Source organism: Haliotis cracherodii, unplaced genomic scaffold (assembly GCF_022045235.1).
Source record: "Haliotis cracherodii isolate W230 unplaced genomic scaffold, xgHalCrac1.p SCAF_3, whole genome shotgun sequence".
NCBI lineage: Eukaryota > Metazoa > Mollusca > Gastropoda > Lepetellida > Haliotidae > Haliotis > Haliotis cracherodii.
Genome location: NW_027266286.1, coordinates 22,487,345 through 22,559,433, shown reverse-complemented (window position 1 = coordinate 22,559,433; position 72,089 = coordinate 22,487,345). Strand labels below are relative to the sequence as shown.

Below are 72,089 nucleotides of genomic sequence, written 5' to 3'. Positions count from 1 at the left end.
TGTATACATACACATTAGGATTATCCCTTAGCTATACATGTATAAATACACATTAGGAATGTCCCTTTAGCTATACATGTATACATACACATTAGGATTATCCCTTAGCTATACATGTATACATACACATTAGGAATGTCCCTTAGCTATACATGTGTACATACACATTAGGAATGTCCCTTCAGATAGATATATATATATATAGAGAGAGAGAGAGATTAATTCGGAATGTCCCTTTAGCTATACATGTAAACAGACTATTTAGGAATGTCCCTTCAGATATAGATATATAGATTAATTTGGAATGTCCCTTTAGCTATACATGTATACATACACATTAGGATTATCCCTTAGCTATACATGTATACATACACATTAGGATTATCCCTTAGCTATACATGTATACATACACATTAGGAATGTCCCTTTAGCTATACATGTATACATACACATTAGGATTATCCCTTAGCTATACATGTATACATACACATTAGGAATGTCCCTTAGCTATACATATATACATACACATTAGGAATGTCCCTTAGCTATACATGTATACATACACATTAGGAATGTCCCTTCAGATAGATATATATATATAGAGAGAGAGAGAGAGATTAATTCGGAATGTCCCTTTAGCTATACATGTAAACAGACTATTTAGGAATGTCCCTTCAGATATAGATATATAGATTAATTTGGAATGTCCCTTTAGCTATACATGTATACATACACATTAGGATTATCCCTTAGCTATACATGTATACATACACATTAGGATTATCCCTTAGCTATACATGTATACATACACATTAGGAATGTCCCTTAGCTATACATGTATACATACACATTAGCAATGTCCTTTAGCTATACATGTATACATACACATTAGGAATGTCCCTTCAGATATATATATATATATATATATATATATATATATATATATATATATATATATATATATATAGATTAATTTGGAATGTCCCTTTAGCTATACATGTAAACAGACTATTTAGGAATGTCCCTTCAGATATAGATATATAGATTAATTTGGAATGTCCCTTTAGCTATACATGTATATGAGTGAGTTAAAGTTTAAGTTTAACGTATAAGAACTAAGAAGGGATGTCCCTTTAGCTATACATGTTTATGGACCAAGTAGGAATGTCCCTCTAGCTATACATGTATATGAACTAAGTAGGACTGTCCCGTCAGCTATATATGTATATGGACACACAAGGAAAGCCACTTTAGCTACACATGTATATGAAGTAAGTAGAAATGTCCCTTTAGCTATATATGCATTTGGACTAATTAGGAATGTCCCTTTAGCTATACATGTATACATACACATTAGGAATATCCCTTAGCTATATATGTATACATACACATTAGGAATGTCCCTTAGCTATACATGTATACATACACTTTAGGAATGTCCCTTAGCTATACATGTATACATACACATTAGGAATGTCCCTTAGCTATACATGTATACATACACATTAGGAATGTCCCTTAGCTATACATGTATACATACACATTAGGAATGTCCCTTCAGATATATATATATATATATAGATTAATTTGGAATGTCCCTTTAGCTATACATGTAAACAGACTATTTAGGAATGTCCCTTCAGATATAGATATATAGATTAATTTGGAATGTCCCTTTAGCTAGTATACATGTACATGAGTGAGTTAAAGTTTAAGTTTAACGTATAAGAACTAAGAAGGGATGTCCCTTTAGCTATACATGTTTATGGACCAAGTAGGAATGTCCCTCTAGCTATACATGTATATGAACTAAGTAGGACTGTCCCGTCAGCTATACATGTTTATGGATACACAAGGAAAGCCACTTTAGCTTCACATGTATATGAAGTAAGTAGAAATGTCCTTTAAGCTACATATGCATTTGGACTAATTAGGAATGTCCCTTTAGCTATACATGTATACATACACATTAGGAATGTCCCTCAGCTATACATATATACATACACATTAGGAATGTCCCTCAGCTATACATGTACACATACACATTAGGAATGTCCCTCAGCTATACATGTATGTAGGCTAATTATGAATGTCCCTTTCGCTATACGTGTACTGCAATGATCAGTAAGACAGGTTTCTGGATTCACGGGGTCGGACTATCTAGTTATCGTACTTACTGTATGCTTATTATTCCTATCAGGTATGACAAATAGCAAACTATGCGTACACTGAAACCTTGTTAGTCAAGACCCTGTGAATCCGGTCATCTCGGACGATGCTGGTAACTGTTCTAACTACGTTCAAATGACTTTGCCGTAACAATGATTCGTTAATCCGGACATTAATATTCCCGACAATGTCATTCGGACCGACACAGTCCGGATTAACGGGGTTTTACAGTACAGAACGTGTTTCTAGAGTGAGTTAAAATTTAACGTCGCATCGGCATTATCTCAGCCATATAGCGACGTGTTTCTAGATTGGGAGCAAGTGACGAGTGCATATATCCTTCTCTATAACAAAAGTGAACTATATTCAGTACATACTTTTCAGTCTAATCTCCGCAAGTCACAGTTCAGCGAGCGTGTCTCGCTCACTCTTCACAGAAAGTACTTGCTCTCGCCGCAGTCGATCTATTGTGCAGAGGAATGTAGGCATGCGATACACTACGCGTATTTAAAAAGCGTGGCCTGTGTTTATATATGCCCAGCACCTATATAATATGAAATGACGCTATATTGTGTGGCTACCTGATCTGACCTACTTATACCTCGAGTCACGGAACTGCAAAGGTGAGTTACCTGTGTTCAAGAGTTCATCATTGTGCCATTAAATTGGCACCATGCTTGGAAAATATACCGTTGAATATTGTATGGGTTCTTGCAGCGATAACAGCTTGTAAATCAGTTTATTGACGTTTGTGTAAAGTGTCACAAACGATTCAGGGTGGGGTGTCTTTTTCTACAGACGTTACTGGCGTGTTTGATAATCAATACCAACGTAATAAACTTGAGCCTTCTAACGTGGCTCGTTTGCTTCATGAATGTTTCAAATTCATTTTTGGTCCGATCTCGTTTCGGTTCATCCATAGACTGTGTGTCTCTTGTTCAATGAAACAACATATCTATTAAGCTGTCTATCAATAGCTTTTGACTAGGCTCGAACAAAAATATTTCCATGCAATATGAAATACTAAATTTAAGACTTGGCATGTGACGTATGTAATTATATGAATATGGCTTGCAGTGTATTTTGAGGGCTTTTGGGATTGTGAGGGCTGTTATGGAATTCGCACGAATCGACATTCACAAAGATTATTGTGTACGCTGTTGTCATGTATAAATATACATGAAAGAAAACGTAAATAGGTGAGTGTTTACTTTGTAATGTGAGACATCTTTTTGACGTCACGCCTTCGTGTATACACTTGTGTTTTTTACTACAACATCGGTTGCAGTTCATGTCGCATGAAAGTCTTTGTATATGACTGTCACTTTTTACACTCCACTTAAGTCAACAGGGTCCGTATCGTTTTCCTTAGAATACATAATTATAACAAGCACGACGTTCTAGCAGTTGACCAAATCAACACGCTCACGTTCTCATATTATTTAATAGGATTTCGTATATTATTTGGAAATTTGGCATCTAGGACAAAAATGAAAAAACGTTGCATTTTCATATTGCAGTGTTGAATGTTAATATGAAGTAAAACTCAAATTCAATATACATTTTTTCGATCCGATACATGAAATACAATATTGCAGAACAGAACACGGGATCAGTTTGAATGTACACTAACCGTTTGATCCTTTGTATGATTGATATCATTTGCAATTCACTCTGTATTTTGAAGCTTTCGCCTTTTAAATCGCATATTACAATATGATGATGATGATTATTGTTGTTGTTGGTGGTATCGTAGTCATGATCATCATCACTACTACTTCTACTACTACTACTACTACTACTACTTCTACTACTACTACTACTACTACTACTACTTCTACTACTACTACTACTACTACTACTACTACTTCTACTACTACTACTACTACTACTTCTACTACTACTACTACTACTACTTCTACTACTACTACTACTTCTACTACTTCTACTACTACTACTACTACTGCTACTACTACTACTACTACTTATGACATTATCATCATCATTAATAATTACCACATTCCCAATTGCGTAGATCGGTGCTCATCTGGTCAATCACTGAATGGTCTGGTCCATTCTCGATTGTTTGCAGACCGCCGCCATTGCTGAGTGCGGCGTTATATAACAAAACAATTATCACGTTACCTTCAATTATAGCATTATCGTTACTGTCATCACCATCGTCATAAACATTATTATTATTACACAAGTATTATTAGTTTTGTTAGTCCCTTGACAGGACACCTGCGTTAAAGTTAGTGTTCACACGCCCTGATCTGAATGTGGAGGTCACTTTGACACGACACACATGCAGCGCATGCGTATTGATGTGGCGGTGGTATGCAGCTCACAGATAAGCAACCTGATTGGATTAATCAGGCACCAAGCCATGCCTTTATCTGAGAACATCAAGGTCAACTGAGTTTACGAATCCCGTGCAATACCTTCATTCTCGAAAACGCTCACCACCGTGCCTGATTGCCCTGTAATACCGCGTGTACGTGAAGGCTGTGATGGTGGATACTTGCCGCGGCCATTTGTTTCTTGTTGGCGATTTACAGTTTGTATTAAGCCTTTTTTCTCATAATTGTTATTTATTTTACACAATCGTGAATATAGTGTAGTTATATCTTGTATTTATAACACTCAGCGTGTTGCAGCTCATTGTGGGCCCGGAGTGCTCAGCGGTCTAAGAATTCGTGGGTTCGAATACCACATTCGTCCCAATTGTGGTACATTAAACTACGGTTATAACGAACTCAAAGGGACCACTAATTATAGTTCGTTATAACCGTAGTTCGTTATAAGCATATATACTGCATAACGACAGTTAATAGTCGGGACAAAAAAGCAGGTTCGTTATATCCGTCAGTTCGTTATAAGCGTGTTCGTTATAAACGTAGTTTACTGTACTTGGTTGCCACAGTATGCTCGTGTTCATGGGTTTCACAATATTTTGAACATTTACGGTCCGAGTCACGTCTTTCCTCGCCGTGGTGACCGCCTCTAAGGTTTAGTGGTAGAGTATCTGCCCTGAGAGCGAAAGGTTCGGGGTTCGATTCCCGGCCGCTTCATACCAAAAGACGTTAAAATATGGTACTTATTATTGTTACCCTGCCTGCATGGCGCTGGGGATTAATGGCTAAATCAAGGACTGGTCTGCACGGGGTCAGTGTGTGAGGGATATTTTTGTAAAACTGGGGCATGGTATCTCAGTGGGCTAACACTATAAAACCGGCTGTAGTTCTGGATAGTACACGTGCACGCACGCACGCACGCACGCACGCGCATGCACGTCGCTATATAAGTGCAATGGTCTTGAACGCGACATTAAATCCTTTAAGACCGCCTCCGTGGTCTAGTGGTAGAGCGTCCGTCCGGTTCGATCCCCGGCCGCGTCATACCAAAAGACGTTAAAAAATGGTACTTGTTGTTACCCTGTCTGGCGATCGGCATTAAGGGGCTAAAACAAGGTCAGTATACTGTGTCTGAGTGGGGTATTCATGTTTAACTGCGGCATGGTATCACAGTGGGCTAGCACTATAAATCGGCATCAGTCCGGACTAGTACAAGCAGCCACACAAACACACACACGTACATGCACCACGTCGCTGTATAAGTGCAATAATCGTGGTTGACGTTAAACCCCATTTCACCTCACCACCTTAAACCCTTTAATCCAAGTCACTCACTCATGTGACATCTTATTGACATACGAGAACTGTCCATTTTGACTTATGCAAGTCACGTGAGTGAATGAGTTGGGCTTTAGGCCACTTTGTCCAGTATTCCAGATATATCACGACGTGTAAGCTTGATATGTCATAAAAACCCGAAGTAATGCAGGGGTTAGACCTTTACCTCTGCTGAATTCCACGAGCGTGCGTACAGTGTTGACAAACCTAGAAACACAATCGGGTCAAATCTGGGATACCAACACACTATCAAGAGGTTCGTGTAGACAAAGGGACGCAACTTTGCCAGGCGAAAGGCGGCGCTTTTGACGACCGAGTCATCCCTCCAGTAGTGTGAGTGAATGTTGTTTAAACGCCGCAACGAGCAACGATCATGGCAGTGACAAAACAACGAATCACGCCACACGCTGGGACCATCCTCTAGAATGCAGGGATTACGGCACCGACCTATTCACATTCATAAATAGACTTAGGCCGTCGTAAGAGACAAGATATTTTTCAATCTGCTTTAAAACATATATATATTTCTTCTGTATCGGTGAAAGAAATCATTTTATTTGTTTTTACAACACATCGACCTCAGTTCATCCAGGAGGTCCATCGAACGACTTTTATATGTAACTATGTGCAGTAAATTACGGTTATAACGAACACGCTTATAACGAACACGCTTATAACGAACGCGCTTATAACGAACTGACGGATATAACGAACTTACTTTTTTGGTCCCGACGACTTGCTGTAGTTATGCTCTATAGGTGCTTATAACGAACTACGGTTATAACGAACTAAAATTAGTTGTCCCTTTCAGTTCGTTATAACCGTAGTTTACTGTATCTGTAACACCAGTTTTCAGTGTATAGTGGGGCTCTCTACAGCCAGATATCCAAGGAAGATACCAGGTTTTGTTTCACGTTGTTTGTGTCCATACTGATGATTAGAGAAGCCTGTGGGGGATTAACTTAGTTGTTTTCAGCATCATTTTGCTGTTGATACAGGGGCACGGGCGATCCAGTCGTCCGAGGCGTCGCAATTCGCTACGTAGAGTTGCGTCCCTTGGGCATGCAAGAGACCTATGATTGTGGGTTCGAATCCAGGTTCGCCACGATCATGCTTGTCAGCAACATACCTGTGCTCGTGGGTTTCATCAAAGTGGTAGCCGTCTGAGACTGCATCACTTCGGGTTTTCCTCCCATGCCGTGATATAATTGGAATAGTGTTAAAATCGGCCTTAAACCAAACTCGTCAACTCGTCCCACCTTAAACCCTTGTCAGGATTCCAGAGCAAGAGAGATTGTTAGTGTCAAAGTCTTGTCTTCTGATCCAGTTGATGATGATATGGTTGTTACAGTTTGTGTTCCAAATGTGTACCATCTCACCTCTACGCCGTGGATCGGTGTTCATACTATCAACCCCTAGTCTGATAATCCAATATTCTATTGTTTAGTGATGTCGCGGGGCACACGGGGGGCCCAGTCGTCTAAGGCGCCACGAATCGCTGTGCAGAGTTGAGTCCCTTGGGCACGCCAGGAACCTATGATTATTGGTTCGAATCCCGGTTCGCCCCGATTATGTTTCTAGGATTGTCAGCACCATGCCCGTGCTCGTGGGTTTCACCGAAGTGGTAAACGTCTGAGACCTGCGTCACTTAGGGCTTTCCTCCCACACGCTGACACACCTTGATATAACTGGAATACTGTTAAAAGCGGCGTTAAACAAAACTCACTCACACACTCACTAGTGATGTCGCTGAAATAGTGCTGTCAGGTACGTTAACATTCACTCACACACAGGTCTCAAACAATGTTTCTTAATTCCAGATGTCCGTCAAGGTCAACGTCTGGCTCCCGACCACGTTCCAAGATGGCGTCAAGACCAAGGCTCACGCCAGCCTTGAACTTTCCGACGGCACCTACATCAGCTGGGCCTTCAGGAACAACGACGACTCCAGACACGACGACATCATGAGACAGACATTTCGCGAGGATCTGAAACGGGAACAGAGACGACCAGAGAAAACCTACTTCATCAAACCCGGCAAACTTGAAGAGGACGCCATGAAAGCATGGTGGACAAAATGGTGGCGAGACGACGTGTGGCGCCGACAGATGCCCGTGTGGCCGCTGTACACGGTGTTCGAAACCTTGTCAGTGGGTCAGAAGGGTTACGATATCCCCGAAGCGCAAGGGATATACATGAACCATAAACAGTTGATCAGATACATGAAAAGTAACAAGCTTATTATAACCAACGGGAGTTGTGTGGTGACATGAGACGGAAATGAACGTTGTCGAAAGTGCTGTGAATATTCTCTTTTGTGCTACAGTTTGGATTCGAAGATTGCCATTTGGTGCTTGTATGGAGTCGCTGCAGCGTCGTTGTTATTCTGTTCGTATTCACTGGTTAGCGAGTGCCAACAAAATGACGTCATCGTCATTTTCTTCGTATATCTTTACACAGACGCCATGCCCATGCGCATCTTATCAAATTTTGTCTTGAACATGTTTAAAACGACAATTTTACTTCTTACGAGAATATTAATGATCTGAATGTTCCATGACTTCTTTGGTGTGCTGATAATGACAAAGATGACGTTTGTATGAATCTTTAATCGTCATAACAGATGAAACTGTTCAAAGTGAGAAAACATATAAATGTGATGAAGATTATCTGTGAACAGCGTACATGCCTCATTAAAAAAGAAAAATGTTTAAAAAAAGAGACTGGTTAATATATGTATGGCATAATGGGTTTTAAAAAAAATAAAACATAATTCGTTTAGAAATGCTTCATTTTTTTTTCGATGAGGGGCGGTCGGGTAACCTAGTGGTTAAAGCGTTCGCTCGTCACGCCAAAGATCCGGGTTCGATTCCCGACATGGGTACAATGTGTGAAGCCCATTTCTGGTGTCCCCCGTCATGATATTGCTGGAATATTGCTAAAAGCGGCGTAAAACCATACTCAATCACTCACTTTTCGATTATTATCAGTTCGAGGTTAACAAGGATGTTAGTGTTCGGCCGAGTCAGAAACATGGCGTTTACGTTGCTTTTCAAGCTGTTTTCGTCATATCGCGGCGTATCAGCTGTGACATATCACGCAGGGGAGGTCCCCACTTGAAACTTGAAGGATCATAATCAAGGCACATTTGGGACTCAAACACGCAAACAGCATATCCGAGTTTGTCGTCCATTTCGCATGCATCCTTCATCCAAAACCCATACGCATTGAGAATTGACGCGAATAAGTTACTTTGCAAGACCTCTGCAAAAAAAATGTCTGTTGAATAAATCTATCAGTTTTTAATGGCATGTTTCATATAACCTACACTTCTATTCAGGTAGGCGCGGTGGGGTAGCATAGTGGTTAGAGCGTTCGCTCGTCACACCGAAGACCCTGGGTCGATTCCCCACATAGGTATATACAATGTGTGAAGCCCATTTCTGGTGTGCCCCGCCGTGATGTTGCTGGAATATTGCTAAAAGCGGCGTAAAACCATACTCACTCATTCGCTCTGTTCTGGTAAGATATACACACAATGTTCCAGGTTTCATTGGTTGGTTTTCTTCAATCGAACGGTGAAATCCATTCTTGGCATAAGAGGGCACGGGTGGCCCAGTCGTCTAAGGCGCCGCGATTCGCTGTGCAGAGTTGAGTCCCTTGGGCACGCCAGAAACCTGTGATTGTGGGTTCGAATCCCGGTTCGCCCCGATTATGTTTCTAGGTTTGCCAGCACCATACCCGTGCTCGTGGGTTTCACCAAAGTGGTAAACGTCTGAGACCTGCATCACTTGGGGCTTTCCTCCCACATTAAGCTGACACGCCGTGATATAACTGGAATACTGTTAAAAGCGGCGTTAAACCCAACTCACTCACTCACTCTTGGCATAAGGCTTCTGTGCATGTGCGATGTCTACGTAATCCAAGTGGAGCATGCCACATGACGTCGGCCAAGGGCTCGTATGTTCATGCATTAGACCACAATGTGTTAGTGAGTGTCTCCTGGACTAAAAAAAATAATAGACCCAGGAAGACACTGACCGCTTGTCTGGCCCAGACTCGAAAGATTTGTTTGTTTGTTTATTTCTTGTTTAACGCCGCACTCAGCAATATTCCAGCTATATGAACCGCTCCGTGGTCTGGTGGTAGAGCGTCCGCCCGGAGAGCGGAAGGTCCGGGGTTCGATCCCCGGCCGCGTCATACCAAAAGACGTTAAAAGATGGTACTTGTTGTTACCCTGTCTGGCGCTCGGCATTAAGGGGCTAAAACAAGGACTGGTCGGCTCGGAGTTAGTATACTGTGTCTGAGAGGGGTATTCATGTTAAACTGCGGCATGGTATCTCAGAGAGCTATCACTATAAATCGGCATCAGTCCGGACTAGTACACACGCGCACACGTGCATGCACGTCGCTATATAAGTGCAATAATCTTGGACGCGACGTTAAACCCAATTTCACCTCACCTCACCAGCTATATGACGGCGGTCTGTAAATAAACGAGTCCGGACCAGACAATCAAGTGACTGACATCATGAGCATCGATCCACGCCATTGGGATACGATGACATGGTTCAACCAAGTCAGCGAGCCTGACCACCCGATCCCGTTAGTTGCCTCTTACGAGAAGCATAGTCGCCTTTTACAGCAAGCATGGGTTGCTGTAGACCTATTCTACCCCGGATCTTCACGGGTCAGACTCGAATGGCACGTAGTCCTATGCACAGCGCACAGGTCACAAATCAGGTAATGTTAAGCAACGTTGGTCGCGGAAACTCCTTGAATGGTAGCTGAGAGTTTCTAGGTCTTCGGTCCTGCCCGACAGGGGGCATGGGTGGCCCAGTCGTCTAAGGCGCCGCGATTCGCTGTGCAGAGTTGCGTCCCTTGGGCACGCCAGAAACCTATGATTGTGGGTTCGAATCCCGGTTCGCCCCAATTATGTTTGTAGGTTTGTCAGCACCATACCCGTGCTCGTGGGTTTCACCGAAGTGGTAAACGTCTGAGACTTGCATCACTTGGGGCTTTCCTCCCATATTAAGCTGACACGCCGTGATATAACTGGAATACTGTTAAAAGCGGCGTTAAACCCAACTCACTCACTCACTCACTCACTCCTGCCCCACACTGATGCACATGTAACCCATGTAGGGTTTCCTTGGACAAGTGACATTGTCCGAAATGTACCTCTGTTCACCCAGCAGTGAATGGGTACCCGGTAGGATGAGATGGTAATGTGGTTGTTAACTTTCTAGCGCCTAACAGGCAGCTTGCGTGGTGGAGAATGATTGTAGAGTGCAAACTGATCATGTGACCGGGGAATAAAAGAGCTTTAAGCATGCCCCTGAGTGGTATGGAAATATGCAAAATATAAATGGCCTATTATTATTTTTATTATTATTATTATTATTCATTAAAAAGTCTTACGAGAGACACAGTCACTCGTGAAATGCAGAACTATTATGAACTTTCTCGGTTCGCTTCCACTAGAGGTATTACCGCGTTCTATCCTGACTTGTTACCGCATGTCAGATTTAACTGTACTGGTTCTGTACTTGGACGTGGACGTCAATACACACTGTACATGTTAACATGTCAAATGTCTTTGTCACCGGTTAAGGCCGTGAAAAATTCAAAATGGGACAAACGTCAGTAAAATCATACCATCGATCGTGTGTCATCATTATTCTAATGGGCCATGTTGCGCCTCGAAGGGAAGATGTGAAGTACAAGTAACGCCATATGTGTTGTAACACTATCCTTAATATTAATCAATGCACAGCATACTATGAACAAGAGACCTCTCTCTGAGGCGAGTGGGAAATCTACGCGCAACTACTGATCTAAGGGACGTAACTCTAGTGTTTGATGGCGAGGCCTCGAAACAGTCAATGAACGCGGAAATCAGTCTGAGCTAAACCCGAATGTAACAACTATCCATGTGTGGAAACCTCTTCTACTTGTAAAACTCGAACTGTCACGGATGCTGTCAATAAATGCGCGTGTTATTATTCTTTTGCGATAAGATTTATAAAGAATATCTACAATGCGAAGTAGACTATAGTTCCCGCTTTGCGAAATTGACATCATTCAGCGTGTCGTTCAGCGTGCTTTGTCTCTCCAACAATCTATATTTAAACATCTTACACTTGGTCGACTGCAAAATGTCATTGTCGATGGAATATCGCATTCGCGCAAAATTTCACGACGACAGTTTTCGATTAGTTCCCCTGACAAGATCATCGCTAGGTGGCGCTGCTAAAGGGCATGGGGTTAAAGGGCAAGGTCACCTCGAATGATAAACAACTCGTGGGTTCAACTTCCCCATGTAAACTGTTCGTGGACTTGACCCTGAATGCATTTTGAACAGAAACGTAAGCCACCTGCTTTATATTACCTTCAGATAACTACGAGATGTATTATTCATGAAAGTTAGTTTTCGTGCGGCATTTATGACATATTACTAAGGCTCGAGTTCGCCTGCCGTACCATAAAGGTAGGCGTATGAATATATACCGTTCCCATATTGCGCATGGGCAAAAATGTAGTCCAAGGCTTGGAGAGCTTAGTTCTTGAACAGAGGGAAACGCTGCTTCAGTAGAATCTAGTCCCGTAAAAGGTCAAATATATATTGAAATTCCAGTGTATGTATATAGCATATCCTGTTGTGACAAATTACCGCAGTGGACTTCTTATCATAATGTAGATCCACTGCGATCTTCAATCTCGACCGCAGAGATCCAGGCAGAGACCATATAATATATGGTCTCTGATCCAGGTAAGCTGCGTATATTTACGTAAAATACGCAAAGTAAATCATCTAAACCTATTTATTTGAGTATTTAAAAGCTTTAAGAATGCTGATAGTATAACAACTGTGTGTGTAATTACCCAATGTAGCTTTTTCAGCTTGCCTACCCGAATATCTTTACACGTCTAGGCGGGTAGCCTGGTGGTTGTAGCGTTCGCTCGTCACGCCGAAGACCCGGGTTCGATTCCCGACATGGGTACTATGTGTGAAGCCCATTTCTGGTGTCCCCAGCCGTGATATTGCTGGAATATTGCTAAAAACGGGAGTTAAAATATGTGTACGAAATGAAAAAAATCAAATACTCAATGATAACATGTGAGTAAATACCCAATGGCTTATAACATTGAAGCTGAATTTTAAGCAAAGATGAGATTATCAATATCTTTGTTGCAGTGAGTGATCCTTCGTGAAATGTTTAGGGGCGGTGGGGTAGCCTAGTGGTTTAAGCGTTCCCGGGTTCGATTCCCCACATGAGTATAATGTGTGAAGCCCTTTCTGGTGTCCCGCGCCGTGACATTGCTGAAATATTGCTAAAAGCGGCGTAAAACCATACTCACTCACTCGTGAAATGTTTACTTTCGTCTTAAGAAAAGACCGAGTATATTTATTTTCAAACGAAGTTTGTGATTCTCCCGAACTATTCAGAACACTTACAGAGTTAGAAGTTAGACTATTAAAACTGAACAGTGACTATTACAGTTAAATTTCGAATTAATATCGTTTGCAAACATCTAATTCTGTTTGTCTAATCTTGATTGATATCTAAGAAAACAAGATAGTGTCACGAATATCCGAACAACTCGGTGACAGTGGAATAATTAAGACACCACAATTATTCCGAGGTCGTGGGTTCGCACATAGCTCCAGATAAGCTTTTGGTGTTGTGGGTATTTTACCCATGCATTTTAAAATCATTGGGTATCAGTCATTCTGTCTAGGTATTCAAATTTCTGTTACCCCCTAGTTATACCCCCGTTTACGAAGTAAGTCGGGGGAATATAGCGTTCCGTCTTTCCGTCCGTCCGTCCGTCCTTCCGTCCGAGCTATTGTACGGCCCATAACATTGTAACCATGCACCCTAGCTTCACCTTGCTACACACATTTACCACAATGAGTACTTGTGCCTTTTGCTACTTTTGAAGATTCTGATTTTTTTTAATTTTTGCCGTTTCCATTGACACATTAAGAAACATCAAGAATGTATGTTGTGCTAAGCATTGATTATCCCACACTAGATTGAAATATATTTCCAAAAACATGTGTTCATTTCAAACATGGACCAGACAATCCACTGATTGACATCATGAGCATTGATCCATGCAATTGAGATACGATGACATGCATCAACCAAGTCAGCGACCCTGACCACCCGATCCCGTTAGTCGCCTCTTACGACAAGCATATGAGTCAATACTAAATACTATGTCAGTAAGTTGTTCCATGAGTGAGTGAGTTGGGTTTAACCCCCTTAAGTTATGTCATGGCCTATCAGTTTACCTCGTGTAGGGGGTGAGATAAAATGGGCTTTGACGTTGCACTTGTATAGCGATGTGCATGCACGTGTGTGTTTGGATATGTGTACTAGTCAGAACTCATGCCGGTTTAATAGTGCGAGCCCTCTGAGATACCGTGCCGCAATTTAACATGGCTATCCCACTCAGACATCGTATTATACTGACTCCCTGCCGATCAGTCATCTGTTTATCCTGGCCCTTAATGTCGAGTGCCAGGCATCGTAACATCAAGTACCATCTTTTGGGACCCATGAAGATTCCAGGGTAGAATAGGTCTTCAGCAACCCATGTTTGCCGTAAAAGGCGACTATGCATGTCGTAAGAGGCGACTGACGGGATTGGGTGGTCAGGCTCGCTGACTTGGTTGATGCATGTCATCGATCCCAATTGCGTGGATCGATGCTCATGATGTCAATCACTTGATTGTCTGGTCCAGACTCGATTATTTCACAGGCCATTTATAATGCGCATATTTCCGGGGGTATGCTCAAAGCGCTAATTTTACCCGGTCACTTGATCAGAAATAACGCGATTATTGATTACCGAAAACAAGAAGCCATTCCAGCGATACGGAATATATAACTGTCAAACATAGCAATGTACGCTTTTCAACAAATATCCATTTTGCCAGCCCGGTACCCTGGGTGTGTATCATACCCAGGGAACCAGGCTACCATTTTGCTAGGGATAAACATCGTCGAGTTTTGGTCATGAGCGTAAACAGTTAAACAGCGGGCGGCCATACTTAGCAGTGCAGTTTACCTTCCGCTCCAACTGCGCCGCCCAGGTGTCTGTTTATCCCTCGCTGTACATGCAGCTCGAACGACACTGACATACGTAGTGAACTGCATCATGGGTAGATAATTGCACTACACGTGACCCAAATGACGAAAGCCCATTGGATCAGAGACTGTGCATATGTTGTAATTATCCTTGGTCCGTGGGGTCAAAGTAGAAAAAGGTGTAGACCTGTGCCAATTAAACTGACAAGCCGTCATGTGAATAAAATAAATCAAAATGGCGTCAGGCTCACTGGTTCATATTGCACCGGGCAGTGGTTGGTTGGTTATGTCTTGTTAAGACCGCCTCCCTGGTCTAGTGGCAGAGCGTCCGCCCGGAGAGTCAGGACTAGTACAAGCGCACGCACGCACGCACGCACACACACACGTCGCTAAATAAGTGCAATAATCTTGGACGCGGCGTTGAACCCCTTTTCACCTCACCTCACCTCACCAAACAACCAGCTTCGTTTTAGAAGCAGGCCCAATTTTCCAAAATGATATTGGCGTAGTGTTGCTAAAAGCCTCGTTGAACGCCATTTACGCACATCGAATCGAAACCTGTTTTTCCTCGAAATACTTCCTGGGATCCCTAGAGCGTCGCCATTGTGTGAGCGGTCTCCTGCTGACCCACACGGCGAACAGTCTGGCGTGATGTGGCAGGAATATTGATATCGTGAGTGTTTCAGAACATCAAGCATGTCCAGTGAGCAATACTTTATGGTAAAACCTTGAAACAAGCATTTTAGGGAACTGGTTATGGTTTCAAACATTTCACAGAGCATTCATTTTTTAACTGCAGGTGCAGAAGACTGCGCAGAATGGCGTCTAATGAAGCTGGAAGCAGGTACGTCCTTAGTGCAATACATAAAACTACAAGTACCATTAGACCCGTGAAGATTCCGGGGTAGGAAAGGTCTTCAGCAACCCATGCTTGCCGTAAAAGGTGACTATGCTTGTTGTGAAAGGCGACTAACGGGATCTGGTGGTCAGGCTTGCTGACTTGGTTGATGCATGTCATCGTTACCCAATTGCGTGGATCGATGCTCATGATATTAATCACTGGATTGTCTGGTCCAGACTCGATTATTTTACAGATCGCCGTCATATAGCTGGAATATTGCTGAGTGCGGCGTTAAACAACAAACAAACAAGTACCATTATTATTATTATTATCATTATTATTATTATTATTATACAGATTTAAATAAATAAGGGCAGCAAAGAGGGTTTGAGTGATCCAGGCTGGTTAGGCTCATCATCAGCTCAGGGCCCTTGTCCCCTCTACACGCAGCCCCGGCAACGACTGGGACTTCTCCCAGGCAACGACTGCCTACTCAAACCCACCCAGAACATTTCGGAGAATGTGAAGACTCCCCAACACTGCAGGCTTCTGCATTACCCAGATTGTCAGAAGGGCTGTATTCCTGGTAGCAAACGCGGGTACTCTCCCAATGTCAGTCAACAGATTGGGAGGTACCAAACCTGAGGCACCGAGAACCATTGATAGTCGGACAACTTGGTACTTGGGATGCAAGCGTGACATTTCGAAAGCGAGGTCCCCATATGTGCCATGTTTCTCCCGAACCTAATCGATCACGTTCGTGTCAAAAGGGACAGAAATTTCAGTGGTATAAATGATTTCTTTGCATTTATCAAAGAGGATAAGATCAGGTTTATTGGTCTGGATAGGTCTTAGGCTGTATACGGGCCAACTCCAAAACAGATTGTATTTATAACTTTCCATGACGCCCTCTACATATTCTAGGCCGTACCATGGATGGACCTCTGTGTCAAAGCCACAAGCATGGCGAAGACGGCAATAATAGGATCGATCAATGGTCAGCCTCTCCTTGAGAAGTCTTGTTACGGCACTTCACTTGGTTGACACTCATTTCTATACCGTCCAGCAGTCCAGAACCATCAACAAAATCAACACTGACATACAGATTATGTCCCACATTATTGGCTCGTTTAAGAAAACTGAGGAATGCCTTGTTTTCATCATGAGTCTTGACATGCTTCACAAGAGGATCATCAGCGAAATACATGTGTGCAAAAGTGCACAATACAATTCTGTCTCGAAGAACTTCACCTTAATCGAACCACGTATATATATATATATATGTATGTATATGTGTGTAACCGAATATAAAAGACCCGTGAAGATCCGGGGTAGAATAGGTCTTCAGCAACCCATGCTTGTCGTAAAAGGCGACAATGCTGGTTGTTAGAGGCGACTAACGGGATCGGGTGGTCAGACTCGGTGACTTGGTTGATGTATGTCATCGATCCCAATTGCGTGGATCGATGCTCATGATATCAATCACCGGATTGTCTGGTCCAGACCGCCGTCATTGATGGAATATTGCTGAGTGCGGCGTTAAACAACTAAAAAACAACAAACCAAACAAAAACAGAAACAACAACAATGTTGGCAATGATGTTACTCTCTCAAGCAATGATGTAACTGTAGGATGGGTCGGTCCATGGTCTCCACTATTGAGTGTGGCGTTAAAAAACAACCAACCAACCATCAATCCAACAGTAATCAACTTTGAAGCGGAATTACATTTCAAGTTAATAAATAGCATAATGTCTAATCGTCAAATTTTGATACTGATCAAAATAAACATTTTCATTGTAGGCATAAACGTAAAAGAGCAGTTACCGTATTCGACGTAATAAGCGCCCCGCTCTAATAAGCGCCCACTGCGATATTTGCTAATATATTGGCTAGTGAACAATACCTATTAGCACCCTTCCGATAGATCAATGTACACCACACTTATTTATTCGCGTATAATACCTACTCGTGTGTTATATGCACCCTTAATTATGGGCAATTATATTCCTGAAAAATGTATCTCTCGTATATAAACATTTCAGGCTGTCAGCATAAACCACCAAATTTATCTTTCAACTCTTGTTTTTTTTCTTCACCAAAATAATATTCTAATAAGAACCATTATTTCTAATTTTGAGAGCGCCCTGGGCGCTTATTACGTCGAATACGGTAATTTAAACAAATGGATCGGGTAGCCAGGTTCGGTGAGTTGCTTGATTGCGTGACGTAGAACCCAGACGGCCTGGATCAGTGCTCATAATATCAATAACAGGATTGACTGGTACTGGATCGATTACATTTTCAGGCCGCCGTCATTTAATTGGAATAGTGCTGCATGCGGCGTTAAACAACATTCACCCAATTTCCAGCCCAAGGCAGATGATGTTGCTCAGTAGAGAAGCTGTGCTCTTATCGCACGATACATGTCCTTTAGCTGGAGTTTTACAGTCAGTTAACTCTCTTGCCTTGAATTAGTACAGACAATCAGCCACCTACACTTGGCGAAAGGGGCGACGGAATGGGTAACGTGGTCAGGCTCGTTGACTTGGTATCATAACCGATGGTGTGTGTGCTCATAATATCAATCAGTAGTTTCTCTGATCCAGACTCCAAGCCCTGCCCCAAGGGAACGACCATTTGATATTCTCGGACGGAGTGCCTGGAATTTTATCCCAATAAAATAGATTGTCACAGAAAATTCTTGAAAAAATTACTAATGCTTCAGACTGTTGTAAAAAGGAAAGAAATGCCTGCCACGAAAATTACTTTGTTTCAAGGTGTTCTTCAAAAAAGAGTTCAGGATTACAGTTTTAAATGAAATAATATCTGATATTCGAGCTGTGTCTGAAAAATATATCTCGATACAATATCCCAGCCATTCCCAGTAATTCAAATGGTCGGTCCCTAATCACATGGTACACGTCCCTTGGCTTGATGTTGGTTGATGTTCTTTTCAACGATAACGCACGATCGTGGACGATGATGTGTTATATTTTTTAAAACTCACACAGTCTGCTCTTTTTTTTTCAGGAACATATGTGCTCGCCTACTGCTTAATGAAAAAGGAACGCTAACAATAACTGAAGATCCATCTGCATGCGTCCCCAACACAAAGAATCAGTTATTAAGCGTGACGGGTCCAAGCGGTGAAGTTAAGGAGTTCTACTATGGTAAAGCCCCTGATGATCAACCTGTACTCCGTGTTGATCCTGAAGACAAAGCAGATTCTTGTCCTGTCACTACATCAAACACAGGTCCGAACAAATCAGTGCTGACAGAGTCTCAGGCAAAGTCACTAGCTGTGATGCTGTCTACGGTACAATCTCAGATTACAGCGAGGAAGCCTTGGGCATTAGATCACAGCTATACTATGAAAGACGGTGTTGCTTCCAACACGAAGCCACGTGTTTCTCCTGCAGTGAAAAAGGCAGAACAGGCTAAAGTGGAGAGTGAAATACTGAAACGGGTCAACGAGTCAATCAAATACAGTCTACCCAGTTCAAGTAAATCCTCAGTTTACAGTTCTACAAACGGAAGTCGATATGACTTAATGACTTCAAAGTCATCGTATTCTGCAATTGATCAAAGTTCGCGTCCAACATCCTGTGGGCATCTCCCAAAACCCAATTTAAGTCCAGCATCTATTGCTACAACAGATGGTGGTGCGCCTTCTTCAAATAAACAAAGTAAATATGAAGGTGCTTCGGGAATATTAAAACAATTAAGCGCTTCGGTCCCAGTACTAGTAATGCCAGGAAACACTAGATCTCTAGCCACAGGGCCTGAGTGTCAATCCTCCCCAGCCTTAGCCAGGATACCCCAAATCCCAGTAGCACCTGGGAAACAGTACAGACAACGCCAGACAAGGGCACAAATGCGAAATGTGACCCTGAAGTCATCAGGTGTTATGGGTTATCTCAAGGACATGCTGGCATCGAAAATAAATGTCAAAGGACAGGAGATGACTCCTCACTGTGGCAAGGGTGCACTGAACACAACACAGACTGTTCCAGTATCTAGTCAGGCACCTGTGCAAAATGTTTCAATGCCAAGACGACAATCTCCTGGAGCTGCTGATAGTGGTGCTGCGCCAAAGGAGAATCAGAAAAGCATACAAAACCAAACCGCTATTGATCCTGTTTTGCAGAGGATGCTGAATAATGTCCAGAAAGCATCTGCCTCTATCAAGGAAACACTTCCTGTGCCAGTTTCAGATGCTTTTAATTCTAATTCACCTCCATGTAAGCCTCAATCTAAAAAGGTTCCAAACGTCCAAGAAAAGGGTAACCACCCCAGAGAGGTGACAGTACGAGTTTATCCCGATAAACCAGGAGTAGATGTAAAACCTGACCTCAGGAATCTGGTCCAGGTGAATCCACATTCAGGACTGCCCGTACTGAATGCCCCTCAAATCGCATTCATACCAGACGTAGTGCCAGGGTACTGCATGCCAGTGGTGATGACACAAACATCGCCTTCTAATTCTTTTCCTTTAGTGTATAACCAGTGTACTCCCTCAGGATCTGTTGGGAAAACCATTATTGTCACCACAAATACTCAAGTCCCAATAGGCTTGGGAACAAATCTTCCACCTACTTCCACAAATGCGAGTGAATGTAGTACTGTGAGCAGTAAGGATATCTCTTTCAGTGTTCCAAGTACACGGGGGCTAAAGACAGCGGCAGTTATTGACCAACAGACTCACGTACATCAGCACCAAATTGCAGACATGGTGCTACCTAGGATAGAATCAGTTTTTTCACTGGCCCACACTGAGGGCACAGGGACTCAGAAAAATAGTTTGAACAAGGATATGCTGAAAGTCAAATCAAACTCCAGATCTAGTTGTTATTCTAAAGGTCCTGGAAAGACAAAAGTGAGGAAAACTGATGATGTGAAAAGTGAAAAGAGTAATGGGCCACACACAATAGATGTTCCGACTGCTCCGTTCATTGGTGTCACACAGCCAATTAATAATAATGACACACCAGGTGGTATTAACAGTAGTACAATGCAAGATTCAAATGAAGATGGACTTTCCCCAAGAAGTAGATATCGAAAAGCACCTAAGCGTCTTGTTGCTGAGGATCTTCCAACATTTCCAAAGAGCATCCAAAAACAGAAACCAAATCTGAGGCCTATCATCTTTGATCCGTGCTTCGTGGTCCTTGAACGGATTGCCATTTCTTCAAACCGAAAGATAACCAAATTGAAACAGAAGAGAAAAAGCAAAGAATACATAAGCTGTTCAAAACAATGTCGAGAACTGTTTTTAAGGAGACTTTGCGAAAAGCAACAACTTCCAGGTAATCAATGTGCTCGCAAAGTGAATGATAGTGACAGACAGGCGGGCGAGCATGAACCAAGCGTTTTGAGGTGGATAAAGAGAATTCGATCAAAAAGAAAGATTAACATGGAACAAGCGAGTCCAAACCAAGTGAAACGGTATGCGAGTGCGGCCTACCACGTGCCTGGGAAACTGATAACTGTTGGCACCATAGGAAATACTGATGCCAAAGGGAGCAAGTACGTTGTGGTGGAGGTACCCAATTTAGTGCCTGCTCCTGGAGCATTTGAAACTGTTGCCACGGGAAAACCTACAGATATTTCCCCTTTGCCCCTCAATCGGGAAACCTATAAGACGTTGAATGAGTCAACATTACCCCAGTCAGAGATGGGATCAGTGTGTCTGGATAGTGACAGGTCACCTCGGTCAGTATCTTCAGAGACTGAGTCAACTGTTTCAGAGAATTGTGTTTTTAGTGATTTCAGTGATACATCTCCAGTAAAGTCTCCTAAGGTTATTACCAGTACTGATGAATCATCAACACGAAATAATTCCACGTTTAAGGTATTTGACAGTTCTCAGATTACCTCCTTATCGTCGAATGAAACTAAAGAGTCTCAAGTCGACCAGAGTCAGCCTACTCCAAACTCAGAATCAAGCCATCTGAAAGCACAATCCGCAATAGATCCGTCTGAAGACTCTTCAGAATATGATGAGCCATTGTGTAGTCTTCAGAATGAGGAACAGCTTGAAACGGAGATGACAGGGGGCTTTAAAAAGGAGGATTCGGATGAAGACTGGATGAATGTTGAGCTTGAAGTGGATCCGGACTCGGAATCTGATGAGGACTTGGATCTATTTCTCCCAGATGATCCTCCAGCAGATCCTGTTCCTCATCCTGAGCCAGAGCATGAGCTCGACGTCCCTTCAGCATCGATTACATCTACATTTGTCCCCAACGTTGTTCTCAGTGATAAAGTCCAAAGACTCAAGGCAATGCTGGCAGAACAAATGAGACAGGTTGAAAATATTCGTAGGCAACGAACAAATACGAAGTAATGTAAATTGTGTAGGACAGCGTTGATCACAACGAACCTATTTGATGACACAGCTAGTTAGATGCTAGGACAGCGAATATCACCGAATTGACATCATTCAGTAAACACTGTAATTATAGGAACTGATGCAAATGGCATAAGAATTCATCTAGGTGCTAACGAGCCAAGAGTCGTGTCATATTTATGCAAACAATCTCAGGTTTTACATAATATTTGCATTGGCAGTTGACCCAAAGCTCTGTGTCAGTAGTTGCACTATATGTGTCTTGTTAACTTTGAGTATGTGGGGAACTCACATCGAATGCTTTTATTTTAGTTCCATCTGCTTTCTCCTTCATTTAATCCACACTTTTGGGTCTAACTTTTTTCAAGCTATGTTATTCGTTGTTTTTACCGTTTATGTTGTTCAATTGCCAGTACCGGCGGGTCAGTAAAATTGAAGCGTTCTGATAGCCTGTATCGGACGTTCGTTTCTTAAATTAAAGAGGGATTTTATCTCCGGCCATCTGCCAGTCGTTGTTTGTTCCTCCAGTGCTGGGCCATCAAATATAACACTAAGGAAATGAACTTCATGGGAATGAATCTATAACTCCAGAGCACATTTACAACAGGATCACGGGTTCGAATCCCGGTTCGCCCCGATTATATTTCTAGGTTTGCCAGCACCATACCCGTACTCGTGGGTTTCACCGAAGTGGTAAACGTCTGAGACCTGCTTCACTTGGGGCTTTCCTTCCATATTAAGCTGACACGCCGCGATATAACTGGAATACTGTTAAAAGCGGCGTTAAACCCAACTCACTCACTGACTACAAGATCAGGGGCTGTGAGGCAGCCTGATGGTTTAAGAGTTTTTCGTCGCGACGAAGACCTGGGTTTCTCATTCCCAAGTGGGTACAATGTTTGAAGCTCATTTCTGGTGAGCCCCGCCGTGATATTGCTGGAATATTGTTAAATGCGGCGTCAAACCCAACTCACTCTCAAAGTATAGCCCGGGGTGGTTGCAGGTTTGACTGCAGTAATTTCAAAACCACTTGCTGTTAAACAGAGAGACACAGACAAGCTGAAATTTCGTAGAAACGGGAATTAAGTCGGGGAGTTGGGTTTAGCGCCATTTTCACAGCTTTCAGGTTAAATCACCGTGTGTCAGCTTAATGTGGGAAGAAAGCTCGAAGTGATGCTGGTCTCGGATGTTTCCCACTTTGGTGAAACCCACGAGCACGGGTATGGTGCTGACAAACCTAGAAACAATGAAGCCAGATCAGAGATTCCAACACACGATCAAATGTTTCGCGTAGACAAAGGTGCGCAACTGTAACGGCCGAAAAACACAAAGTATATGCTTGAATATTGGATTTGACCAGAATAAAACACAAACGAATCAAAACAACAAGGCTTGATTGTTTCATTTTATAGCCACCATCACGCATGGATGTATGATTTCTCCTGCCCGGTAGTTTAGATAATTTCCCACAGAACTGTGTTTGTTTGTTTGTTTGTTGTTTAACGCCTCACTCAGCAATATTCCGGCTGTATGACGGCGGTCTGTAAATAATCGAGTCTGGAACAGACAATCCAGTGATTGACTTCATGACATACATCAACCAAGTCAGCGAACATGACCACTCCCACAGAACTGAGAATTATGATTTATGTTAAACATGTAATGAGCCTACCTTCGGAATCTAATAACAGTCGCATACTCTGCAGTTTCAAATCCTCCTGTAAATAGAGACACTCCGTATTTTCTCTAATCAATTATTCGTTGAGTGAGTTGGGTTCAACGTCGCTTTTAACAGTATTCCGGTTATATCACGACGTGTCAGCTTAATGTTGGAGGAAAGCCCAAAGTGATGCAGGTCTCAGACGTTTACCACTTCGGTGAAACCCACGAGCATGGGTATGGTGCTGACAAACCTAGACACATAATCGGGGCGAACCGGGATTCGAACCCACAATAATAGGTTTCTAGCGTGCCCAAGGGACGCAACTCTGCATAGCGAATCGCGGCGCCTTAGACGACTGGGCCACCCGTGCCCCCACTTATTCCTTGAACAGAGTTCCAAAATAGGAGGGTAATATAGGCCAGGTGGTAACAAGAGACCCAACGCTTAATATTTAAACAGTCTTGCATATCCTACAGCTGACATCAGCATAGAATAGAATTTTATATTCTTGATACAGAATGTATTTCAAGGTAGAGTGAGTGAGTTGTATTTAACGCCGCTTTTAACAGTATTCCTGTCATATCGCGGCGTGTCAGCTTAATCTTGGAGGAAAGCCCCGAATGATGTAGGTCTTAGACGTTTACCACTTAAGTGAAACCCACGAGCACGGGTATGGTGCTGGCAAACCTAGAAACATAATCGGGGCGAACCGGGATTCGAACCCACAACCATAGGTTTGTGGCGTGCCCAAGGGACGCAACTCTGCACAGCATATCGCGGCGCCTTGGACGATTGGGCCGCCCGTTCCCCCTTCAAGAGCGTGAACGTAAAAATAGTGACATACATTGCAACAAAAACACTTTGTGTTGATTGTTAAACAACGAACTACAAAAATTGACAAACATGTCAAGGACGGTATTAACTCTGTAAATACGGAGGTCGGCGCTTATTAGACACCCAGCGCTTATATCGGAAATCCAAATATCTCCTGTTTGTCGTGAGAGCCGACTAACACCGTGGTGGTCAGGCTCTATGACTTTATTGTTTGCCTTCATCCCCTATCGTATCCCGCTAACATGAATTGTTGCTCGCGCTTTCAGTCACTGGCTTAGGCGCTTGCCAGGCCCAAACTCATTCATCCACAGACCGATGTCACGGGTGGCCCAGAAGTCCAAGGCGCAGCAATTAACTTTTCAGAGTTGGTTCGAATCCAGAATTCACCCTGATCTTTGTATTTTCGTGGGTCTGATCAAAGTCGAAGTCAAAGACCTGCACCCCCCATAAAGCTGGTATGCCGCAACAAAACTACAGCGGCGTTAAGCCTGTCTCACTCATGCAGATATATGGATCAACTGTTTCCCTTCTTGTTTTGGCGTGGGGATTTCCGGTGAGAAAAGGTCCCCAACAGCCTGTGTTTGACGTGCGAGTCGATAACATGGTCAGTTTGATCTCGGTGACTTGTTTGACCGTATGTCATCGTACTCCGACAGCATCGATCGTTGCTCAATCACTGGTTTGTCTGGGTCTATAATAGCCGGAATATATTTATTGCGCAAGCAACAACTATCTACATACGCAATAAAAAAACAATCGTGTTTTTAAACAATATCTTGTTTATTAATTTGTTTACTATGCACATTTTTTTACAGTATATTAAAGCTACTTCATCAAAACCATATAAATATATACAATTATACTTCAAAATAGAAGTCACATCAGCCCTTGAAGTTTCTATTCAGCGTCCTGCCTTCTCTTGAGCCTCCACAACCTCCCACCAGAGGGCGCCCGACTTCAGACAGTAGTCAGGGTCGTATCTGAGAACCTCGTCATCCACCCAGTACTCTGGTGCTATCACCAAATCCTGTCCAAACGTGGGATCTTCAGCCTCTTTCCTGACCACGACCTCCCACCACGCGGTGTTGGGAGCCAGGGTGAAGTCTTCGTCTGGAGCTAGGGAGCAAGTGTCGTCTGCTTCACCTCGCTCGGCGGCATCAAGAGATCCTCGAACACAGTGGCGACATCGGAGTCTCCGGACACACGTCCTCAGAGACCACAACAATCCCACGATGACCACTGGATTTAATGAAAACAAGAAATTAACTGAATTATACATCGTATTGAACAGATCAAGCACGTGCTGATGAAATATCATCTTCCATTAAATCCTGACTATTTCTAGTGGCCAGTTAGTCACATGAGTTAAACTCATGACATTATATCAAACATATACGTGGATATAACTATACTGAGCGTTCGCAGAACTTTGTATAAGGCCAATAGCTGATTTACATTTTACATACACACGACTACAATTCCCGAGTTCCAGTTGTTTAATCGTTGTAAATGTATGCATGCAGAAAGTTATGAAACTGGGTCTGGGTGCGGAGAAAATGACATTCTAGTTATGTAGTTAGGGGGGCACGGGTGGTCCCGTTGCGTTGAGTTGCGTCCCTTGGGCACGCCAGAAACCTGTGATTGTTGGTTCGAATCCCGGTTCGCCAAGATTATGTTTGTAGGTTTGTCAACACCATACCCGTGCTCGTGGGTTTCACCGAAGTGGTTAACGTCTAAGACCTGCATCACTTTGGTCTTTCCTCCCACATTAAGCTGACACGTTGTGATATAACTGGAATACTGTTAAAAGCGGCGTTAAACCGAACTCACTCACTCACTAGTTATGTAGTTGATGTAGATGTAGATGTAGATGTAAACGTACTTACTGACACCAACAAGGTATGCACATAGATAAAGAGCCATATCTCGAGGACCAATTTCGAATTCTGAAATCAAGAAATACACATCAGACAAAATTCATTTGACGCAACACAGGAAATATATCTAAATGCCGTACCCGGACGACAAAAAAGAATACATGGATCAAAATTAAGAGCTTGAGAAATATAGAACATTTATGAACAAGCAAATAGTCAACAGAAGTCAAAACATAAATCACCTGTTCAGTTATGATATTTTTAAATCTTGCCGATTAATGATCACCTCTGAATTACTGTATTGATTAGATAAGATACATAAATTAATGTCGTTAGTTTTCACTGGTGCTAAGAAGTAATACAAACTATATCAATGAATTACCCTTTTTATTTTTTTACTTAATGATAATAGACATGAAACCACATTTAATTTCTCGTGTATTACATGTACTAAACATGGGTGATATTTACCATAGTTTTCTCGATAATGAATTCCGTTAAAGTTGCTCGTTAACCTGAAACGATATTTCCACAAACTTTCACGCATGTATATTTTTTCTCGATTGGACTGGACATAGTCTAACACTACAATCGAATCAAATACGTATACGTCAGAATTAAATATTATTGTATTAACATTAAGGGTATAGTCTATGTAACATTTATCCTCCACTGAATGAAATCAACGATTTCTTAAGACGACAACGATTTCTTAACTTCGCAGAATTTTTTTTAAATGCAAATAAACAACTGTATAACTGAATTGGATATAAATCGTAGTCTTTTGGAGACCAGATATCAGTATAAAATCGGGCTTCGGAGTTTATCTCCATATAAAGTCAATATTAATTTAATAAAAACAAAACAAACCATGCGTACAATACAGATTCTTGATACTCATTAAATATATCATGTAACAGAGATTAATAGTTTAAATGAGCCCTCCCGTTCCTATTGTTTCAATAATAACATCATAAATTGTTTCAATGATAACATCATAAATGTCTTACCTAGTTGAAGGCGTTGTTATTGACCGCATTTCGGGAATATGTGACGACAGATCGGGAACTAATCGCAAAGACGGCATCATGAATGGAGCGCAGCGCGTCATTGTCTGTGACGTCATGGCCTTAGATACTCTCGACCAAGGGCGGGTAACTCTAAGTTTACCGTGTTTTGTGACGAGCTCAGAATTAAGTTGTTTTTACGCAATATTCCAGCAATACTACGATGCTGAGTCAGAAGGCAACGTCTTAAAAACTTAAACGACATTCGGCCCTGAAACGTCTGGGGAGCTGCAATTCTCAGTGAGGAGTTACAACTATAATTATAAAAGTGTATGTCTGATAGACGGAGAGCGGAAGGTCCTGGGTTCGATCCCCGACCGCGTCATACCAAAAGATGTTAAAAGATGGTACTTGTTGTTACCCTGTCTGGCGCTTGCCATTAAGGGGCTAAAACAAGGACTGGTCGGCTCGGAGTCAGTATACTGTATGTCTGAGTGGGGTATTCATGTTAAACTATGACATAATATCTATAAATCGGCATCAGTCCGTACTTCAGTAAACTACGGTTATAACGACCTGAAATGAGTGTTTTTGTTTCGTTATTAGCATATATACAGAACCTAAACAACAAATGGCCGGGACCAAAAAATAAATTCGTCATATCCGTTTGTTCGCTTTAAGCGTGTTCGTTATAAACGTAGTTTACGGTAGTACAATCAGTCACACACACACACACACACACACACACACACACACACACACACACACACACACACACACACACACACAGACACACACACACACACGTATATCAGTGCAATAATCTTGTACTCGACCCTAAACCACATTTCACCTCACCAAGTTACACTCAAGACCTTGACTGGGTTTGGCTTCCATGCCGTGGAGCTTATGTCAGAGTCTCCCTTTAACATTCTCCACTATGGCGCTGGTCATCACTATAATATATTTGACAGTGATTAATAAACACACGCTTATGATATAATCGTAAAACGGACTCGGCTTGTAGAAGAGATTTCTTATGAATGTCCAAAGCTTGTTACATGTATTTGATACTGGTCGAAATGAATTATTGTTTCATGACCGCTTTCATAACTGGTTTCACATTGTGATAATAATGCGTTCATAAAATGACACTCAATCTCAGCTTGCCAATGCCATTTAACCGTAGCACAATCTACCCATGCTCACAATATCGTCCATTGGTTTTCGGCTCCAAACTGTGCAGTAGTTCATCCCACCTTTACTAACAAAGGCTGAAAACCAGTTCACTCATTCACTCATTCGCTGTCCTAAAAAAGTTTACAACCTTGTTTGTTTGTTTGTTTGTCGTTAAACGCCGCACTCAGAAATGTTCCAGATATGTGACCGTGGCCAATACATAATCGAACATAATGGACCAGGCAATCCAGTGATTGACACATTAAGCATCGGTCCACGCAGTCTGGATGGTGACATGTGCTCAACCACGCCCACTGGATGATGACTGTGAGTGTCCTTGACAGATGTCAAGATATCATTCAATGTTGATGCTGATGCCACACAATCCTTCGTCCAGTCTGCCTTTCTCTTGTTGATTCTGTACATGGATCCACCGACAACCAGACATCTCCTTCTAGATATAGGCAGGAAGATAAGTGAATTAATTGGGAGATATACGTATTGAAATTTGAAACGTCCCAGCGCCTTGGGTTCCAAATTACTTTCAGCGCCGACAGACCTACAGGTAAATATAAAACGCTGACGCCAGAGAATAACTAATCCCAATATCCACTGAAAAAGGCATAAGAGCGGCGAGAATGATATGAATGGATCACTGAAAATCAGAAATGACACCTGGGTATCGTTGTACAAAACAACCTTAGAGCTACGACTGTCGTAAGTCTGTGTTGAGGTATGGGAGTAACGATCACCTTAGCGCTAAGATCGCCTGGTACAACGGCCCCCGGGGGTTAGATAAAAGGGTAAGCATGTCCTGCCTATTCACCCGCCACTCACACAATTTGCACTAATTGTGTTTGTTTATTGCCAATTCTACCATGACGTTGGTGAATGCTTGATTCTGATTGGTTAAAAAGAGGTTTCCTTTTTGCTACGGAAACTCCTTTCAGATATATTAAGCCTTTTCACATAAAACGTGCGTATGAATACATAGATAGCCTACATATCGATTCTTGAAATTGGCTGCCGATCGATCACCCCCATATGAACTGTAAAACGTATCTATATTTCCTCTAATGCACGCTGGGTCTGTAATACCAGCCAGGTTTCTAATACACGCCAAGTCAAAGACTCTCCCGAAATTAATAGACCGCATAGCGTCAGATAGTGGAAATACGGTCGTTTGATATCGGATGTTTTGGGCGTTAGCTAGGCCGCAACCCTGACTGCTTCGATGATGACATTAAAAAATTTAACGAAGGCATATCTTTTGCATACAGATGAAATGTTTATGAAACTGTTAGGAAATGTTCTATGGTGACCAGAATCGTAGGTGAGGTGAATACGGATTCGCCAGGTGCGCGTCAGTCACACACCATTTACGAATTATTCCTCTCGTTTTGCATTATATAATCAATGGGTTCTTTCTTTTTTCAATATTGTGATCACAGGATATTAAACTGTTTCCTTTATTTCTCCAGGAATTGTAAAAAGTATTAAAAAATATAACCCATGCCAGGTACCCCGTTGGTTCAACCTTATACCATTATCCTGATAATTCTATAACAAAAGAGCTTTCTTCACACCATTTATTGTGTAATTCTGAGACGATATGAAGAGAAATAATCACATAATAATGAACAAATATATGTCCAATATTGAATATAATTTTGGCTGTTTTGAAATATTCTTTTGGGTATTTTATTACGTAAATTGATGCCAAACAAGTGCGTGTCTTGTCCAATTAAGATACACCATAAACTATCTAATTGTTTACATATTCAATACTTGGTGAAAGCAGTCATTTTATGTTGTGTCGAAAAAAGCGTCAAATGCCGTTTTATACTTTCAGATTTTCCATACCATGAACGAAAATTAGGGGAGATATATATTTATCAAAATACCAGTGTCGTCTTTCTCCGACGTTATCAAAGACATAAAACCAGCCATGACGTCAAAAAGAATGGTGATATTGGCCATCCATTTCTCCATTACCTTTTTTTTTATGAAGTACCAGTTTCAATATCGATATTTGTGTTGGAATAGTTTGGTTCCTCGTGAACAAAACACCACGAAAATATATTGTCCTTACCCACAGCCAATTCTCACCAAGTGACCTGAGTTACAATAAACTTGTGCTAAGCATAGCGGAGTTATGCCCCCTTTTCTTTGTACGCGTGTAACCTCTCTGTCGCCGTTTGAAGTCGCAGAGAAAAATCAGTTTTCATCATTTACCGCCTGCTATTTTTGGCATTGAATGTATGTCGTTATACATACGCATATAACTCCATTTGATATGTAGCGACGTGCATCCACGTGTGTGTGGCTGACTTGTACTAAAGTACTCACGGAAATGAAAAAAAACTGTTTTTTCGACCTCAGATCTTAAATAAATGCAGTTAATATACAAAATATGTAAATATTCAAACAACTAAATTAGTACTAATTGGGCCGTGGCACAAATACAGCGTATCAAATGTTTTTATGCCTTTTTACACGTAAAAGTGTGTAAAAATGTGAATAAAACAGACTATTGTGAAACAGACTATTGTGACCTATGACACCTTGACGACAGGTGAGAACAGGTGCATAATGCCTATAGTCTGTTTCTGCTATGTCAATTTGGACTTAGTTTTATTTTTGAATGTTGAAAGTGACGACAAATTACCTCCTGTAAAGTACATTTTGTATTGTTCACTGAGATCAAACTAGCAAATCCAGACTAGTACTTTTCGAGTTGTTTTGTTATTTCGTATTTACAGCTACGTAACACTTTGTGTCGATTTTTAATTCGAGTAAAACAGTTATTTTTCATTTCCGTGAGTACTTTAGTCCGGACTGATGCCGATTTATAGTGCTAGCACACTGAGATACCATGCAAACATCCTTTGAATATTGACACGTGTGTAACCGTAACTTTGTAACCGAAAGTTGTAGTTATAATTATTTAAATATGTCTAACGATAATTACTAAAAAGGACTTTTGCATAAATATTACCTCCCACTTCAGAGGGTTTATTATTGTGATTTGACAACCTCTGATTGACCAATCAGAATCCGGTAATTTCCAAATTCATGGTAGAATACATGTTTGACTCAACGTACATTTTACTAACTTTAACATAGGGAAATATCTATCTCAAGTCTTTAAGGTCAGGGGGCACGGGTGGCCCAGTCGTCTAAGGCGCCGCGATTCGCTGTGCAGAGTTGCGTCCCTTGGGCACGCCAGAAACCTATGATTGTGGGTTCGAATCCAGGTTCACCCCGATTATGTTTCTAGGTTTGTCAGCACCATACCCGTGCTCGTGGGTTTCACCGAAGTGGTAAACGTCTGAGACCTGCATCACTTCGGGCTTTCCTCCCACATTAAGCTGACACGCCGCGATATAACTGGAATAATGTTAAAAGCGGCGTTAAACCCAACTCACTCACTCACTCACTCACTCACTTTAAGGTCAAGTAATTATCGCATTCTAATTAATTCAGTACAAACAACGTCTTTTAGATTTGAAACCATACACGCTGTGTTAGTAATTAGGTCAATTGATTTATGATAGCTGTAACCATGGCAACCAAACAAACCCAGTTGAGTTAGACTGCCACAATCACATGATAGCATTTGAATGCGAATGCTCCCTACTGTGAACATTATAATTAACAATCCATTAGGAATAATGTAAACATGCTTTAAGTATTGATATGTTGTGTTTATGGCTAGGGCACTTTTTTAATCAAAAATATTTTCTCGTATAATTCTGAACAACATACACCGTATCGGACCCGTTGTAACTGAGCGAGTATGGTTTTACGTCACTTTTAGCAATATTCAAGAAATATCACGGCGGGGGGTATTACGCCCCAGAAATTGGCTTCACATATTAAATAAACACATTTTGGGAATTGAACCTGGGATTTCTGAGTGACGGGTGAACGCTTCACCACCAAGTTTTCACACCGCCCCTGAGCCCGCGGCAAATGTGCACAACAATAATATTTATTTCCATGGTGCGCATTGCTATGTTCCTTTTCATGGCGTTCGTTGCCATGGTGTTCATTTGTGTTTACTGTGATTGTGCCATGGCCTTAATGAAATAGCGAATCTCACCCGAATGTCGTTGATTGATAAATGAAAAAACCCGAGGCATGCCGAGGAGTTTTCCCACTTTTATCAACAATTGTTGATACATTTGATATCAAAAGACACTCGGGTGAGATTTTGATTATCATCCAATATTATTCTTCCAACTTTTTCAGTTTGTAATAAGTAGTGTCTTAAGTGTGAAAAATTACTGCTAACAGATTCAGTAGCAGAGCCATTGGTGATGTCATTTGATTGTGGCGTTATGATAACCAATGACGTCACAATGGTCTGTAGATGTCGCTTGATCTCACCCAAGCGATATCTCCGGTGGGAGCCAGTTTTGGATCATAATATATAGCCACTCGTGAAAATATCTCCTTTCCCCCGTCACTCGGAGAGAGAAACACAGAATTTCACTCGACACATGAAATATCCTATGTATTATATACTTTTGGTGTAGTTGTCTGCAGGAAGATTAAATTATTTCATTACAAATGTAAAACCTTCAAGCGTAAATTCTCCCTACATAACACACATGAACGGTTTTCCACCCCCTGTAAGTACGACTAAAAATTCCGTCTTTGCTAAATCTTAACAAATATAAACAAAAGTAACCAAAAATATTTGATGTCACTAAAATTCTTTAGTATACATTTGGATATGAATATATACAAAATCAACTTCATCCAAAACAAAATTTCAAATCAATGAGACGGTTGTTCGAAGCGAAAGAATACACGCAATTCAAGTAACAAAATGGCGCTTTGCGAAACGTAAAGTATCGACTGACAAATCAGAAGAGAAATTCACAGTTTAATACAAATCATTTTCAACAAAATAACAAACGGTAAGAATCGGTATTAACTACATAAATGACCATCTGTCATTATATGACTTGTCAACGTTAAACTGACGTAAATCAACAGTTTGTGTACGAGCTGTCTCGTGTAGGCCAACATAGTTCTGTCGACGTGTTATGTTCACTGCAGTGAAATATCAAGTGTTATGTTCACTGCAATGAAAATATCACTTTTCTCAACTTCAGAAAACCCAGTCTTTCACACTGAAGTATATAATATAAGGGTAACGCTATTTTTCAGGGCATTATCATTTGCAGAAGCCCGAGGTCTTCGATTAACTGCCAGACAAACTGCCCGATTCTATTAATTTTATCTGTGATTGACTGGCATTCTACCATGAATGTGGAATTTACTCGATTCTGATTGGTCAATCAGAGGCTATTAAATCACAATAAACCCTCTCTGATTGAAACAGCTGGTTTGACGGCCGCATCACCGCGGAAGCTAATATTCATAGAATAGTACTATTTTCAGTCATTGTCGGTAGGCATATTTAAATAATTATATCTACAATTACAGGTTACAAAATGCACAGATGCGGTTACTACAATATTCAAAGGATGTGTGGCAATACATTTCGTGCAGAAAAACACGACAGAAATCAACAAAGGGAATGTATTTACATTTTGGAGACAACAGAGAGCTTGGAATTTTGGAGCTTTTCTATATACGACTGTGACGTCATATCTTTTGCGTCACAATGAGCGATATGACGTCATAATGGTGACGCGCGATCTAGAGCGAAAGCCTTGCAAAGCTTGCTTTGTTTTCTTTACGGATGCCTACCTCATGTTAGCTTACCAAGTTGCCGTGCTTATATGCTTTCAATGTCTGTCATATGTTCGAGTGAAATATTACGGTGTAAACAAACTGCTTAAGTATATACAGCGCCATCTTTTGTTCGGTGATTCCGTAATTCAGATCGATAACTCACTCAAAACACTGGACTCAATCCATGCCGCTTCACTCAGAATATTTGCTAACACCAAAGAGTTCGCGTTTGATTTAGTCATGGTAGAATGGAGATAAACATACTGGGTTTTCAATGTAGAGCTAGGTTACCTGTAGATTTAACCGCGCTAAATTTAACATTTGAAACCTCACGCTGCGCATTCAGTTCCAAATTCAATTTAGTGGGGTTAAATCTACAGGTAACCTAGCTCTACATAGAAAACACAGCATGTTTATCTCCTAATTATAATGATTATTTTGGCGTTCACTGAACTGGTGTTGTCTGAAATAATAATATTGTTATGTAGACGGGGTTAACATATGGCTTCAACTTCTATATTCAATGACCCGTGAAGAGCCGGGGTAGAATAGTTCTTCAGTAGGTTCTGGGCCGGGAGAGCGAAACCTAGCCATATTGAACTCTAAAATCTCTTCGCTTTCGTGAAGCTACGGTAAGACTGGTCACGCTACAGTAAACACGGGATATTGCTGTACCGGGACTCTCTAAATGGACCCGTGAAGATTCCGTGGTAGAACAGGTCTTCAGCAACCCATGCTTGCCGTAAAAGGCAACTATGCTTATTGTAAGAGGCGACTAACGGGATTTGGTGGTCAGGCTCGCTGACTTGGTTGATGCATGTCATCGTATCCCAATTGTGCGGATCGATGCGCATTATGTCGATCACTGGATTGTCTGGTCCAGACTGGATTATTCACGTCATCTTGCTGGAATATTGCTGACACTGACTTTGAGGAATGTGAGGTCTTGACGCCGATCCTGAAGTAGGATACATCTTCTCTCCACCTCTGCAATCTACCAGTCAGGGTAGTAAATTCACTGTTTTCTCACCTTCTGATCGCTGTTTCTAATTAAGTTGGTCGAATTCACTAGACTTTGTTCTCTCAGTGTTTTAAATGCCACATAAATATTCATTACCGTGGTAGCAACTGATGCTCACCGGTTTGGTGTCACCTGTGTTATATGGCAGATTCATTTATTGTTAAACGGTGTTGCAAATTATTGCATTGTTTCTGATGAGATTCACTGGAAGTTCATAGCATTATGTTTTGACAATAATTAGTTGTCAAGAATGTAGTACAAATGTACTATCTAATGTAACCGTGGTGTCTAAGGTACTATTTTAGATGCTTTTTAGAGTCAAATTTAATCTAAAATCTTCTGAAACAGTTAGACTAGTCCAGCACTGTATTGAACCTTCTAAGATCTCACTACATCTTACATTACATCAAGACCGGCGGTTGTGTGAAGATCATTATTTTGACCTGGAGGTCCAGCCTAGGCCTATTTTCTAAGCTTGACCACTGTTGCCGGTAGGTCAATATTATTATCCTTGCTTTTATTGCTATAACAATGCTATTTCATTATATACTGCCGTTGCACTACCTACATTGAATTTGTTCTGCAATTCTACTGTGTACTGTCATTGTAATTTCTTTGCAATAATTTGTATTGATTTGTAAACCTAGTTCATTTTACAATACATTTGTTAATTGTAACCATTTCTTTGTTGGTTTAACACAGAATTCCTTTAAGTATAGGTTTCTGGGTTAATTTATTGGTTCAATTTGGAAGTCATCGCGTAACGACAGTGGTCGTGGTATATGTCATGGTGTTCACTGTGATGGTGTTACCTCCGATAATGGTAAGTGTTATAATGTTCACTACAAAGGTCGTCACTGCCAAGAAGGCAACTGCTGTACTGCTAATATAAGGGTAACGCTATTTTTCAGGGCATTATCATTTACAGAAGCCCGAGGTCTTCCATTAACTGCCCGACGAAGGAGGGCAGTTGAAAAGAGCGAGGGCTTCTGCAAATGATAATGCCCTGAAAAATAGCGTTATCGTTATTATAGCTAAAATGGATGGAATTTGTTATCAAATAAAAAGAAACAACAATATCGATTTTGAAACATTTACTGCAATCAACACGAATATGGAAACGTCATAGAACAAACCAGATGACGTCACTATTGAACGTTACGTCACCTATCCCTATCCTATGACGTCACCTAACAACGGGCGTGATAATGCCCCGTCGTCAAGTAATATGAGGGCATTATCAACTTACAGTGGCCCGCTCATTTCTGATAACATGCGGGCGTTTTTATGATAATTCTATCCATTTTAGCTATAAAGTGGCATAAGATCATGTCATCTTCCATCGATGGTTGACAGCCTTGTGTGTAAATAAATCGCCAAAAACATTTCAATAATCATACGAACTCTCCACTGAAAGAAGAGGCTATTGTGCGACTCTGAGTACAGTCAGATGCCGTTGTGTGCAGGGACCTATGTAAATACTTCGAGTTATACGAAGTTCGACACAACCGAAAAACGAACTTGGCATACATTTACCAATTGGCCGATCGGATTGCTTCAAACGTCGTCTCAATCGATATGGTCAGTCTCAATTAATTTATGTTTCGTTAGGTGGAGAAACATCTGATCAAGTTACCCTACCGGTAAAGCCAGGCCCTTCGCTTGAGTGTTCAGCCATGTTCTTAACCGTGCTGATTCATTTCTTTGTTGTTGTTGTTGTTGTTGTTGTTGTTGTTGCCTTAAGTGTTTAAGAGGTCGCCTTCAGCAATTAGTGCAGACCTGTCACTCTTTGAGTGTGAGTGAGTGAGTATGGTTTTACGCCGCTTTAAGCAATATTCCAGCAATATCACGGCTGTGGACACCAGAAATGGGCTTCACACATTGTACCCATGTCGGGAATCGAACCCGGGTCTTCGGCGTGACGAGCGAACGCTTTAACCACTAGGCTACCCGACCGCCCCTCTTTGAGTGTGAGTAGGGTACACATATAAATCGTAAGTTCAGTATTGATAAAAAAAAAAATCTGCTTTTCTATTGATAAGATTTATATTTTCGTATTGATGATATCATTTCATTTTTGATTTTTAGAATTTTATAGAAATCTTTCAAATTCTTTGCCCGTTCTGTTTATGTACGTCGGAGAAACTGACCATCTCTCAGAAATAGAGTTAGATTGGCCTTCGCTATTGCATCTCTTGGCTTAAGGAGATCTATGACAAATAGCGGATCTAACTGCAAGTCTTGTTGTAACCGAGACGGGGCTAGGGCGTGGTCTTGACATTCCAGTAACACGTGAGCAATGGATTCAGGTTGATTGCAAGATGGACATACCTTGTCTTTGTGCTTTTTGTGACCGAGTCTGAGGCATGAGATGGCTATTTCAACTTTCCTTTCATTAGAGAATGAGTATCGCTTTTGGTGGAATACCAAAACTCGCAATGTATGTGTACCCTACTCACACGCACGAGTGAGTCGAAATTGCTGAGGCAGAAGGCAACGTCTTAAACACTTAACGACATTCGGCCCTGAAACGTCTGGGGCGCTGCAATTCTCAGTGAGGAGTTACAACTATAATTATAAAAGTGTATGTCTGATAGACGGAGAGCGGAAGGTGCGGGGTTCGATCCCAGACCGCGTCATACCAAAAGACGTTAAAAGATGGTACTTGTTGTTACCCTGTCTGGCGCTCGGCATTAAGGGGCTAAAACAAGGACTGGTCGGCTCGGAGTCAGTATACTGTGTCTGAGTGGGGTATTCATGTTAAACTGCGGCATGGTATCTCAGTGAGCTAGCACTATAAATCGGCATGAGTTGGGACTAGTACAAGCAGCCACACACACACACACACACACGTGCATGCACGTCGCTATATAAGTGCAATAATCTTGGACGCGACGTTAAACCCAATTTCATCTCACCTCACCTCACCTCACCTCACCTCACCTCACCTCACCTCACCTCACCTCTGCTAGAAAATTGAGTAAGAAGTTCGACCGGTATGGCCTCAATGTTCAGAGTTCATGAGAGTTCATGAAAGTTCATGATTACCGACACAATTCATCAAAATTGTTTTTCAGTAAAGCTTACACTTACATCCATCAGCTGACCGATGTTTTGGTTGCCTGCATTCTGCAATCATCACTGTGTGGAGTTATAAACACTAAACCCATGCATTTCGTGTTATAGAAATCAAAGACAGTTGCTTTATTTTTTGCCGAATCATTCAGTAATCAATCAGAGTTCCCAAACAGTAACCTGTATTATGCGTTTTTTAAAGTACTCGGCTCACGGATCCGACATACATGGCGAGCTAAATGGGGTTTCCGAACCCAGAAACAACAACTGAGAATTGTATTTTATAACCAGTATTCCATTTAATCACAACCATTATTTAGAATCAGTCTCGCTAAACCCCCCTAATGAGAAGTCCTCGCGTGTATCTAAAAGCACCTGGTTTTGGAGGATAAAAGATTATTGATCTCAAATTAAGACTTCAGATGAAGGGTAGGATGATTAATAACCTGCCCAGGATGACTTCCCGTGAGTAATGAAAGACTCGCATCTGGACTTAGAGCCACAGGTGAGTCGGGTGTTCTTCTGCTGTATCTGGCAGTAATTGTATGAGGAGTCATTTTTTTAGTTCTTTGAATGGTTAGTTATTAATGATTCACACTTCAGCATATTATTGCATGTTATGCAGTAATAACAGATTGTGACATGTAACAGGTTGTAATTGTAATATGTAACAGATTGTGAATGTAATAGGTATCATCAGGTAAGAAGATTGCGATTCTGTGTTAATGAACCTGTGTTTCTGTTACTGTACATATTTTTTTATATACTTGGAATCGTACAATGGGCAAGGTATTTCTTTAGCTTATGGGGGCGGTAGGGTGGCCTAGTGGTTAAAGTGTTCGCTCGTCACGCCGAAGACCCGGGTTCTATTCCCGACATGGGTACAATGTGTGAAGCCCATTTCTGGTGTCTCCTGCCGTGATATTGCTGGAATATTGCTAAAAGCAGCGTAAAACCATACTCACTCACTGACTTTAGCTTATGGAAAGGTTTTGTCGTTGTTTTTTATATTAAGTTATGAACGCGTTCTGATTGGATAGTTACAGTCAGTGTGAGTGAGTTGGGGCTTAACACCGCTTTTAAAAATATTCTAGTTACATCGCGGCGTGTCAGCTTAATGTGGGAGGAAAGCCCGAAGTGATGCAGGTCTCTGACGTTTACCACTTCGGTGAAACCCACGGGCACGGGTATGGTGCTGAAAAACCTAGAAACATAATCGGGGCGAACCTGGATTCGAACCCACAATAATAGGTTTCTGGCGTGCTCAAGGGACGCAACTCTGCACAGCGAATCGCGGCGACTTAGACGACTGGGCCACCCGTGGCCTCTGTATAGTTACATATCTCTTGACATAATGTGTATTAAAGTAGGTAGAAGACTGTCAATATCGTCATTTTATCATTACAGTGTCCGCCGTCAGCCTTTTAAAAAAATTAGTGGTTGCGGGTGCTTCCGATGAGGCAGGGCATGCTTTTCTGTTTCGCGAACACGTAGTGGCATCACTGGTTTTCAGCGATAATTGTCACCTCTCTTTGCCTTTTACGCTCATTGGAATCTGTTTCGGAGACTGACTATTCTCTGGCGTTTTTGTTTTACATTACGCATATGAGGTGAGGTGGGGTTTAACTTCTCGTCCAAGATTATTGCACTTATATAGCGACGTGCATGTACGTGTGTGTGTGTGGCTACTTGTACTAGTCCGGACTTACGCCGATTTATAATGCTAGCTCACTGAGATACCATGCCGCAGTTTAACATGAATACCCCACTCAGACACAGTATACTGACTCCGAGCCGACCAGTCCTTGTTTTAGCCCCTTAATGCCGAGCACCAGACAGGGTAACAAGAAGTACCATGTCATAACGTCTTTTTTCGGTATGACGCGGCCGGGGATCGAACCCCGGACCTTCCGCTCTCAGGGCGGACGCTCTACCACTAGATCACGGTGTCGGTCGAAACACTGCAGACTTGAGGTACAATACCGAACTATGATACCTGTAACAAGCATATTCGCATTTCTTGCTCGTTTCATTTTTAGCCACCATTTGTGTATACTTACTATTGTTTATCTCTACGTTGCAAACACAGTATGTTTATCTCTCTGCAAAATATCGTTCCAAATAAAATCGTAGTACTACAGATAATATAACACAAAACGGTAATTGGAAAATGAAATCGTTTTTCCTGTATCCGTCGTATTCTCATGTGTACATGTACGTGTTTGATATAGGTACCGTTATTACATCTGTGTGTCTGTAGCCGACACAATGGCCAACGTCTTCCTGTTGGTTCTGCTGTCGACGTCATCTGTGGCGGGGGTAAAGGACCTCTACATCCTGGGACTGTTCCCCATGGACGGACCCTCCTGGCCAGGGGGTCGTGCTATCAAGGCAGCGGCAGACATCGCGCTGGAACATGTGAACGCAATGGATAACATGTTGGAGGGCTACGACCTCACGTTTATCTGGAACAACACTAGGGTAAGTAATTCTATCAATTTATAAACAACTTTCTTACACTTGAAGAACTACGTCATTATTGTGGACTGAGGACCTCTATCCAGAACCTTGCAATTCCATTGGTTATCCGTACCACGTGACGAAACAACGCATTTCAATGAAGTCTTTGAGAGGCATTTAGAATTTGGGAGACTTTCAAACGATGTTCCAGGACTACTGAACTATCTCTAAAACGTCGTATAAAGAATAAAAGAAGTTGCTATCCATTAAAAAGTGCCATGAATATATTTCAATGTGGACCCCCAAATTACGTGACCTCGAATATTGACTCGTCATGTGATCAATATTGACGAGAGGTGTAACGGTACTTTGTGGTCGCAATATTATACGCACCTTGATACTATGTTTGCGGTACGATTCATATCCTGATACGGTTTTATTTCAATAAGTTTATATTCTTTCTTTTCCGTGAATCACAGGTTGTTGAACAGTTCAGCATTTTAAATCTGTTATTTTTTATGTGTTTTTGCACCGATAAATCTTTTAATCTAATGAATCGTATGTATCGTGATACAGGGGCTGTAAAACGATGTATTGCTTCGTATCGTGATACAATGCTGTATTGACTATCGTTCCACCACTGGGAGTAGACTAGGTCTTCAGCAACCCATGCCGTAAAATGCGACTGTGCTTGTCGTAAGAGGCGAGGATTGGGTGGTCAGGCCCACTGACTTGGTTGTCATCGTATCCCAATTGCGTGAAATATTACTTACATAGTATGAAGAACAGAGGCTATCTTTAAATAACCCGAAAGTGTATTACCATTAGATTTCCCAGAATCATCCCACAGAGCGCTGTACCAAATTCCAATTCAGTATCAACAGCAATTAACCTTTCCTTAATACCCAGTCGTCTAAGGCGCCGGAATTCGCTGTGCAGAGTTGCGTCCCTTGGGCAGGTCAGGAACCTATGATTGTGGGTTCGAATCCCGGTTCGCCCCAATAATGTTTCTAGGTTTGTCAGCACCATACCCGTGCCCGTGTGTTTCACCGAAGTGGTAAAGGTCTGAGACCTGCATCACTTCGGGCTTTCCTCCCACATTAAGCTGACACGCCGTGATATTACTGGAATACTGTTAAAAGCGGCGTTAAACCCAACTCACTAACTCACTATTACCCTGGAAGTCTCTCGATGCCATATTATAAACATTAGAAGCAGCTAACTGCAAACTATCAAACAGTTTCAACACAGTATTGTCCAAAGACTTTCTAAATTTAATGGACCATAATTTAACGGCACAGATTAATCGATCTGGAGACGCCTTGTTCAACTTTATCCAGAAACGAAAAATATCAATTCTCTGCTTTGTGATCGATAACGTCCACCCCATCTCGCCCCGTATAGCGAGAGTTTTCATGCCCACACCAAGAGAAAAACGGCAAGCTCTATTTTGAACCATGTTAGTACAGCTAAATTCTCGATTCCCCCATATGGAAGAATCGTAGAACAAAAAAGTTTGAACCAGGTTATTGTACATCGTGTTGAAAACATCAAACAGCATTCCGCCAATAGCCTTAAATTTACTAATTATCGCACCGAGAGCTCTTCCAGCAGATTTAGCAATTTCTTTGGCTGTATAATTCAGATCAAGATGTTCCTTTTTCCATATTCCTAGATATTTATATCAAGGTGCAATATCAACTGAATCCTCCCCACAAGAGAAACTAAATCTGGTTTGGGTATATTTAATGGTCTGTAATGAATTTGTTGTCTTTTTTTTCGCATTAATTTGCAATCTCCAACGTTGACACCAATCCGCCAACATTAACTGAGCGAGCGCTCATCCGCTGCTGTGAGAGCAGTACCATCAGCGTATAACAATAAACTCATTAGTTACCGTCAATATCTACGCCACACTGCAGATGGCATATTTCTTGAATGTGCTAAATCATTGATGAAAACAGAAAATAATGCACGGGGCAAGACACAACCCTGTCTTACTTCGCAAAAAACTGGGAACATACAGTCAAGTCTCATTAATCCGACATACTCGTTAATCCGACACAATCATATGCAACCAACAATGTCGGATTAACGAGACTTGACTGTATCAGTCAGACGACCATTGACAAATACACATGATTTATTATTTTTTTATTTGGCAGTCGACGCACAGGTCCGTATCTTGTCAGATTTTTCTTTTAGCTACCTCCTTTTTTATAGCTGTAATATATACATGTAGTTGTTTAACTAAATCTTGGTTGTTTATTAGCGCTTATCGAGTTAATTTGTGATCTGTGTGAGCGCAGATTGGATATATTTTTAATCGTCAGCTATTAGTACAATAAGTAGTTATTTAATAAACCTGTAAAACCATGTACTCTTTATCACTTTATTCTCATTGTATGACACCCCTGATCATACGAGGGGTGTTCATTAAAAATTTCCCCTAAACCACTTAGGGTTATCATATTTGGTTGAAATTTCACATGTGTAATCATACATGTATCTATGGGTTAAAATTATGACTGAATTTGCAGCACCGAACTATTAATCTTACCACTTTTACAGGTGTTATGATCGAGTAGGGTGTGACAATGGAGACAGTAGAATACCGAGCAGTGATTAGGTTTTTATATTTGAAAGGTGGCACACCAAAAGAAACTTTCGATGAAATGAAAGCAACTTATGGGGAAGATGCCCCATCATATGACGTTGTTAAACACTGGCATCGCCAGTTCAAGTGTGGTCGGACATCTGTGGAAACAGCTGCCATTCCTGGTCACCCCAATTCAGCCATTGATGAGGACACTATCCATCAAGTGGAGACCGCCATTTTGGCAGACCGACGTATAACTGTTCGCCAGTTAGCACAAGATATCAAGTTTAGTGTAGGGTTTGTGGAAAAAAACATCCATGACAATTTGAACATGCATAAGGTGTCTGCACGATGGATTTCCAGGTTGCTCACACCTTTCCAAAAGCAGGAACGAGTTAATTGCTCAAAGGATCTTTTGGAAATGTGCCCCCAAAAAACAGGCAAACTTTTCTGACAGACTTATCACACAGGATGAAACATGGGTCCATCACTATGATCCTGAGGGCGGTCGGGTAGCCTAGTGGTTAAAGCGTTCGCTCATCACGCCGAAGACTCGGGTTCGATTCCCGACATGGGTACAATGTGTGAAGCCCATTTCTGGTGTCCCCCGCCGTGATATTACTGGAATATTGCTAAAAGCGGCGTAAAACCATACTCACTCACTCACACACTATGATCCTGAGACTAAAGTTCAGTCGATGCAATGGAAGCATGTGGAGTCACCACCCTCAAAGAAGGCACGTGTCCAACCCTCTGCAGGCAAGGTCATGCTCTCGGTGTTTTGGGACCAGCACGGAGTAGTGATGATGGATTTCTTGGCAAAGGGTACCACAATTACAGGAGCTTATTATGCTTCACTGCTGCGGAAATTGAGGGACGCTATCAAGCTTAAGAGGCTTGGCATGCTGACCAAGGGTCCGTCTCCTGCAAGACAATGCTCCAGTACACAACTCTCATGTTGCCCAGACAGAAGCGCGGTACTGTGGCTATGAAATCCTTCCACATCCTCCTTACTCGCCTGACCTTGCACCATCTGACTTCCACCTCTTTCCAACCATGAAGTCAGTTTTGAAGGGAAAACGTTTCACAGATGATGAAACACTGATTTCTGAAGTCAAGTCCTGGTTTGAGACGCAAAATGGGGGCTTTTACAAGCGAGGTCTCCATAGTTGCATAAACCGATGGGAGAAGTGTGTAACTCTTGGTGGTTCCTATGTGGAGAAAGACTAATACCTATGCAAAGTTTCATTCCACTAGGTCCATCGGTAGTGGGTCAGGGGAAATCTTTAATGAACACCCCTCGTAGGAGCAAAGCTCCGCGACAGTAGGGTAGTCTGGTGGTTAAAGCGTTGGTTCGTCACGCCGAAGGCCCCGGTTCGATTCCCACATGGGTACAATGTGTGAGCCCTTTTCTGGTGTCCCCCGAATCAGACTATAGTTTACATGGAATAGATATCAGTGATATACCACGATTACCTAAAGGGTCCATTACATTTGTACCGGACTTTCTGATAAGCGGTAGAATAGTATCACGCTACTTTTCTGGACAGATGTTATCATTAAAGCACTATGTAAAAATGTTGAACAAATCAAGTAACACAAGAATTGTTTTTCAGCGCTTCACCCCAATTTCCCCACTAATACGCACTTGAAGGGTTCAACAAGATCAGCATTACTGATACACGATGACGAAGTAACAATGCAATGTATGACATACAATGAGTGGCTGAACCAATCATTACTGATACACCAATAACGGGCTTAACCATACACAGATAACTGATGACGAATGTTACAATCTAAGCATTACTTGTACACCATGTCAAATTTAATAATGCAAGCATTACTGATTCCAGACAAGCATCACTGATACACCGATAAATGTCCCAACCATTCCATCGGTGTGTCAGAAATGCTTGCGTGGTATACCATGTCCTCACCATTCAATCGGTATGTCAGACATGCTTGTCAGTAAACCATGTCCTAACCATTTAATCGGTGTGTCAGGCATGCTTGTCAGTAAACCATGTCCTAACCATTTAATCGGTATGTCAGACATGCTTGTCAGTAAACCATGTCCTAACCATTTAATCGGTGTGTCAGACATGCTTGTCAGTAAACCATGTCCTAACCATTTAATCGGTATGTCAGACACTGGATTGTCTGGTCCAGACTCGATAATGTACAGGTCGCCTTCATATAGCTGGAATATTGCTGAGTGCGGCGTTACACAACAAACAATCAATCAAACCTAACCATACAAGCATTCCTCAACAGTGTAATACAGGGATCGGCGTCAACAGCATGTACCGCAACCTCTACAACCCCCCAACGAAGGTCATCATCTACGGACCAGGCTGCTCCTTTGTGACGGAAGCCACTGCGCAGGCGTCCCACATGTGGAACCTCGTCCAGGTAACAGTGAGCGCGGGGATATTACTTTACGCCGCTGTTGGCCATATTACAGCTTTACCACGGCGACCAGGAAACAATCAAATCAAGTGAGTGAGTGAGTGAGTTTAGTTTAACGCCGCTTTAACAGTATTCCAGTTATATCACGGCGTGTCAGCTTAATGTTGGAGGAAAGCCCGAAGTGATGCAGGTCTCAGACGTTTACCACTTCGGTGAAACCCACGAGCACGGACATGGTTCTGACAAACCTAGAAACATAATCGGGGCGAACAGGGATTCGAACCCACAATCATAGGTTTCTGGCGTACCCAAGGGACGCAACTCTGCATAGCGAATCGCGGCGCCTTAGACGACTGGGCCACCCGTGCCCCCCAATCAAATCGAGGCAAACAAATGGTCGAAACAATGAAAAACCACCGACATTGTCGTTGTATAATGCCAATACAAGACTGGGTCCAACCGATCTCATTGGTCGGTTCTGATGACAAGCACAGGGTACAGAACACACTATGCCCCGGTTACCGGCGGAGACTGGTAATGCGCTGAAAGGTGAAAACAAGTCACCCTCTTTCTCTTCCTGAATAGCGGCCATGGGTGGCACAGCGATTCGCTGTGCAGAGTTGCGTCCCTTGCGCACGCCAGAAACCTATGATTGTGGGTTCGAATCCCGGTTCGCCCCGATTATGTTCTAGGTTTGTCAGCACCATACCCGTGCTCGTGGGTTTCACCAAAGTGGTAAACGTCTGAGACCTGCATCACTTCGGGCTTTCCTCCCACGTTAAGCTGACACGCCGTTATATAACTGGAATACTGTTAAAAGCGGCGTTAAACCAAACTCACTCGCCCACACTGAATATGGCCTGTGTTATAGCCAATTCAGACATTTCTTGATCGCTTATTTTAAGGACATTAAGCGAAAGAACGCTCCGGCGCTACTGGCATTCAACGTTGACGTAAGCGATACCATTGGAATAAATTCCTTTTCGTTAAAGCATTAACGTTGTATCTTTTGAAACTAATTTTGAGTCAACGATTCCGGTCTTTATATCTTTATGTCACATAGAATAAAACTTTATCATTAAAGCACGTTCGATACCCGAAGTCTGTTATGCGTATCGAACACCAAAACATATCATTCAGGCATGATAAAGCTAGGGTTTTTTTTCTATTTTCTGTTAAAATGCCTACTTTTCGGCGTCGTCGATAACCAGTGCATCGTAATATTTCCATTTTGCACCATCAGTACCCTTGATCTATTCCTCCCTGAAGCTTGATTTCAGAAGTGATGTCACAATGTCTCTTATTGCGGGTTAGAATTGGTCGTCAGCAACCCATACTTGTCGTAAGAGGTGACTAACGGAATCGGTCGGTCACCCTCGCTGACTTGGTTGATGCATAATTATCATCGCATCAGTTGTGTAGATCGAAGCCGATGGTGTCAATCACTTGATTGCCTGGTCTAGATTCGATTATTCACAGACCGCCGTTATATAGCTGGATTATTGTTTGGTGTGGCGTTAAACAACAAACAAACAAATCTTATGTCCTTGTCTTTGGCGATGATAAGTTTGAGTATGGGACGTATTGGTAAAGGAAACATGCACTGTCAATTTGATCATATTGTTTTTGGTTTAACAAGAAATGTCTTCGCGGGTCTTTTTCAATGTTATAAAGTTACTATAGCCTTATAAGCTGGATATAACTTTTAATAGGGTGAATGTTTTGTTAGGAGTCATGTAAATGACGGAACGCGAAGATCCGGGGTGGAATAGGTCTTCGGCAATCCATGCTTGTCGTAAGAGGCGACTAACGGGATTGGGTGGTCAGACTCGCTGACTTGGTTGATGCATGTCACCGTGTCCCAATTGCGTGGACCGATGCCCATGATGTCAATCACTGGATTGCCTGGTCCAGACTCGAGTATTTACAAACCGCCGTCATATAGCTGGAATATTGCTGGGTATCCGTGACATGCTTACCGACCCCTCACCCTACCCCCACCATTCCCCTACATTCATCACACTGTATAACTCTATCCGCCCCCACATGTATCCGTCCTCAACCTAACACCCCTCTCACAATACCTCTAGATCCACCCACTATCATCTTCCCGAGGCAAGTGACTTAACTGACTATAGAAGTCTAGTTTCCCCCCTTGCCGAACTAGGCTGGTATTATGGTGTTACATTTTGGCTGGACTAACGAGTCTATGCATAGTCCAATCAAAATCACGCACCGAAATCGGAATCCGGTTCGTAGAGTTTCATGCAGATTTCGGTCGACTGCAGGATTTGCAAAGCATGTGCACCGCTAACTCGTTGTCAACAGATATTTTCAAAATCTTTTCATGTTTTTAATGAAGGTGCTCACGTGATTTGATGCACTTCGCGATGTAAAACTCGTTTAACACAAAATAGATCTTGATTATCGATCAGATCGTCTTGACTGGGCGCCACCATTTTATTTGAAACAAATGCAAGTGATACGAGAGGTTGAATCTGATTGGTCAATAGGAGAGGCATAGAAAGGACATAACTCGTAATAGCCACTGGTGGCGCTACGATCAAGCCCAGGAATTCAAGCCTAGTTCGGCAAGGGTGGAAACTGGACTTTTAAAGTCAGTTAACTCGCTTGCCTCGGGAAGATGACCCACTATATCTATTAATGAACTTGTAGTTGGGGAGATGTTAGCCTGAGCATTAAGACGGAAAAGTAAGCAGAGATATTCTACAACACGTTCGTTGTTGTATTTGAGACGACACGCATGAAATCGATTACCGGGGATAAAGCTGATCGTTTCAATATGGATAGAACGGTGTAATTTGTGAGGATGGCTTTTGTTGGCATCGCGTCATTCGAACAAAGCCACAACGGCCAATAGGTCTAGGGTATTTATAATCGTAGAATAAAAATAGTATGTGCTTGATAATCAGTATAGCTGAGGATTCACATAACTATAGAACATCAGAGGGTAACCAGTCTCGATGATCCGACAAAACCGATTCCATCGGGCGTTAAAGGTAAAATAGCTGTGCAAATGATGTGAATCACGTTCATGATCCAAGTACTCACATACCTTTGTGTTCCAGATATCATGGGGGTCAATCTCACCGGCGTTGTCAGATAAGACTTGGTTGATGCATGTCACCGTGTCCCAATTGCGTGGACCGATGCCCATGATGTCAATCACTGGATTGCCTGGTCCAGACTCGAGTATTTACAAACCGCCGTCATATAGCTGGAATATTGCTGGGTATCCGTGACATGCTTACCGACCCCTCACCCTACCCCCACCATTCCCCTACATTCATCACACTGTATAACTCTATCCGCCCCCACATGTATCCGTCCTCAACCTAACACCCCTCTCACAATACCTCTAGATCCACCCACTATCATCTTCCCGAGGCAAGTGACTTAACTGACTATAGAAGTCTAGTTTCCCCCCTTGCCGAACTAGGCTGGTATTATGGTGTTACATTTTGGCTGGACTAACGAGTCTATGCATAGTCCAATCAAAATCACGCACCGAAATCGGAATCCGGTTCGTAGAGTTTCATGCAGATTTCGGTCGACTGCAGGATTTGCAAAGCATGTGCACCGCTAACTCGTTGTCAACAGATATTTTCAAAATCTTTTCATGTTTTTAATGAAGGTGCTCACGTGATTTGATGCACTTCGCGATGTAAAACTCGTTTAACACAAAATAGATCTTGATTATCGATCAGATCGTCTTGACTGGGCGCCACCATTTTATTTGAAACAAATGCAAGTGATACGAGAGGTTGAATCTGATTGGTCAATAGGAGAGGCATAGAAAGGACATAACTCGTAATAGCCACTGGTGGCGCTACGATCAAGCCCAGGAATTCAAGCCTAGTTCGGCAAGGGTGGAAACTGGACTTTTAAAGTCAGTTAACTCGCTTGCCTCGGGAAGATGACCCACTATATCTATTAATGAACTTGTAGTTGGGGAGATGTTAGCCTGAGCATTAAGACGGAAAAGTAAGCAGAGATATTCTACAACACGTTCGTTGTTGTATTTGAGACGACACGCATGAAATCGATTACCGGGGATAAAGCTGATCGTTTCAATATGGATAGAACGGTGTAATTTGTGAGGATGGCTTTTGTTGGCATCGCGTCATTCGAACAAAGCCACAACGGCCAATAGGTCTAGGGTATTTATAATCGTAGAATAAAAATAGTATGTGCTTGATAATCAGTATAGCTGAGGATTCACATAACTATAGAACATCAGAGGGTAACCAGTCTCGATGATCCGACAAAACCGATTCCATCGGGCGTTAAAGGTAAAATAGCTGTGCAAATGATGTGAATCACGTTCATGATCCAAGTACTCACATACCTTTGTGTTCCAGATATCATGGGGGTCAATCTCACCGGCGTTGTCAGATAAGACCAAATTTCCACGTTTCTTCAGAGCCAATCCCCCTGAAGTGGAAGTGAACCCGGCAAGAATCCAGCTTTTCAAGAGATTCAACTGGCACAAGATAGCCACCATCCACGAGTCTTATGAACTTTTTTCTGCGGTATCAACATTTTATTTACATATTTTCCTCCTCATCGTGCAATTGTATCCCACTAAGGTGAGGTGAGGTGAAATGGGGTTTAACGTCGCGTCCAAGATTATTGCACTTATATAGCGACGTGCTGATGCCGATTTATAGTGCTAGCTCACTGAGATACCATGCCGCAGTTTAACATGAATACCCCACTTAGACACAGAATACTGCCTCCGAGCCGACCAGTCCTTGTTTTAACCCCTTAATGCCGAGCGCCAGACAGGGTAACAACTAGTACCATCTTTTAACGTCTTTTGGTATGACGCGGTCGGGGATCGAACCCCGGAACTTCCGCTCTCAGGGCGGACGCACTACCACTAGACCACGGAGGTGGTCTGTATCACACTAAGAATATCAATGCTTGTAACAGTAGCCGCCAGTTGCCTGACACCAAGTTTCATTTGAAGTATATTTCGGACAAAACTGAAACATGTATAGGATCGGTTCCGGAGCATACACTAATTCACAAATCAATGTCAGCCCCAAGACTATGATTCCCCACACTCTTACAGAGTGTTTCTTGTCGACCTACATCCCATTTTGACCCTTGCAGATCCGGGGTAGAATAGGTCTTCAGCAAACCCTGCTTGCCATAAAAGGCGACTTTGCTTGTCGTAAGAGGCGACTAACGGGATCGGGTTGTCAGGCTCATGACTTGGTTGATGCATGTCATCGTATCCCAATTGTGTAGATCGATGCTCATGATGTCAATCACTGGATTGTCTATCGGCGTTAAACAACAAACACACACAACACATGTGATTGTGGATTTTAAGTGGTACACGCCTAAGAGCTGCATTACTTCGGGATTTTCTCCCACATTAACCTGACACGAAGTGGTAGAAGGGAAAACCCGTAAAACCCAAATCTCTGTCATTCAACCAGTAACTGAGTGAAGATGATATTGTCTTGACTAGCCAACAGAGGACTTGCTGCACAGAATCCAAGATGAAAACATGACTGTCATCAGATCCGAAATCATCACAAAAGACCCTGCATTTCAAGTTGCGAACTTGAAGGTAAATAGACAATGCTTGTATAGTAAACTACGGTTATAACGAACTGACGGATATAACGAACTTACTTTTATGGTCCCAGCTATTTGCTGTAGTTATGATGAATATATACTTATAACGGACTACGGTTATAACGAATTAAAATTAGTACAGTAAACTACGGTTATAACGAACACGCTTATAACGAACTGACGGATATAACGAACTTACTTTTTTGGTCCCGACTATTTGCTGTAGTTATGATGTATATATGCTTGGTTCAATATTACTAGTTAATGATGACTAGGACATTAACACTTGTGACGACAACAGTCTCCGTAGCCCAGGTGGTAGCAGCATAAGGACTAGGACATTAACACTTGTGACGACAACAGTCTCCGTATCTCAGTGGTAGCAGCATTAGCACTAGGACATTAACACTTGTGACGACAACAGTCTCCGTAGCCCAGTGGTAGCAGCATTAGGAAGAGGACATTAACACTTGTGACGACAACAGTCTCCGTAGCCCAGTGGTAGCAGCATTAGGACTAGGACATTAACACTTGTGACGACAACAGTCTCCGTAGCCCAGTGGTAGCAGCATTAGGACTAGGACATTAACACTTGTGACGACAACAGTCTCCGTAGCCCAGTGGTAGCAGCATTGGGGACTACAAATCAAGAGATTACAGGTTTGAATCCCGCCGAGGTTTAAAAATCTATGTGTTAATAAATGTGTTGTTGCTCTTTAACACAGTCACTTCTATATTTACATTAAACGCTAACAAGGCACCCTTTTTAGATTACCTACAATGTATTTGAAGGGGGTATACACATTTAGACCCTAAACACAATTCTAAACATGTTAAGGCCTAAAAATGTCAAAAGTATGGGACAAGGAATGTGTTTAAGTTTGTGTAAATTTTTACAGTCTGTGTGTTCGAGAAAAGGTGAGCGCACCCTGCCTCGCCGATGGCACCCGTCAGAAACACATGCAATGGCAAGTCAATGTTTCACCTGAAACAACATGGAATGATATGGTAAAGTCAAAATAGGGAATTAAATCGGCAACTTTTGAGCAAGAGTCGTGTGACACTCTTTGAAATCTTCGTACTGCAGAAATGCAGTACTCATAATTGCACTGTTTGAGTAGATTGTACCGTATTGGTGTTTAATTCGCAGTTCAATTACATTTTGTCAAGATAATATTAACTTTCTTTTTAGGAGAGCGATGCCAGAATCATAGTGGGCAGTTTCTATGAAGGCACGGCCAGAAAGGTGTTCTGCGAGGTTAGTTTATAAAGCATTATAATTCTGTGCATAATGCGAGTGAGTGCGTCACAGTCTACGGTTTTACGCGGCTTTTAGCAATATTCCATCAATATCACGGTGGGGGACACTCTTTTAACGCTTTAACCTCAAGACTACCCGATCGCCCATTTCACATTAGTAATTAATGTCATTTCATGGAATATGTGGACAAACGTTAACATCAACTAAACATATTGCGTTATATGTAAAATATGGGTCCATCATGCCATTAATCAATAAAGGCAATATACCGAAATACCTCTGTGCAAATTATTAACATGATGTATTTGTAATTGTGCTGTAACGTGTTTATCAGAATGCGCCTTTGTTTTTAAAAAAACAACATTGCAACAATGTGTTTTTTGTGGAAAGCAATTGTTTTTAACAGTTTGAAACATAATTATTTCAAATGGTCGGTCCCTTACCCCATGTACCGAAATTATGCTAATTCCATGGAAGAGAAAATCAAGAATGGAATCATATAGTGTACCATCGTGAGAATAAAACACGGGCTTTGGGCAAGACGAGCGTACGAGTTAACACAAAGGTTACCAGGCCCAGCTTTAATTTGGCGACCCCTGAAGATCCGGGAAGGATACCCCTTGTCTTCGGCTACTCATGCTTGCCGTAAAAAGCGACTATGCTTGTTATTAGAGGCAACTAACGGGATCGGGTGGTCAGGCTCGCTGACTTGGTTGATGCATGTCATCGTATCCCAATAGCGTAGATCGATGCTCATGCTATCAATCACTGGATTTTCTGGTCCAGACTCAATTATTTACAGACCGCCGTCATATAGCTGGAATATTGCTGAGTGCGGCGTTTATCAGCAAACAAACATTAATTAATTAATTAATTTGGCCAACGTCAATTCTGTCTCGTCTCATCTCCAAGGCATACAAGAACAATCTGTACGGCCCTAAGATAGTGTGGATAACTGCCGGCTGGTACGAAGATAAATGGTGGACGACTGCAGACGAATCCATCGACTGTACACCAGAACAGCTTGCTGTGGTTGTGGAGGGATCTATTGGTGTGTCCAGGGTGCTACTCAACCCCCGAGATGAGGTGACTGTGTCTGGCATCAGGCCGAGTGAGTTTATGAAGTTGTACAACGCCCGCTCGGAAAACGGATCCTGGTTCGCCAGCATGTTCGCGTCTCTCAGTTATGACTCCATCCTCGCCATCTCACTCGCGCTCAATACAACACAGGGCTATCTGGCGGCTACGGGTTCGTAACAGTGATATATTATTAATGTTGTCACGAACAAATTTAAATCACTCACTCCAATGGTTAAATCGCACGTGCAGTTTTCATGCTGTAATAACATTCAATAATACAACGTAATTTTTTTTATTTTTTTTGTTGTTTAACGCCGCACTCAGCAGTATTCCAGCTACATGTATATGACGGCGGTCTGTAAATTTCGAGTCGGGACCAGACAATCGAGTGATTGACATCATGGGCATCGATCCACGCAATTGGGTTGGTTGTTGGTTGGTTGGTTTGATGTTTTACGCCGTAAAAGGCGACTACGCTTGTCATAAAAGACGACTAACGGGATCGGGTGGTCAGACTCGATGACTTGGTTGATGCATGTCACCGATCCCAATTGCTTGGATCGATGTTGATGATGTCAATCACTGGATTGTCTGGTCCAGATTCGATTATTTACAGACCGCCGTCATATAGCTGGAATATTGCTGAGTGAGGCGTTAAACAACAAACAAACAAACAAACAAATCTTTCGTTCAGCTTTCTGATTCTTTTGAATATATTTTCATGCTAGAATCATCTTAATTAGGCTCGTCACTCTTAACAAATGCATTGAACCATTTAATGACCTTCCCAGAAAGCAACCTAACGCTACAAGACTTCAGCTACACCGACGACACGATCGGCTCCATCATCTTCCAAAGCATGAAGGATGTCCACTTCACTGGCATGGCTGGCCACTTATCTTTTAATGAGAAAGGGGATCCAATAGGCCTCTACACAATCAATAGGATTCAAGGTAATTACTTCATTGTATTCGTATCATGTTTAACCGGTTGTGTATTATCCAATTACCTCGATGACAAAGGTATTGGGATAAACAACCTTAAGCTTGGGATTATGAAGTGGAGCTGTGATGATGGCAATCTTAATATATTCATTATAAGGGCAATCACCTTTCACGTTCCTCAGCCACGATGCTGCGGTGTCCACGTGCACAATTGCTATGGATCGCGAAAGGATTTCAGTACATGTGATTTTATGATACTAGTTTCTGTTCGATCAACATTTCTTGTAACTTAGACTTAACGTGCAATTGTGTGACTAGATTTCTGGTCATCACTTGATTGTCTGGTTTGTTGACAAGCCGCTGTCGCTTGGCAAGATTACTGATGTGTTACATGATTTTGTACTGTTATTCGACTACAGTAAACCTCGGTTATAACGAACTCAAAGGGACTTCTAATTTTAGTTCGTTATAACCGTAGTTCGTTATAAGCATATATACAGCATAACTACAGCAAATAGTCGGGACCAAAAAGTAAGTTCGTTATATCCGTCAGTTCGTTATAAGCGAGTTCGTTATAACCGTAGTTGACTGTATATCTGTATCCTGTGGTACATGACTGAATAAAAATAAAAAAAGACGATTACTGATGTGCGGCGGCAGGCAATTATTAAACATATTTTTTATGCAAAATGTAAGAGCGGCGGGTAGGCAGGACATGCTTACCCCTTTCGCGGACATCGGGTATCATCCCTGATGTTCAGTGGTCCATTTATGCAGTTTTCACCATATTTTGCCTTTTTCGTCCAACGTATCTGTTTCGTTGGAAAATCGACACTGGTTATTCTCGAGGATTCCCATTTTATATGGTATTGTTTTGTTTTGTTTGTTGTTTAACGCCGCACTCGGCAATATTCCAGCTTTATGTTGGCGGTCTGTAAATAATCGAGTCTGGACCAGACAATCCAGCGTTTGACATCATGAGCGTCGATGACATGCATCAACCAAGTCTGCGAGCCTGACCACCCGATCACGTTACTCGCCTCTAGCGACAAGCCTAGTCGCCTTTTAACGGCAAGCTATGTTGCTGTAGACACTCCAGTGATTGACATCATGAGCATCGATCCACACAATTGGGATACGATGAGCATCAACCAAGTCTTCTTACACTTGTTCTGGTGACGACAAAATATATCTGAACTGAGGATCAAACGAAAGTACACCAAGCTTGTTTCTGTGTGATTGGAAACTGTTACGTTTTAGTGTTTCTAATCAACCATCACACATTCCTAAAACAATCTGTAGTCCGTGGCTTGGTAATTTTGTGTAAAATATATTCGTTCAACGGATTTGCAACAACATGACCCCTACCACGTTTAAAATACTGTAAACGCGTGCCGAACAATGTAGATATATTGCCTTTTAAAGATAACATGTCTCAGATTACTATCAGTTTTTGTTGCTGACTAAAGTATCAAATGAAATCATTGTTTACCAAATAAATCATGTCCAAGTATTCTTTGAGTGCTGACGAAGCTAACATATCGCATATCGCTAACGTATGACATTTTCAGTTGAAAATCAAACATATAAACTCAACCGAGAGGATGTAGTTTCGTTTCCCGCGAGTTTGTTTGGGGATGGTAAATATCCTGCATTATGAATAAACATTGTATTTAGCGAGCCTTGGCGAGCTAAATACATAATGTTTATTCCTAATACAGGATATTTACAACCACCCCTAAACACACAAGCGTGATAACCTCTTTATCATATAATGTCATTCTTTAATTCTGTGCTTGAAAAACGCCTTTGCTACGTCACAGTTAGATACTGTTTTTCAGTACATTAGACTGTTCTTTTGATAATGATATCAATTATCCATGTAGTTTATCCAGATTCTCGATGGTTAATTCTGACTCGATCGCCGAATGACAAGGGCGACGCCATGGTTGTTTATAAACACTTAAAGTAGTACCTTTGATATTTGCATCTCTATCCGCATATGACCCCAACGGATATCATTTTTATCCTTTGGCTTTATCCTGCCGAGAAACCTACCCATTATATGATAATTGTCAATATCTACATGTTGGCCTACTGTGCATACTTAAACTCCCCACACTATAGTAGCATGATATCATTCATCTTCCCGAGGCAAGAGCGTCCACTTGCCTTTTTATAAAAGTCTTGTTTCCATATCTTCCCGAGGTGAGAGCGTCCACTAGCCTTTTTATAAAAGTCTTGTTTCCATATCTTCCCGAGGTAAGAGCGTCCACTAGTCTTTTTATCAAAATCCTGTTTCCACATCTTCCCGAGGCAAGAGCATCCACTAGCCTTTTAATCAAAGTCTTGTTTCCACATCTTCCCGAGGCAAGAGCGTCCACTTGCCTTTTCATCAAAGTCTTGTTTCCATATCTTCCCGAGGCAAGAGCGTCCACTTGCCTTTTTATCAAAGTCTTGTTTCCATATCTTCCCGAGGTAAGAGCGTCCACTAGTCTTTTTTATCAAAGTCTTGTTTCCACATCTTCCCGAGGCAAGAGCGTCCACTTGCCTTTTTATCAAAGTCTTTTTTTCCACCCTTGCCAAATCAAGACCACTTTCCTGTGTTAAATATGATTGGACCATCGCACATATCGATAGTCCAATCAAAGAACGTTTCCCACAATCAACATACACGACTGGTACAACATCGTAAAAAAGTGATTTACCGCTGCCTGTCTTCGTTGACACGGATATGTCTTTTTCATCTTTTACAACCTCCCAACGATTGCCTGTTTTTGTCAGGGATGAAATCGCGAATGTTTTCATTATCTGATAATGGTCGTCGCCTATGGTAGTCGCCATCTTTGTGAAGCTACACGAGTTAAGAACAGCGATCTGATGGGATACCGCGTTTTCATTACAAGGGGCACAACTCGTGATCTACGCGTGATGGCGCCAGTGGCGCAAATGGTCTTGATGTGGCAAGGGAAGAAACTAGCTTTGATATAGGCTAGTGGACACGCTTGTGTCGGGAAGATCGAACGCGGCTGACCTTGATTCTTCTGATGAATGAATGTCCATTACTGCATTTAGGTGGTCAGTCTGTCATGGTAGGTCTCTACGACCCAACGCTCCAGTCAAGTTCTCAAGTTGATTGGCTACCGGAAACAGACCCAATTGTATGGCAAGGTAGGTTAAAAAATCCTTTACTTTCTATTATGTGTGTATTTGTTATTTAACGCCGCACACAGCAATATTACAGCACTATGACGGCTTCTTGTAAATAATCGAGCCTGGACCAGACAATCCAGTGATGGATAATGTGAGCAACGATAGACGCCGTCGGGGTACGACGACGTCATCTGAGTCTAAACTTTTGCGACCAGCGCGGTTATTTCTAACCAATTCTAACCCGGAATCCCCAGGGGAACACTTGTGGTATCTTATTTACGAAGGACATACATGTACGCATATTCACTACCACAATGTATCTATTGATAGAATTTTATGTTCATCTGGAATTCTATAATAACAGTCAATGTCGGAACTACTTTTTCGACTACGATTAGAAAGACAATATAATACAGCAAATTTGGGTTTTTGCTTGCCAAATAACATGTTATCTGAAGCGCTGCCTACTCCAAGCACAATGCTTACGTTATTGTCCTATTGTTGACATCAGCATTTTTGTCTTCACATGATCCCTGTCGGATAACCTTTTGCATAAAGAGAGTTCCATTATGACGTATTTATGTCAAGGGCTGGTACTAGTACGGACTGATGCCGATTTATAGTGCTAGCTCACTGAGATACCATGCCACAGTTTAACATGAATACCCCACACAGACACAGTATACTCCGAGTTTCCCAGGCTGTTGGTATACCTTTCAGCCGAATACGTCGCTTTGGGAATATAAACGAATCGAAAAAATAAGTTTCAACGTAGTTATATTACATAATTACGTGTTAATTCACCATCCTCCTAATTACCATGTGATATATCAGCCCAATCACTTGACATTTTTAAGTCAAGCTTTAATTGCTCACTCAAGAAACAGATAGTGAGTGAGTATGATTTTACGCCGCTTTTAGCAATATTCAAGCAATATCACAGCTGGGGGCACAGCATTGGGCTTCATACATTGTTCCCAAGAGGGAATCGAACCCGATTTTGTGGCGTGCCGAGCGACAGCTTTAACCACCAGGCTACGGAACCGCCCAAGACAAGGTGAGGGGAGGTGAAATGGGTTTAACGTAACGTCCGAAGATTATTGCACTTATATAGCGACGTGCATGTACGTGCATGTGTTTTTGTGGTTGCTTGTACTAGTCCGGACTGATGCGGATGTATAGTGCTAGCACACTGAGATACAATGCCGCAGTTTAACATGAATACCCCACGAAGACACAGTATACTGACTCCGAGCCGACCAGTCCTTGTTTTAGCCCCTTAATGTCGAGCGCCAGACAGGGTAACAACAAGTACCATCTTTTAACGTCTTTTGGTATGACGCGGTCGGGGATCGAACCCCGGACCTTCCGCTCTCCGGGCGGACGCTCTACCACTAGACCACGGAGGCGGTCCCAAGACATGGTTAACTAAGACGTGAAATGTATCATGTTACATATTGCAGATGGAAAGATTCCACGAGACGCTGTGCTGAAGCTCGTCGAGGTGGAGCACTTGTTCCCTGCTCTTTACATCTGCTTCTGTTGCGTTTCGGGACTAGGGGCGACATTGTCTGTCTTCTTTCTGGTGTTCAACATATACTACAGGGACCTACGGTCAGTAGCATTATCTGTTTTACTTTTAAGTTATACTATCGATTCGTGTAGCCAAGATGAAAACAATCTCATTAAAATCAGATCTTAGTTCTCGCTATCGCTAAACAAAGAGCTGAGGACATCCCATTACGGGTCAACAACCTTTCATCCGACCAATCAAAGCATCGCTTACCAGATCTTGAAAGTGACAGTCGGAATGTGTTTTCGAATCATGCAACCTCGAAAAGGTTAACACGGGGTATTCCGAACGACAGTTGCGGCCCGTACGACTGATTCCGTCAAAATTATCGTCTATCTCTCGCTTCCGTGGGATAAACTTTTGAACGGGGGAGGCGTTGAACAGTACCTGGGAAGCACTGCCATACAATCTGAACCAAATATTAGACATTCCGTAGTGTTTGTTTATTCAGTTTTCAAAATCTTAATCGAGAAGGTGTCAACATATTTTTTAAGGGTAGTCTGAAATGGAAGTCGTCAGGTTGAAACGAGTGCCGTGAAGCTCGATAAAGCTGCTCTCTAATTGGCTGATGTCGACTTCTTGTCAGTCATTTCAGTGGTCGGTCAATGTTCGCGAGCAACCCATGCTTGCCGTAAATGGCGACTATGCTTGTCGTAAGAGGCGACTAACGGGATCGGATGGTCAGGCTCACTGACTTGGTTGAAGCATGTCATCGATCCCAATTTCGTGGATCGATGCTCATGATATCAATCACTGGATTGTCTGGTCCAGACTCGATTATTTACCGACCGCCGTCATATAGCTGGAATATTGCCGAGTGCGGCGTAAAACCACAAACCAACCAAACCAATCAAAGTTCGCGAACGGTAGTTCTGATGTGACCCGCAATGGGATGTCCTCAGATCTTTGTTTAGCGGCAGCGAGAACTTAGATCTGATTTTAATGAGATTGAGATGAAAATAACCACTGAATAGTAACCCCAGTCAAATGCATCACCATCGAATAACCATTTTTTGTTTGTTCAGTTTCAAGCCACCATCAAACATGGGATGTACTTTCTGTTGCCGGCTTTTTACATAGTAAGCCGTCCTTTTTCAGGTGTATATTGACGATGACTATGTTGGTGTTTATTCCAGGGAGGTGAAGATGTCGTCTCCACGGCTCAACAACTTTACACTGATTGGCTGCCTGCTTCTGTACATGACGCCATTTCTGGAGAATACCAGCGCAACTTCCTACTCGGCCTTCTGTACTGTGAGCCATCATAGAATCAGGGGACTTCCCGTTAGCCCGTCAGATTTTAGTGGTCAATTGTTGTTGTTGGTTTGTTGTTTAACGCAATATTCAGCAATATTCCAGCTATATGACGGCGGTCTGTAAATAATCGAGTCCGGACTAGACAATGAAGTGATTGATATCATGAGCATTGATCCACGCAATTGGGATCGATGACATGCATCAACCAAGTCAGCGAGCCTGACCACCCGATCCCGTTAGTCGCCCTTTACGACAAGCATAGTCACCTTTTGCGGCAAGCATGGGTTGCTGTAGACCTATTCTACCCCGGAATCTTCACGGGTCTTTTAGTGGTCAAGCTTTTCATTTTTACGTGAACATGGTGAATAGTTCTATAGTAAAATCACCCACTGAATATATTTCAGTGGGTGAATTTACGAGGACTACGGGAAGCTATCCATTTCGAAGCACCATGAACTTCTGTAGTTGGAATATCATTCCTGTAACGACAGCTGAAAAAATGATAGGACACCGTACCAGTTCGTATTCAAAATGAGAAATATACGTTTTGACATATTTTAATGTACAAAGAATTTCGCCGTATTTTCGAATCAATGCTTCATGTTAGTCGTCTTCAGATTTATAAGACCGTCTTCTACTGGATAGAGCGTCTGTCCGGAGAACGGTTTGTTGGTGGTTCGATTCCCGGCAGAGTCAAACCCAAAATCGTTAAAAGATGGTACTTGTTGTTACCCTCCCTGGCACCCGTCAGTGAGTGAGTGAGTGAGTATGGTTTTACGCCGCTTTTAGCAATATTCCAGCAATATCACGGCGGGGGACACCAGAAATGGGCTTCACACATTGTACCCATGTCGGGAATCGAACCCGGGCCTTCGGCGTGACGAGCGAACACTTTAACCACTAGGCTACCCGACCGCCCCACACCCGTCAGTAAACTATGTCTGAGTGGGGGTTAAACTGCGGCATGGTATCTCAGTGGGCTTGCACTATAAAACCAGCATTAGACCGGACTAGTACAAGCAGCCACACACACAGAGATAAATGCTTGTCGCGAGTGGTAGAGCGTCCGCCCGGAGAGCGGAAGGTCCGGGGTTCCATCCCCGACCGCGTCATACCAAAAGACGTTAAAAGATGGTACTTGTTGTTACCCTGTCTGGCGCTCGGCATTAAGGGGCTAAAACAAGGACTGGTCGGCTCGGAGTGAGTATACTGTGTCTGAGTGGGGTATTCATGTTAAACTGCGGCATGGTATCTCAGTCAGCTAGCACTATAAATCGGCATCAGTCCGGACTAGTACAAGCAGCCACACACACACAGGTTCCTGCTTGTCGCTATATAAGAGCAATAATCTTAAACGCGACGTTAAACCATGTTTCACCTCGCCTCAACTCAGATTTTTAAGTATTCAGCACTTATGAATGACTATGATTTAAGTCATTATACTCATTGTTGAATACAGATGGGCCTTGTTTCAACCACTAGGCGACAATAGTGAGTGAGTGAGTTGTGTTTAACGCCGCTTTTAACAGTATTCCAGTTATATCACGGCGTGTCAGCTTAATGTGGGCGGAAAGCCCGAAGTGATGCAGGTCTCAGACGTTTACCACTTCAAATGTAATGTAGTGAGTGAAGCGGCATGGGTTTAGTCCAGTGTTTTTTCACCGACAACAGCCTTAAAGAACATATGGCGCTGTATATACTCAAGCAGTTTGTTTTCTCCACAATTCTTCACTGGAACATGTGGTAGACATTGAAAGCATATAAGCACGGCAGCTTGGTAAGCTAACATGAGGTGGGCACCCCAAAAGAAAACTAAGCACGCCTTGCAAAGGTTTCGCTTTACACTTCGCGTCACCATTATATCGCTCATTACGACGCAAAAATATGACGTCACAGTCGTATAACGAAATGCGCCAAATTCCAAGCTGTCTGTTTCCCCCAAAATGTACAATTTCTCTTTGTATATTTCCATCTTGCTTTCTGTCACACATCCTTTGAATATTGTGGTAACCGCAACTTTGCATTCTGTAATCTATAATTGTAGATATAATTATTTGAATAAGCCCATCGATAATGCCTGAAATAAGTACTATTCTATGTATATTAACCTCCGCGGTGATGCGGCCGTTAAATCGGCTGTTTCAACCAGAGGGGGTTTATTGTGAATAAAAACCTCTGACTGACCAATCAAAATATAGTATTTCCCAAACTCATGGTAGAACTGGTATTGCACGGGAGCTCGTTTAGATTTCTATATGTTCATAACGATACATAAGAATTTATGTGACGTCTTTGAATTATTTTTCTGTAGACTGAAAGCGCTGATGTTTCATTGGTGAAAGGCAAACCTACATTTTTTTATCTTTGTTTCATAAACTAACTATTCGATTGAGAAATGACATCCCGTGTGAACGGAGATAGGTAATCAGCAGGTTGTCAATTTTCTCTGGGTTTTTTTCTTCAGATCAAAGCGTTTTTCCTGACTCTTGGATTTTCACTCTCATTCGGAGCACTATTTGCCAAAACTTGGCGTGTCCATGTGATCTTCACTAACTCTACCAAGAAGAAGAAGGTAGCGTTGTAATAAAACTCACAAATGTTCATCAAATGTGTATGTTGAAATATTACATGTCTCTCACAATATAGGTTCATAATATCATATATATTACAATACAGGTTCATTACTTCTTACATTACAGGTGTTCATTACTTCTTACAATACAGGTTCATTACTTCTTACAATACAGGTGTTCATTACTTCTTACAAGTCGGGTTCATTACTTCTTACAATTCATGTTCATTACGTCTTACAATACAGGTGTTCATTACTTCTTACAAGTCAGGTTCATTACTTCTGACAATTCAGGTTCATTACTTCTTACAATACAGGTTAAGTACTACTTACAAGTCAGGTTCATTACTTCATTACTTACAATACATGTTAATTACTTCTTACAATACAGGTTCATTACTTTTTACAATTCAGGTTCATTACTTCTTACAATTCAGGTTCATTACTTCTTACAATTCAGGTTCATTACTTCTATGCAACACATTGAATACAGGTTTACAACTTCTCTCTTACAATGTATACTTGCGGAATAAGGAAACTGTGCTTCATATAAATCTCAATGAAATTAAATTAATTCTGAAATTAAAAAGTGTCTCTTTCAATGCCATTGGACATTTCTTCGAATTTGAGGTAGTGATTAACAATTTGCGCATACATGTTAATTTACCATATTCGGTTGGTGCATCTAAGGAATTGGTACCAGACTGCCACTTTAACAGTTCGGACGTTTCCTTGGTTGAGACAAATTAGTGGCCAAACCGTACGAAACCGGTTGAGGAGGCACAACAAACAACCGCGACGTCCAGCGATACGTCCAATTTTCTTCCACGTCACAGTCAGGCACGCCTAGCTTTTTGTAAACAGGTTCAGAAGATAAGACAAGGAAAGTATACTGTTTATTGATGAGACCAGGTTGTATCTGGACAGCACTGATGATAGCGCAAGTGTCTTCAGGCGTCCAGGGGTACGTGTTAGCGACGCTTGCGTTACTCAACGTCGTCAGTTTGAGGATGGAAGTGTAATGGTATGGGGTGGCATCACAACTCATGGGAGAACACAACTCATCATTGTTAATGGCCATTTGAATGGCGATTGCTACCGCGACATTGTGCGAGATCAAGTTCTACCCCTTGTCCAAATGAAGTGACGTAACGTCACACTGCAGCAGGAACATGACCGCCCACACGTTGCACGTTTTTGAGGCAGCGTAACATTGATGTACTGCCGTGGCCGGCTGTTTCTCCAGATCTCTCCCAGCAGAACATGTCTGGGATGAGATGGAATGATTCCTACGACAGGACCGGAACCAGACGGTAACGCTGTCTCGGTTGGCCAATTTTTGGTTGACGTTTGGAACAATATACCCGGGGCTGTTTTCAATCATCTGGTGTCTGTCTCGCCTATATATTTCAACTCCAGCGCCGGTCACTCTCGATATTGACATTTTTAATTGAATTGTTAGGTCACCCCTCTTTTAGAGCGTGTCGTTCTGTCTCCTGTTACCAGGTATGGGTTTTGTCAACGAATTTGTTGTCATAAAACATTTCTCATACGAATGACCAAATCTTATGTTGTTATTTTCAATAAAATAACATTTACACCACTTTGAATGATGCACAGTTACTTTTTTCCGCTAATATGTTTACGTCATGGATCTTAGCAACATACGTAACGGTTCATTACATGTATGGTATAATATGGTTGTAAGTTGAATTGATTTATCTTACCATATAATTTTTTACACAAAATATTTGTCTTGTAATATTGTTTTAAACGAATACCTTACACCATAGATTACATTATGTATCTATAGATTGTTAAAGACGGTCAGCTGATGGCAATGGTCGGCGCTCTTGTAGCCATAAATACGCTGGTCCTACTGACGTGGGCCTTTCTGGACCCCATCGTTGTTGTCGACTACGACCTCCCTCTGCAGGTAGGTGTTTACCGTATCGAGTGAGTGTATGTTCTTTAATGTCGAAAATTCCAGCACTTTTCCAGTGCTTTACATGGGACGGCGCCGTTGCCAGTGATCACGATTTCCGGATAATTAAATACGTAAGTGATATTGTCCATTTTAATTACATATTGATATCCGGCCTGACAGGATTTCATTGAACATCAGTATGTAGTCATGTTATACAATCATTGAATCAAACGGACATAAATATTACTTTCAAAACTGATTCCCAAAATCAGAACGTTTGGTTTCTTTTGTTGTTTGGTAAGTTTTGGTGATCGGGGCACAGTCAGACTGTTAGGCTCATCATCAGCTCAAGACCCTTGTCCCATCTGCACGCAGTCCAGGCAGCGACTGGGACTTCTCCCAGCAAGCGCCGCCTAGTCAAACCCAACCAGAACTTTTCGGAGAATGTGAAGACTCCCCAACACTGCAGCTTTGTGCATTACCCAGATTGTCAGAAGGGCTGTATTCCTGGTAGCAAACCTTAGGCACCGAGAACAATGGATAGTCGGACAATTTGGTATCTGGCGAGCCATTTTGAACGAAAGCGTGGTCTGCATATTGGCAAGTTTTTTCCTGAATCTTGTCAATCACAATAGTGTGATAGGACAGAAAATTCAAGAAAATAAATTATTTCATTGGGTTGTTCAAAGAGGACAAGATCAGGTTTCTTGGTCTGGATAGGTCTGACGCGCCTTTTCCAAAGAATTTTATATTTATCATTTTCCATGGCGCCCTCTACATATTCTGGATGGTAACATGGATGGACCACAAGCATGTCGAAGACGGTAATAAAATGATCGAGCCACTCCATCACGTCGATGAAGGTACAGTGTCTGTGCCAAAGCTGGGCATCCACTGACATTGTGTTGAACAGTCTCGTTAAATGCATTGCATAATCTACATTATTTACATTTTGATGCATAGTCACACATTCGAGTGGGAAGGGAAACCTTCTGTTTCACTATTCAGGCCAGCCGACTTCATCCACACTGCAGGGTTGCAGAGCTGATTTCATATGGCACTTCGCTTGGTTTACACCCATTTCTGTACCGACCAGCAGAACAGAACACTCAACAAAATCAACATTGACATTGAAATTATGTCCAACATCCTTGGTTCACAATGCCATTTAGAAAGTGGTCAAATGTAACTAATGTTATATTTGGGATAACACTTTCTTAGTAAAGTACAGATTTACTTTACTAAGAAAGTGTTATCCCAAATATAACATTAGTTATATCCTTGGCTCGTTTAAGAAAACTATATCTGGAATATCTTTATTGTTGTTATTGACACTTCGGTCCCTGCCCCCAGTTTTAGTTAACCCCCTTCATATGATTGAATTAATGCTTGAATAATTAATACTGTTCCAGCGGGATGACAAGGAGGATGTGATCACTCAAAGGATAGTGAAACTGTGCGAGTCCCCCAACCAGATATACTTCACGGTCGCACTGTTCGCCCTGCAGGGCATCCTGATGCTGCTCGGGGCCTTTCTGGCATGGGAAACTCGAAAGGTCTGTTCCCGTTATTCTTTGATGCATATATGCCTTGTCCTTTTGGTAACGAAGAAGAGACAATTGGAAACATTTAAACAGCAGATATTTGAGTCTTATATGATCGAGATATCACAGTTGGGTTACATCCTGAACAAAAAGTTGAATATTCGTTATGGTGTACCGAAAATAATAATTTTCCATTAATGATACTGCAATTATGAACTATCCTTGCCACACACTGAAATCTAAAGTGATTAAGCAAGACAAGTTACCGTATATAACAACCTCATGGGTGCATGGGTGCATGTGCTTGCCTACGACCAAGGGAAGATTAGGTTTCTAGGACCACTGTGTTGATCTAGGTCACGATGACTTGGTTCATAAAGTGTCATGGTACCTGCCCATACTATGAGTGAGTGAGTGAGTGAGTTGGGTTTAACGCCGCTTTTAACAGTATTACAGTTATATCGCGGCGTGTCAGCTTAATGTGGGAGGAAAGCCCGAAATGGTGCAGGTCTCAGACGTTTACCACTTCGGTGAAACCCACGAGCACGGGTATGGTGCTGACAAACCTAGAAAAACATAATCGGGGCGAACCGAGATTCGAACCCACAAACATAGGTTTCTGGCGTGCCCAAGGAACGCAACTCTGCACAGCGAATCGCGGCGCCTAAGACGACTGGGCCAAAATTACTGGTTTGTCTGATCTTTGATCAAATATTTACAAGCTACAACAAAACAACAAAAACATGCCACTTGTTTGTGTCTGAAGTGTTACTGAATAGGGGGAACTGAGGCCAAGCAGTTTATGGCACAGGGACTCTCTGTGCAGAGTTGCGTCCCTTAGTCGTGTCAGATCCGCTGTAAAATGGGGTAGGGCTATTCCAACCTCGCGGGTTTACATTTTCAACCCAAACCGAGAAGTGTTTTCTCTGATTTGTATACCGTCATAACAACATTTATTTATATTTTTTTAATAGTGTGTATTAAATTGCCTTACGACAGTCAAAAGCAACGCTCTTAAAATATATCTGACCAGGACACATACGATTTCCAACCAGTTCTGTGGTCTAATGGTTGGGGTGCCTGACAACTGGTCAGGGGGTCATGGGTTTGATTCTGGTCTTCGATTGTAGAACATTGGACCCTTGAAACCAAACTCCAAACTTCATCTTACCATTGGAACCTCACAGCGGGGTTGAGGTCTTACTAGGTAAAAGTAAAACTCATCCAAGGTCTTACTGCTTGTAGAAGGAATAGTTGGGTTCAGTGACGAGTACCTGCATATGGGTTTAAAACTTTCGTTCTCTTCTTTGACCCGCCATTACGTGAAAGATAAAGAACGACTCCGAGGTTAGGTCGTGGAAATAATACCGAGGCAAGATTGATTGATTGAGTATGGTTTTACGCCGCTTTTTCAATATTCCAGCAAAATCACTGCAGGGGGACACCAGAAATGGGCTTCACACATTGTACCCATGTCGGGAATCGAACCCGGGTCTTCGGCGTGAAGAGCGAACGCTTTAACCACTAGGCTACCCGACCGCCCCCCGGGGCAAGAGGGTATCAGTCATGCAAGACAGAGGAGCGAAGCTGGGCGGTCTTACATTGCCGATACCCGATTGCCGAGGTCTAACTTTACTCCACCAAAACCGAGGAGGAGTGCTTTATCTCACCTATGAACCGTCTAAATGCAAGAAATACCAGAAACAAATTGTGAAAAAATAGAGAGACCTTATAGTGAAACAATACAGTGTGTCGCGACATAAAAGTAACTCGATCAAAGCGTGTGAGTGAAAAAACACGTGCAGCATGTACCAACTGGATTCATGACATGTAAAATTAAACAACTTTTCATCACCTGCCTCGGTGGTTCAGTTGGAAAACAGTGGGTTACAAAACTTAATATGTGAGGTCGCAGGTTCGATTGCCTTCATCCATAATGAAAACTTTCATTTCTTGTCTTAGAACACTAGAAAAAAGTAAAACCCTTCAAGTGGTTATTACGAGATAGGAAGATACCTGCAATACAAGTGGCAGAAGCTTTATTAATATCTGAAATGCTGTTCATAGACGGGCTTTGGCCTCAGGGACTGGTGAAGCGTCACACGATGAGGCATAACCACTTCCCAGAGTCTACCGGACATCCCCCGTGGTCTAGTGGTAGAGCATCATACCAAAAGACGTTAAAAGATGGTACTTGTTACCCTGTCTGGCGCTCGGCATTAAGGGGCTAAAACAAGGACTGGTCGGCTGGGAGTCAGTATATTGTGACTGAGTGGGGTATTCATATTAAAATGCGGCATGGTATCACAGTGGGCGATAGTGCAAGAATCCATTGAACCCCATTTCACCTCACCTCACCTCACCTCACCTCACCTCACCTCACCTCACCTCACCTCACTCTTAATCTACCGTCAGTATCCCTGTTTGTACAATGTAGTTCATACGACAGGTGAAGCTCGATGGTCTTAATGACTCCAAGATGATTGGCATGTCTGTTTACAACGTCCTCGTGCTGAGCCTCCTCGGTGTCACCGTCTCCATGGCTCTCAGAACTCAGGTCAACATCAACTACGCCCTCACCTCCACCGTCGTCATCCTCGCCACAACCGTTACTCAGTGTCTCATCTTTGTGCCAAAGGTAAGACAACTATGTCCAACCAGGGATGCGGGAGTAGAATTGTTAACCTGGGATTGACGACGTCATTGATGAGGGTAACTGTACTACGATTGCGGGGTCTTTCTTCATGGCTAGGGGGGCAAGGGTGGCCCAGTCGTCTAAGGCGCCGCGATTCGCTGTGCAGAGTTGCATCCCTTAGGCACGCCAGAAACCTATGATTGTGGGTTCGAATTTCAGTTCCCCCGATTATGTATCTAGCTTTGTCAGCACCATAACTGTGCTCGTGGGATTCACCGAAGTGGTAAACGTCTAAGACCTGCATCACTTCGGACTTTCCTCCCACATTAAGCTGACACGCCGTGATATAACTGTAATACTGTTAAAAGCGGCGTTAAACCCAACTCACTCACTCACTCACTCACTCCTCATGGCTAGTAATTACAGTAATGATTTTGTCTTGTCAGGATTATTACAGACCGTCGTAATATAGCTTGATTATTACGTTTGTTGGTTGGTTGGTTGGTTGGTTGTTTTACGCCGCACTCAGCAATATTTCAGCTATATGACGGCGGTCTGTAAATAATCAAGTCTGGACCAGACAATCCAGTGATTGATATCATGGGCATGGATCCACGCAATTGTGATCGATGACATGCTTCAACCAAGTCAGCGAGCCTGACCACTCGATCCCGTTAGTCGCCTCCACCGACAAGCATAGCCGCCTTTTACGGCAAGCATGGGTTGCTGAAGACCTATTCTACCCTGGATCTTCCCGGGTCGATTACGTTTGCGTTATGATATGTAAATGTTACGTTTTGCAACGTATTTGGTATTTGTACCAGGTGCTGTCTGTAAAGAACATCGGGAATCAGGTTGATGACGTCGGTGACATGATGGCGGCAGCAGGCGGGAGGTTGCCAACCGTCGCCGGGACAATGATGACGTCATCGGCAGTTACAGCCCACCGTCTGATTACAGTGGAGAAGACGCTCCATCTGGTACGTACTCTATTGTATTGGTCACGTTGTTTTACGCTCCATCTGACCACTTTACTGACCAATACTCTATTGTAAATAAAATAATTTTTGGACCACCCGAGTCTTCCGTATTACTATAGTTAATATGTCATGGCACGACATATCAACTATAGTAATATGAAAGAGGATGTTTTTTTTCTAAACTTTATTTGAGTAGTATAGAACAAACATAAATAATGTGTCGACCGTGTTTATGTCACATTTTGATTATTGGATCTGTGTATAAGTTAAAGGAGAGAATATATGGATGTCAACTTCTTTATTATGAGGAACACAACGTTTCGGAGTATATACTTACTCCTTCATCAGGTGAATGATTGAGTAAGCATATACTCCGAAACGTTGTGTTCCTCATATTAATAAAGAAGTTGACATTGATAAATTCTCTTCCTTATGTGTATCACTTCTAAATGGACCCGTGAAGATTCCGGGGTAGAATAGGTCTTCAGCAACCCATGCTTGCCGTAAAAGGCGACTATGCTTGTCGTTAGAGGCGCCTAAAGGGATCGGGTGGTCAGGCTCGCTGACTTGGTTGAAGCATGTCATCGTATCCCAATTGCGTGGATCGATGCTCGTGATATCCATAACTGGATTGTCTGTTCCAGACTTGATTATTTACCGACCGCCGTCATACAGCTGGAATATTGCTGAGTGTGGCGTTAAACAACAAACAAAACTTCAAAATACCTTTCTAAGACGTGTATGAGTTCTACTTGTGTATCATCTTTGCAGAAAAATCTGGAAGTAGAGCGATTAAAGGCAGAATTAGAAAAGTACAAGAAGACAGAATAGGATGAAGCCAATACGCTGAAACTCCTTGGACGAGTTTATTGTCTTTGGATGTGATATAGACAAAAAAACAATTAACATTTACAATGCACATCATTGATTTTCGTCGTGTTTCCGTTTACATTATGGTATTTATCGATCACTCATACTTTCCTCGATTATCCAGCGTATCATACATATATACTGACGAAAATAAATAAGGGAACACTTAGTTTTAGACACAGTAAAATGATATGCTGTCATGGGTTCCCTGCCTTGTCTACCGAACGCGCGTTGGAAACAATGCGCACAAACACATCTCAACATTTGATTCTGACATGTTGAATTTGTATTTGCGTAATTTCAAATGTACTGACATTAAAGCTTATTTACCCATGTTTTTCATTGTTCCCTTTTTTGTTTCCATCAGTATACCCTGATAGGATTGAGATACACAGACACATTATAAAAAAGGCACGGGGAATAATTTTCAGAGAACTGACAGAAAACAAAGAAAGTGGTAAATGGTAGTCAGGCCTGAGTGAGTATGGTTTTACGCCGCTTTTTAGAAATATTCCAGCAATATCACGGCGGGGGACACCAGAAATGGGCTTCACACATTGTACCCATGTCGGGAATCGAACCTGGGTCTTCGGCGTGACGAGCGAACGCTTTAACCACTAGGCTACCCGATCGCCCTGAAGGCATGCAGCATTGCTGTATTGTTGTCTGAGTATGCATCCTCA

At 42.1% G+C, this 72,089-nt stretch overlaps 4 protein-coding genes across 6 annotated transcripts; 3 read left to right on the top strand and 1 right to left on the bottom strand.

Moving 5' to 3' along the window:
• The first annotated feature begins 2,592 nt into the window (after window positions 1-2,592).
• Window positions 2,593-8,609, top strand: LOC139474869 (uncharacterized). 3 transcript variants are annotated; one of them, XM_071258054.1, is made up of 2 exons: window positions 2,593-2,792; window positions 7,685-8,609. In XM_071258054.1, exon 2 carries the CDS (start codon window positions 7,685-7,687, stop codon window positions 8,135-8,137), a length of 453 nt encoding a protein of 150 aa, XP_071114155.1. In that variant the 5' UTR covers window positions 2,593-2,792; the 3' UTR covers window positions 8,138-8,609. The 3 variants fall into 3 exon arrangements, with proteins under 3 accessions (XP_071114155.1, XP_071114156.1, XP_071114157.1); XM_071258055.1 differs by lacking the exon at window positions 2,593-2,792 and adding an exon at window positions 4,623-4,729; XM_071258056.1 differs by lacking the exon at window positions 2,593-2,792 and adding an exon at window positions 4,668-4,733.
• Window positions 8,610-15,754: 7,145 nt separating this feature from the next.
• On the top strand, window positions 15,755-22,898 carry LOC139473898 (mucin-2-like). The gene is made up of 2 exons (XM_071256694.1): window positions 15,755-15,809; window positions 18,840-22,898. Exons 1-2 carry the CDS (start codon window positions 15,784-15,786, stop codon window positions 22,153-22,155), a joined length of 3,342 nt encoding a protein of 1,113 aa, XP_071112795.1. The 5' UTR covers window positions 15,755-15,783; the 3' UTR covers window positions 22,156-22,898.
• Window positions 22,899-25,556: 2,658 nt separating this feature from the next.
• LOC139473676 (uncharacterized) lies at window positions 25,557-27,643 on the bottom strand. The gene is made up of 4 exons (XM_071256377.1): window positions 27,543-27,643; window positions 27,004-27,047; window positions 26,542-26,601; window positions 25,557-25,894 (listed from the first exon to the last, which is right to left on the bottom strand). The coding sequence occupies exons 1-4, from the start codon at window positions 27,641-27,643 to the stop codon at window positions 25,557-25,559; spliced, it is 543 nt and encodes a 180-aa protein (XP_071112478.1).
• Window positions 27,644-40,794: 13,151 nt separating this feature from the next.
• LOC139475301 (gamma-aminobutyric acid type B receptor subunit 1-like) lies at window positions 40,795-71,367 on the top strand. Its single transcript, XM_071258530.1, has 16 exons — window positions 40,795-41,007; window positions 45,863-46,000; window positions 50,380-50,550; window positions 51,501-51,602; window positions 52,803-52,868; window positions 53,784-54,120; window positions 54,743-54,904; window positions 57,971-58,066; window positions 59,512-59,662; window positions 60,758-60,875; window positions 63,343-63,450; window positions 65,264-65,386; window positions 66,790-66,933; window positions 69,371-69,559; window positions 70,381-70,536; window positions 71,308-71,367. Exons 1-16 carry the CDS (start codon window positions 40,795-40,797, stop codon window positions 71,365-71,367), a joined length of 2,334 nt encoding a protein of 777 aa, XP_071114631.1.
• Window positions 71,368-72,089: the final 722 nt, after the last annotated feature.

Excerpts from the sequence above, each read along its gene's own strand:
- LOC139473898 (XM_071256694.1), top strand. The coding sequence starts at position 15,784 with ATGGCGTCTAATGAAGCTGGAAGCAG. Across the intron at positions 15,810-18,839 it reads TCTAATGAAGCTGGAAGCAG|GAACATATGTGCTCGCCTAC; the intron begins GTACGTCCTTAG and ends TTTTTTTTTCAG.
- LOC139474869 (XM_071258056.1), top strand. The coding sequence starts at position 4,683 with ATGGTGGATACTTGCCGCGGCCATTTGTTTCTTGTTGGCGATTTACAG. Across the intron at positions 4,734-7,684 it reads TTGTTGGCGATTTACAGTTT|ATGTCCGTCAAGGTCAACGT; the intron begins GTATTAAGCCTT and ends TCTTAATTCCAG.
- LOC139473676 (XM_071256377.1), bottom strand. The coding sequence starts at position 27,643 with ATGACGCGCTGCGCTCCATTCATGATGCCGTCTTTGCGATTAGTTCCC. Across the intron at positions 26,602-27,003 it reads TCATTATCGAGAAAACTATG|AATTCGAAATTGGTCCTCGA; the intron begins GTAAATATCACC and ends TCTTGATTTCAG. Across the intron at positions 25,895-26,541 it reads TGCATACCTTGTTGGTGTCA|TGGTCATCGTGGGATTGTTG; the intron begins GTAAGTACGTTT and ends CATTAAATCCAG.
- LOC139475301 (XM_071258530.1), top strand. The coding sequence starts at position 40,795 with ATGGCCAACGTCTTCCTGTTGGTTCTGCTGTCGACGTCATCTGTGGCG. Across the intron at positions 46,001-50,379 it reads ACATGTGGAACCTCGTCCAG|ATATCATGGGGGTCAATCTC; the intron begins GTAACAGTGAGC and ends TTTGTGTTCCAG. Across the intron at positions 60,876-63,342 it reads CCTACTCGGCCTTCTGTACT|ATCAAAGCGTTTTTCCTGAC; the intron begins GTGAGCCATCAT and ends TTTTTTCTTCAG.